Here is a 72,089-nt window from a genome sequence, read left to right on the forward strand (position 1 = left end):
CTTTCAATCTCTAATATTTAACACTGCCTAATAAGATGCATTTTTACCTGCATTAAGAAGAAGCACGAATGGTAACAGTCAAATCAACCCCCTCCTTCTAGCTCTACAATCCATGCATATTCTTGCATCCTCAGTCTACTTCTCAGGAGCTTTTCAACCTCTTTCTACCTCCCCTGAAGTTTTCAATTTGAATAGTGTATCTTAGGCAACCAGAAGCATATAATATTAAATTAGACACTACATCGAATATATACACACATATATATTAACATTTTATAATCTCAAGAAAGCAAAGAAACTAGCATTGACAGTATACCAGCTACTATCCAATGTGTCTTATCTGCATTATCTCTTGTGATTCCCAATGAATGCTAATTTCTAGTCTTAATTTCATTATTTAAGAATGGGAAAAATGAGACTCAAAGAAGATGTGTGGTTAGTAAACAGAAGAGCTAGAATTCAAACTTAGAACTGTTTCTTAGAAAAGCCAATTTATTTTCTATTACACTACACTGACTCACAAGAACTTAAACTTGCATACGACCATACATATATATACATAAATATGCATATGTACATGTATGTATATATTTAAATGAATATTATGGAACACTGTATTCAACAAATTTCCTTCCTTGTCTCTTGGCATTTTGCTTAGTTTGAGGTTTACATGAGATAATGCATGAAAAGCATCTACAAAGCACATGGCAGTTAGCAAGAATTTATTACATGTAATTACCCATTACTGTTTTATATTCATTAATATGCCAGATACTAGGAATTTCAATAATGTTATGGAAGATGCTACTATAGAACGAAAGTGTAAAAGAAAGTCATAGTGTGATGAGTGAGCTAATGTTTAAAGATGGCATGAGACAACCAGTAAAAGATCAGCTTCTTTTTCAGCTGTTTGTACTTGAATGTATAAGGATGGAGATGGAGTGACTGAATATGTAACCAGACTTCCACCATGACACATCACATCCTCCTGGGATTCTCACAATCAAGTGTATTAAATTTCTTGTATTGAATATTAATATGTTTTATTTTCTATTTCAGTATCCATCGTTTTGCTGCCAAGCAAATGCCTTCACTTGCACTTGCCTTCTGACTGCTCCAGGTACTCACTATCTAGAACATCAGACCAACCAAAGTATTGACTCAGCTTTTCAAAGATGTTATCCACAAAAACACATGGGAGCATTACAAGAGATACAGAAGTTTCTGGGAAATTTTTTTGAGTTTTTAAAATGTAATCTCCATAGCATGCTTTCAGGTTTACAGAAAAATTGTACAGAAAGTACTTTTCATATATTTACTCTTCCCCACACATATAGGGCAATTGCTCCTAGTTAGTATTAGCATCTTACATTAGTTAGTATTACCATCTTACACATTTGTAAAAATGCATGACAGAAATATTGATACATTAATATTATTGTTATTATTATCATCACTACTGTTAACAAAGTTCATGGATTACTTTAGCTTCACTCTCTGTGTTACACAGTTCTATGGGTTTTTGTGATGCATAATTTCAGGTATCCACCATTACAGTATCATACAGAATGGTTTTACTACTAAAAATGCCCTGTGCTCCATGAAATATCTTCACAAGCAAATGTCTGTGTTCTGACAGACTGGTAAAGACCTCCCTCCATACGCCATGAAGGGGAGACATAGGTGTCTTCTTCACCCAAACTTGACTCTCTGTTCTCATTAGTGTTTTAGGGGAAGGAGGCTGGTTAAAGTGAAAGTCAAAGGGGAACCCGAGTGGCTCATATCCAGATGGGTCTGTAACGGGATACACAGCAAGGGTGTCCTAGTGACTCCTAGACATTTCATTTCTACTTTAGAATGTTATTTATTTCTGGAATCAAGAACTTTAATAATGATTGGTCCACCCTAAAATATGTAACTCCATGAATGTACATACACTTGCACTCTTAGCCACCATTGTAACACTCAGCCAGAAGGGGGAAATTTTTCAAAGTTTGAAGATGAAGAATTTCATGTTGATAGTTTAACTAACAGCTCTGACATATTAACTAAATCCCTTGAGCAATTGTACAAAAACAAATAACGAAAGGGGAACTCTGGACTACCCTTTACTACCTTACAAATTACATAAACTGATCCAGGATAAGAAAGGAATTCAATTTGAGAGAATGTACTCAGTAATCAAAGTAGAGTGAGGGCAAAACTGACATTTAGTTTATTAAAATATTGTTATTGCACTAACCTTCTTCATTCTGTGCCCTCTGAAAATTTAAAAGTAACAATTGTATTCAAGTGGGTTAAATTCTATTTATTTATTAAATATTTCACAAAATTTAGGAAGAGAAATGAAAATTAGTGGGACAAAAATAAGATAGAAATCTAATGAGGACTCTATAGGTGGGGCCAAATAGTCCCTTGATGAGATTAATGATTTGATATATATATATACATATCGGCTTTTTATGTTCACTTTATTCCGTTGGGAATCAGGGTGCAGAGAAACATCTGCTCAGCACCATGACAAATAAGAAGAACACCCAGAAGTTTCTTGATACTTCTTACATTTAGAAAACAGAAGAAAGAAAAATATCGAATGCCTTCCTTAGACTTTCCTTTTGAAGTATATACCAGTCCCAAAATAATGCAGTAGAATTTTGATGAATGAAAGCAGGTCAGAAAATCACCATATAATTCTGATCTAATTATGAGGTTTAGAGACTAACACTCACTGAGAAAACAGTAATTTTCAGTGTTTTGGGAAGGACCCAATTGTCTTAAAGTATATGATTACAATTTCATGTCAAAAATTTGTCACTTATTCTAAATTAAAAAAATAGATGTGCCCTAGGTGATACCATATTTTAGAGCGCTCTAGCTTGCTAGTTGCCAGAATGTGATATACTGGAAACAGAACAACTTTTAAAGGAGGAATTTAATAAGTTGCAATTTACAGTTCTAAGGCTGCAAAAATGTCACAATTAAAGCAAGTCCATAAAAATGTCCAAATTAAAGCACCCACAAGAGGTTACCGTCACTCAAGAAAGGCCAGTGAAATTCAGGGTTTCTCTTCAACTGGAAAGGCACATGGTGAGTATGGCAATGTCTTCTAGCTTTCTCTCCAGGGTTTTTGTTTCATGAAGCTACCCCCAGGGATGTTTTCCTTCTTCATCTCCAAAGCTCTCTGGGCTTCTTGGGACTCTCTCACAGCTATCATCATTCGGTCACCATTCTCTGCTCTCTCAGAATCTCAAGGTTTTTCCAAAATACTTCCTCTTTTAAAGGATTCCAGTAAAATAATCAACACCTACCTGGAATGCCTGGAGTCACATCTCCCTCGAATGAAAGGATAATACCCACAAATAGGTGAGTCACATCTTTGTGGAAATAACTTAATCAAGTTTCCAGCCTATGTTATTGAATAGAGAGTATACAAAATGGTTTCTCCCACAAGATTGATTAGGATTAAAACATGGCTTTTCTAGGGTACATAAATTCTTACAAACCAGTACATACAGTGAGTGGAAGAGAGGGTTGGGGAAGCACATTCAGGACTAAATATTTATGAACTCAAGTTTTAGGGAAATGGATACTAAGGGAAAGTTGGAGTAAAGGAAATAAGAAGACATTTGTTTTTATCTTTCCAAAATCTACAGCTGTAATGAGTAGCAGAAAGGGTTTAGAGTAGCCATGGACCATTTACTTTGAATTCACATCCATTTTTTTCCCTTGGGAACATTCCAAGACATGGGACATTCAAATGGGGATTTATTGGGTGTTATATATCTCTAGGCTGCACATAGTAAATACTATGAAATGGGTCAGTTAAACAATAGGAATATATTCACTCATGGTTTTGTGGCCAGGAAAATGTTCAAATCAAGGCATCATCAAGGAATTGCCTTCTCTCCAAAGACCAGCTATAGATAGTCCTTGGCTCCTCTGTCACATGGCAAGGGGCATGGCATCTCTGAGACTCTTCCTTCCCTTCTGTGTTTTCTGGATTTCAACTTTTTGCTACTATGATTTCTTTCTTGCTTTGTCTGAATTTTATTCTCTTATACATATAGCAAATTGAAACAAATTTTGATGCCAGAGAAGTGGGGTGCTGTGATTTGCAAATACCAAAATTGCTGGAATGTTTTTACAAATGGATAAGGGGTGGGTGGGCTACAGTTGCTCAGTGGCAGAATTCCCACCTACCATGCTTGTGGAAAGGATGAGTTTGCCCTGGAGTTTACAGAATGTGCTCTACACCCCAATGTTCAGGAAGAGTTTTACTGCTCCAGGACGAGCACATTTCCTGGGGATTGGGAGAGCCTGGCCACCACCCAATTCTTCTGAAGAGGTTGAGCATGTGTTCTGGAGATGGCAGAGAATCCAGAAGCTGCCCAGTGCTTGGAAAGGGTGGAGCTGAGAACAAGGTGTTGTCCCTAATTCTTAGAAATATTAAAACCCTCACCCCAGTGATGGAATGAATGTATTTAGTATAAGGAAAGAATATGTCATTTTGTGGTCCAGAGATGGAATGTGTTGGTTTGAAAGAGTTAGGTACCCCAGAAAACCCATATTCTTCTAATGCATTCTTGTGATGCAGACCATGGTTGGGAGGTACATTTTGATTAATTTGTTTCTGTAACATGTGGCCCATCCAATTCAAGGTGGGTCTTAATCCTTTCCTGGAGTCCTTTATGACACAAGGAGCATTTAGCTCAGAAACACTTGGAGACAGAGAAAGAAAATATCCCTGGAGATACTAAGAGGGAAAAAATTACCCAGAAACATTTTGGAGACCAGAAACCCAAAGCAGGATTTCCCGTTGAAACCAGAAGCTGGTAGAAAAGGACAAGTAGGTGTGGGCATGTACCATCCCATGTGACAGAGGAACCTTGGATGCCCAGCCCTTCTTCAGTGAAGATATCCTCTTGTGGATACCTTTTTATAGCCTTTGAAATTTAAAGCTGTAACCTAATAGATCCCCACTGAGAAGCCAACCCATTTCTGGTGTATTGCATTCTGGCAGCATTAGTAAACTGAAACATGCTTTAACGGAATTAACCTCATCAAAAGATCCCATGCAATTCTGAAAGCCTGCAGAGCATACTCCATTTTATTTCAAGGTCTGAGAGTCATCTATGGAATGATTTTTTTTGTCTTCCAGGACTGACAAAGCGGCAACTTCATCTCTTCCAACTACTTTCCCAGTAGCCATGATCCTCCCAAACACTCAGTGAAGCCTCTACCCTCTCAAAGGTTGGATGGTAGCCAGGCTCTCAGTAATCCTAATAGCATACACTCTACCGTCTCAAAATACTGAGGTGGCAGCACTCTTCCTGAACAACAGAGTGGAAAGACTGCCCTCTCCAAGTGCCATGGCAGACTCACTCTTTCCACATACATAAGTGGGTCCAATCTTGTGGCTGAAAAATAACTTTGGTTTAGACCACAGTATTCATGGTTCTGCCTTTGAAGTGATCTTTCTTTCTATCTGTCTCTTTTCTGTCTCTTTTAATACAGACTGGTAATGGTTGCATTCATACAGATCTCAGAAAAAAGTTGTTACATTTGCCTGTAGTACACAGAAGAAAAATCCACCAGACAGTAGGATTTTCCACACATCCATACTGGATAACTGCACCTCCAATCTTCACTTGCACTGAAATGGATGATTGTATTTATGTTCAGGTAAACCTTCACATGGTGCACCATTCTAAGGGGGCTCACTCTCAGTAAGCTCAGAATTTTCCAAAAACCATTCATTTCTGGTTTCTTATGCCAGGAGGTCAATTCTCAGCTTATCACTTATCCTCTCATTTCACTATAAGCTAAAAGGAGAAACCAAGCTTCAGTTTCCACAATTAGCTTAGAAATCTCCTCAGCTTATTGTAGATGAAATAATCCATAGATGCAATAAACTAACTGATTATTTAAGTCCACAAAATATTCTCATGGTAACAATCAGACCAGTACTTCCTCGGCCAAATAGTGGGCAACATAATTGGCAAAGAAAATACATCAATCTAACCATAACACTAGGATGTGGAAAAATTGTGGAATCAGTCCCTCCATGAAAACAACTATAGAACTAACAAGAACTATCTGAATCAACCACCTTAAAACTTCAGAGACCATGGAGAACATATCCAAAGAGAGAGAAGAAGGAATAAGCTGATAAATTTCAATAAAGACCTGTGATTTTTACTCTCATTGCAGCGGTTACCATCCCTCATTGCCCCAGCTTAGTGGCAAGAAGCAGTGGGAACTGGAGCTCCAGCTACTGGATCAGGTTTCTGGCACAACATTGGGACATAAAAACTAATCTTTGAAGCACTGGGAATGGTTGGCCTGATTGTGTATCTCTGCTGCTGACTAGCTACTTCAGATTGCTGAGTACTGGCTCTAAGAGCAACCATCATTTCAAACCTCCTGTGGTAAAGGCTGCAGTGTAACATTAATGTCATTAACCTTTCTCAAAACTATGGAAGATGAATAATGGGTTACATTAATTGGGCAAGTGCTTAATTAATAAAATGCATTTCAAAAGTCATAGATGAAGCTCCTGCTGTGCTTACTGGTGCCCCCACAACCCCTCCACAACACAAAATAGAGCAGCTTATGGTTTCTTTTTGAGTCCTTGGTCCTGTTTCAGAAGGAGGAGAATATCCCCTGTGTGCACATTGGAGTGCATGTATGTCAGCATTAATCTATCAAAGGAATGTCTGAGAGAGTGAGTTGAGGAATGTATCTTGGACCAACTCTTCCATAGTTTCTCCTCAGGGCAGAGAAACTTTCTGCAGACAGGTGGGAAAGTGTGAGAAACAACATTCTGGGGAAAAGCCCCACCTGCCTTAAGTCCCTTAAAAGAACACCCAAGATGGGAAGGAGATCTATTTCAAAGGGAATAAAGGGAGCCCTCACTCAAACTCTTATGGACTATAAACAGGGATATCCTGGAGCTTGTAATAAGCACCAACTTAAGAGAAAAGGCAGACTTCCTAGCTGAGTCTCAATGCAGTTCAGATAAGACAAAGAGAACCCTGCTCTTCCCATTTTCCTCAAGCTGATATTTTTTACTGGAAGGCTAAGCTTGGGAGATCACCAGTAAAAACAGAGCTAATTTTCAAAGAGAGTGAAAAGGGCCTTTTGCCTTCATTTGTTTTGATTAGCTCCTGGAATTCAAGAAAATCTCTATTATACCTCTAGCTGAATGCAAACTTAAGGGACAGCCCATGGAATAAACCCAAATTAGCATTTTAAAATGTTAAAATATACAGTGTATAACAAAAGATTTCAAAGCAAACAAAAGAACAGGAAATAATGGCTCATTCAAAGGAATAAAATAAAGACCAAGAATACATCAATGAAGAGGGCTAGGTTTTGGCCTTAACAGACAGAGATGTTGAAATAATTATCCTCTCTATATATCTTCACGAAGAGAAAAAGTGAACACATACGGAGAACTTTAGAACACATGGAGAATAGTGAATGAACAACATAGCAGTCTCTCCAGAGAAATACTGGAGTTGAAGAACACAAAAACCAAAATAAGGGGGTGCAAGGGTGGTTCAGTGGTAGAATTTTCGCCTGCCATGTGGGAGACCTGGGTTTGATTCCTGGTCCATGCACTTCCCAAACAAACAAGCAAGCAAACATACAAACAAAAATTCAACAAATGGCACTGCAATAAGGGGATTCTCACGTTCAAAAAGAATGAAATATGACCCCACCATACAGCATACAAAAAAAAGAAAAAAAAATTCCCTAGATAGCATCAATAGATTTGGAGGTGGCTGAAGAAAGAATCAGTGAACTTGAAGAGAAGAAAGCTAAAATGATTCAGGTTGAGGAGCATAGATTTAAAAAAACAAAATGAACACAGGTGACACCATCAACATGGTGATGTAAGACATTCCCTGGAAAATTTTACCCTCAGAATCAATTAATAAATGGATAAATCCTACTTGCTTGAATCTCTGGAGTTCAATAAAGAATTGAGAAGAACTCCACAAACACTGAATGGAAGAAAAAATAAAAATGAACATAATATCAAATAGGAGATTTCCATCACAAATCTGCCAGTCTGGACACCTCTATTTCAAGCAATCCTGCACCAGTTGGGGGTCACACAGAGGCAATATGGCCTGAATCCTCCTGCCATAATTGCAGACTGAAAAGCCATTCACAGCAGTGAGTTAAAACCCCACACAATTTCTGGATTGACCCTATCAAGCTTCCTCAGTAAGGACACCCTAATGGTAATGAAACTGGAGGCAGAAAAGCCTCACAGAAAACTGAAAGATTGTGTGGTGGGGGGAGGGCTGACTGAACTACTGTAGCGTAGAATGGATTCCATACCTGGAAAATGTAATTAAATGGGGAGAATTAGTGCAGGGTAAAATTTAAACAAGTTACAGGATCTAAGGAGATAATTCTTCCCAAAACAAACATAAAAGATGAAGATTCCCAGAGAAGTAACTGAGGAAGGGATACTTTCTCCTGGAGGTGAAACAATTGCTTTCAAAAACTGATATCTTAACACTTTAATGGCATATCAAGGAAAGAATCACATGAAGAAGAGCTGAGAATATCTAAACAGTTATCAACAGTCTATTGTAAAGGTCAGAATAAGTTGGACCAAGTGTCAAAAAAAGCCTTCAGACAAAGCCAATCAACAATAAAACCCTTGGTAAAAGGGAGAAACTGAACTTGGAGTTAATACATCAAAAAATCACAGGTTCAAACATCAGAAAAATAATTGCAAGGTATACTAAGAAAAAGGCAAATATGGTTCAGTCAAGCAAGCAAATTTAAACTTCAAAGGAGACATAGAACTTGGAACAACCTATCAAAGAAATTTAAACAAATCTCAAACAATTCAAGGATATGAAGGAAATATGGATATTTAGCTAAGGGATATTTAAAAGAAAATATGTGAGCATATCCAGAATAATTTAAAAGTTTAAAAGAACCATAACTGAAAATATGGGGATGAAAGACACAATAATGAAGATTACAAATATATCCAATGCATATAACAGCAGATTGATCAAGCAGAAGAAAGAATCAGTCAACTAGAAGACAAGACAATCAAAATTATATTGGTAATGAGTCAATGCTTATTACACAGAGTTTCTATTTGGGTTAATCATAAATTATGTTAATAGATTGTGTTGATAGCAGTATAACATTGTGAACATAATTAGCAACACTGAATTATTCGTTGAATATGCTTAAAGAAAAAATTTAAGGTTATGTATATGTGTATTACTCAGGTTTCTTTAGAGAAACACAATCCCTAGAACTAAAATAAGAATTAAAAAAAAAAAAGCTAGGGGTAAAAGGGCAGTTCAATGCTAAATTTCTAACCTTTCATGGGGGAGATCCAAGTTCAATTCCTGTTCCATGCACTTCCCCCCCCACAAAATAAAGAATTCAACAAATGGTGCCACAATAATGAGATAGTTATATGGAAAAAAAAATGAAATGTGACCCCACCATGCAGCATACAGAAAAAAAAATCTAGAACTGTAAAACACAGTGAACCCTATTGTAAACAATGGACAACAGTTAATATAATCATAAAAATATTCTTTCATATATAGTAACAAATATACCACACTAATGAAAGTAATTCTATAAAAGTAATATGGGGGAGCCATGAATTTTATGCATGAATTTTCTGTAAATTTACAAATTCTATAATCAAAACCAAAACAAAGCAAAAAGTGGGTGGTCTTATGAGCTTGAGAGTAATTTGAGTCTCCCTAGGCTATCAGAGTCTTCATCTCTCCAGTATTATGAGAAAAAGAAAGGAATGAGGAGTTAAGAGAGGGTTAACTATCACAACCAAGTAACAACTAAAGGAAGAATCAGACATTTTTACCTGGAATTCTGTCATTATAAGATTGTTATCTAGAGACAGAGATTTATGCCTAAATCTCTAGGTTAGTGATGAGTGTAATAAAAAAGAAAATCGCCAGAGGACATCTCAGGCTTCTGGCTCCTCAATAATGGGCAAATTGTGTTTAGAAAGTTGCAAGTATTTAGTATTACTGCCTGTTTTGGTTTCTTAAAGCTACTGAAATGCAATATTCCAAAAATGGATTGCCTTTAAATGGGGATTTATTAACTTCAAATTTACAGTTCTTAGGCTGTGAAAATGTCCAACTCAAGGCATCAACAGATGATACCTGGACTCTGAAGTCAGGCTGCCAGCATCAGAGACACCTCCGTCACATGGACAGGCATATGGCCAGCATCTGCTGGTCCTTCTCTCCCAGGTTTCATTGATATCAGCTTCTGGCTTCAGTGAGTTCTTACTTGTTCTCTTGGCTCCTTAGGGGCTTTTTCTATAAGCTTCTCTTAATTTCATTTCTTAGCTTCTCTATATATTGTGTCTTCTTATAAAGGACTACAGTCAGAGGATTAAGACCCACCTCATTCACATCTCAGTTGAAATAACCAAATCAAAAAGTCCCACCCACAGTATGTCTACATCCACAGGAATGGATTAAAAGAACATGACCTTTTCTGGGCTACATAACAGCTTCAAACTACCACACTGTCCATAAAATTCATGATGGGAAATGTCTGGTCTCAGGTAACAGTGATTCATGAACTCTGTGTACAAGCTTTGGATTTTATCCTTTGAGCAATGGGACCTCTATTAAAAGCTTTTTGAGGGCAGGCCACAGGGGCTCAGCACGCAGAGTTCTAGCCTACCATACTGGAGACCCAGGTTTGATTACTGGTGCCTGCCCATGAAAAAAAAAAATTTTTTTTTCTTTTTCAGCAAATTGGCAATAGGATCAATTTGGCACATGGTAAAGCACATTCTTGCATCACTGAGGATTGTATTCTGGAGGTAAGGAAAAGAACAGAGAGAGTGATGAGGCTTTACCTTAGTAAGGAAGAAGAGAATTCAGTCTGAATTAGAGTAGTGTTGATACGGAAGAAGACAACTAGATCTGTGAGACATTTCTTGGATGTGCACAAAATATGATTTAGCATCAAGATCACATGAATGAGATGTACAAAGTGCAGTTGGGGGAATCAAAGCAGATTAGAATATGTTTGTCCTGAACATTAAGTATGGATAATAAGCCCATTCACCAACTTGAGCTCTAAACACAATCATAAATTTAAGTGATGGATATGGGTATTAAAAATTATTTAGCAGGAATGAAAATCCTATAGAAACTTAAAAACATCAAAAAATTTCTCTCCCAGTGCACCATTTCTCTGGACTCTTCCTGAGAAAGTGGACCCGAATTGATCAATTAATTTAAGAAAAAGAAAGACACAGTATCAGGGAAGATTTTTCTGATCCCAGAGAAAGTGTAGAGATTACCAAAGAAGAGGGTGGGGAAGCTCCCAGGACAGCATATGTGCTCAGGAGCAGAGCACATCCTGGCAATACTGCAGCTAGTCTGAGATTTCAGGAAGATGTTGACTGAGTATAAAATTTCTAATGATCACATCATCTCTTGGCAAAAAACAAATTTTTTTAAGTACCACATTGGAAGGGAATTTGGCATAGTCGGGAAAACTGTATTAGAAGACCTAAAAATTAGCTTTAATGATGATGCAGACATTATTGGTAGACATTCACCTGTAAAAATTGATAATAGCAGTGCTTACCTCATATAGAAAAGTGTAAATGAATTGATAAACGGAAATCATTTAGAACGATACCTTACAATAGTAAGAGTTACAATGATTTAGCTGTGATGATGATAATGCTGATGATTATGATTAGTGACAGGTGTACAGACTCTGGTCTAACTGCCTCTTGGTATTCTGGCCCTTCCATTAGCTATGGTTTCTCTGGGAAATGCAGGGAAACTTTGTAAGTCTCAGTGTTTGCATCTGTAAAATGTGTGTGGTACTGGTTTCTATCTCATAAATTATTCCAAGAAATGAATTAGATGAAACAATGTTGGATGCAATTTCCTTAATTCCTGATAACTTACTGAGAGAGTGTGTGGCATTTTGTTCCAGGAACAATGGAAAAAGAATGAAGCAAACATGGACCTCTAAGACACATCTGCCTTTCTAAACACAGCCTGGAGTGGTTCTCCAATTTTGAGACCATTACAATTAGATTGGGTTCACCTGGATAATGTAGGGTAATGTCCATATTTTAAAGTCCTTAACTTATTCACATCAATGAAGTCCCTTTTGCCTTTTAAATGTGAAAGTTCAGTTTCTAGAGATGAAGACACAGACACATTTGGGGGGCATTATTCTGCCTACACATGGAAATTCCCTGACCACGTTGAATCACTTATATCCTTTCTCCAGAGAGCCTACATTTAGGAGGTAATAGATTCTTGATTTGAAACATTATGTAAAACTGGAACTGGGTTAGAGAAAAAAGAGAGAAGTAGAAGAGAGTGATGCCCTGTGAACCTTGAGAGTTTTACCACATTGCCTTTGGACAATTGAGTTGATGTTCCAGGCCCATCATGATCCTCCTGACACTGGAGATCTGTTACCCTATCCTGTGAACTTTGTATTCTCAAACTGCCTATCTAAGCCTCTGGAAGGGAGGACAAAGGGTGAAAACATAACAATTGCCTGATGAGTGTCAAGGAAGGTAACCGGACACAGGGAGTTTGTCCCAAAGTGTCTGAGAAATGTTGTGAAGTCATGTGTTCCTGGAGTGACAGAAGCTCAGGAATGGTAACAGGATTTCAATTCCATGAGGGCCTTTTAAGTTCCATGGTAATGGGAGAGGAGTAGAAAGGAAAACATGTTAAAGATGGGATTAAGAGAAAATGATTTGCTTAGGATACCTTATTCATGCTGTTGATTCCATCCATACCTCTCATTTCCAGTTCACAATCTGAGGCAACTCTTAGGAAATACCTTACTCTTTCAAGATTTCCAAGACAGTAAGTAGAAACTGCTCCTTCAGTTAGTCAACAAATATCTGAGCACACACTGTGGGCTAGGCATGGAGTCACATACTGGGAAAGCCCAAATGAAAAGATTGGCTGATGTCTTGCTCTTCTGAGCTCCACTTTAGAACTCTCCGCATGTACTGATCATCACATCCTTCACAGGAGAATTCTCTGTTTGAGTGATGTGACATCTGCTTAACAGCTGTTATCAAGAAAGTGCTGGATCCTATTCATTTTGAGATTCTCATGAAGTTCCTGCTCTGAGTTAAATGAGTACAACAATCATTAAACCCCTATTGTACACATGGCATTGTTCTATGCACAATGGAAGCAGAAATTTGAAAGGACACTGACCAAAAACTTTAAGTAGAGTTTGAGAGTTTTGTCTCCACACTAAACACAAGGAGCAACAAAAGTGAATGGAACCCAATGTGAGAGGAAGGATGTCAGAGCTAAAAGGGTACAGGGCGAGAAAGATGACTGTGAGATGGAGCAACCATATGTCCATGAATGAGACCTTGACCTGAGTTTCAGTTTGGGTTGAACTGGATATATCCAACAGGTGAGCTATTCAGAGAAGGAAGATGATAAGCAAGGTCTTGAGTGAGGAATGGGCTTAGATTTGTGGGACAATGGAGACATAACTTTTAAATAACATGGATACTAGGGAAAAGCAAGGTGGATGAGAAGTTTAAAGTTTAGAGTAAGGTGGGAAGGGAATTGAATTCCAGAGACAAGATTTGGAACTTGCAACTTTTCTCAAATCTTTCCTGACTAAAAGCACCCTGAAATCATAGGACCCTCCTTACTTCTTTCTGGGGTAAGGATTACCAATTTGGTGTGACTCACAACAATTATACCATAAAACAGTACTCACATTGTTGTTAAATAGCCATGAAATTGTTCTCACAGTAATTCTAGAGAGAAATGTCCTTTATGTTATAATATCCTTGTGACCCATTATATCTGATCAAAGAACTAATGTATTAAGGATTACAGGACTTCCAAGAATGGATAAAAGAAAAATCAAACTCCTATTCTATGGATACATTGCAATGAATCAAACACAAAACAAATCCCAATGAGTATTTTTCTCTATTTTTCAAAGGTAATTCAAAGTCTAGATCAAATGCCTGAACCTCAAAAACCTCTTTTTTAGAGTCAGAGTGTTTTATTCTGGACACAATGCCCCCTCCCCTATCTCATTCCCAAAGCAATATCTTAAACATAGTATATATAATACTTCCCAAATAGTCTGACATGAAAAAGGCTTAGTTGCCTATGTGACCCCTTTGCCCATAGTTTATGATTCCCTCTCAGGAATAATAATTGTAGCCTATATTTCTCAAGGGTTTTCCTATCTTCTGGGCTCAATGAAAGGTGCTTTATTGATTTTTTTTCCACATAACAACCCTGTGAGGTAAGTACTATTACTCACACTTGTCTTACAGATAAGGAAGCTAAGACAAAGGAAATTTCAATAATATGTTCACTTTCACAAAGCTAGTAAGAGAGAGGGTCTGCCTAGGCCATAGCATGACTCATCTCTTATTCATCTTTGTCACCCCCGCTGTGTCAAGGTTAGCAGCTGGCACACAGTGGTATTCTGTCATCACCGACTGGTATTGAACAGAGGAGAAATGTCAAGGACAGTGAGCACGTCGCTGTGACCTTCTGGTAACAGACTTTGCCCTCAATTGAGCACCTTCCTCTGGCTCATGGCTCTCTGTCTTGCCTCTTCTGTACTGCTTCTCTACCATTCCCACCAACTCTAACAAATAAATGGGCTGTCAAAAGTTAGTGCAGGCAAAGAGAAAACAGAACTCTTTTCTACTTTTGTGGGGTTGGGGAACAGATAAATACAAAATAGTAAAATGCAAAGTGATTAAATTTTATAGGTAAGGAAATATGTTACCTAAGGAAAACGAGACATCTGAATTTGGCATACTGCAAAATTGAGTTGTGAATATCAGTTCAGTGTCCTTTCCTAACTGATTCTATTTGGGCTGAGAATAAACTAGTGGGTGTGGCTTAAAGATCCCTGATCACATATGTAGAATTGGGCATTACACAAGCAAACAAAATACCTGACAGCATCTGCTTTGTGTCCCTGATCAAGGAGGAAGTCCACAAGAATTCACCAGTCCCCTGTCTGCAGAGAAGACAGAAACATCATGAGCACAGCAGGAAAAGTAAGCAAATAAACTTTATTGTTAAGTATTTTGTCTGTTATATAATAAATACAAATTTATTGTACTTATTGCATAGTAAAAGCATTGAATTTGAAACAAATAATTTAACCTTCATATATACAAAAATATATAGTAAAATAAAATATACAATTTTTCTAAAAATTTTATTTTTATACCTATGTATATTTGCCATAATATATATCATGTGTATTTACTGTTCTCTCCTTTTGTTAAATAAAATATGGCTCAGTAGTTAAGATATAGTTTAAACATATCAATGGCTAACTTAGAAACCTAAATCAGAAATGTTTTTGTTTTTGTTTTTTAATACATGGGCAGGCACTGGGAATCGAACCCGGGTCCTCTGGCATTCCAGGCAAGCGTTCTTGCTGGCTGCGCCACCGTGGCCCACCCCAGAAATGTTTTAATCAAGCAATTATGGGATATTAAAAAAAAAGAATTTAAATGTGTTATACGGTAATGAAAACATAACAATGGATGCATCTTTTTTCTTTAGACAGCCAGATTTAAGACTTTGGGAAAACTACTCAATCAAGTTTAGCCTCAATATTTCCATTTGTAGAATCAGGCCAGGATTCGAGAGTTGCCCCCAGTAGCATCCCAGTAAAGTTTAAAAATCTAGCATGGAAAGCCCCAGGAACAGGACACAGTGTGCCTATCAATCATATACAACAACATTCAGGACCCATTACCATCAATGTACATTTTCCAAGAACTCTCATATTTATTGTGTCATTGGAAGGATTTAAAAAATAAATAATGGAAATGAATTTCAATATAATTTATTTTATCATAATTATACGTATGTTGTTTTACTATTGAAAAGGCACTAAATATATACAAATTTGCCACCTTGAAAGCAGGTTTTAAAGGCTTTCTCAAACCTTGAAAATATATTTTATCTCTTAATTTGAAGAACATCTGTGGTTAAGCTATTTGCAATAGCAAATCAAAAAAACAAGCACAGATTTCCTAATTTTAAATTATATGTGTATTCATGTGGGAATGTTTGTTTTTGCATTTACCAGTCTCCAGTTTAACTTGTCAATTTTGGTCCAAATGTATTCTGAAAGAAGTGGTTACTCATAAATCACACAAGAAAACAGTTTTGGAAAGACTATGCTCCAAATGAGTAACACAAACAGAAACATACAGAAGTGGTGGGGAAGGAAAATAAATCAAAGATAGAAGCAGGCAGGGAAACAGTGAGACAAAGAAAATATTCCCAAACAGAAGACAAATTGTACTTGTTATCATAAATTCAGATGCTTTTGGCTTAAACAAACAAACAAAAAAAGCAACAAGAGTGCAACAGGTTTTACATGAATAATAGAAAATCTTTCTGTGAATTACAGTGACACAGATCTTCATGTATAAGCCAACAGTTGTGGGTCAACAAACCATTAGAGGCTAGCATTAGAATATATCAAGAATAAATATCCATGGAAAAAAGACGATATGTAAAAATGACCTAGAAAAAGTATGCGCAAATGTATCTTAATGTCTCATTATGACTAATTCTCCTATTATTTCCCTATGTTATGCTTTACATGCTTAAAAATTATTTTTATTATTTTCCTACCCAGAACTTGCCCGTTTCAATACAGCAATTGTTTGCACTATACAGGCAGCTAACTGTTGCAAAGCAAAGACAGAAAGACAAAATCCCTGACTTCAAGATGGGGAGAAAACAAGCATTATATTCTGTTTGATATTCCAGGTAATAAAATGCAAAGCAGCTGTGCTTTGGGAGATAAAGAAACCCTTTTCCATTGAGGAGGTGGAGGTCGCACCCCCAAAGGCCTATGAAGCTCACATCAAGGTAAAACCATTTCCTACATTTATTTAATTTAGGTTTATTAAAACCAAAGAATATGAAAAAGTGGAAATACATTAAATCCATTAAAAGGAAGTTTTTTGTGAATTATAGTAATCAGTGCAATGGAATTACATTGGTTGTCAAGAAAAGATATAAATGGCATATTTCATTAAATATTTTAAAGCAATCAAAGTAACCCTAGAAAAAAATAAGGACCAAACCTAAGAAATATAAAAAAGAATGTATGTGTTTATAGAGGAATACAGTACAAAAGGATATATATCAAGATTTCAAAGTCAATCAGCAGCTGATTGAATATAAAGGTCTATTTTCTTGATATCAGTTTAAATTTCTACTGCATTATTGTATATTGTAGAAGTCATACAGATTACAGAAATGTTTATCTTGTAGATTACTCCAGATTGTCTAATGCAGGAAAGGAAAGTATAAGATGATCTTAGACTGAAAATCTGAATTTTTAATTTGTTAAAAGTATGAGTGGGCTAAATTCTTTAAAACTGTTTAGAAGCCCCCTTTAGGGAATGGGAAACTTTAAGACTATCCTGGGGACATAAATTTTTCTGAATGTAATTATTTTCCCTTTCCCTCACAGATGGTGGCCACAGGAATCTGTCGCTCAGATGACCATGTGGTTAATGGGAATCTTTCTACACCACTTCCTGGGGTCTTAGGCCATGAGGGAGCCGGCATCGTGGAGAGCATTGGCGAGGGGGGTGACTGCAGTCAAACCAGGTACAGGATTCACTCAGGGATGTGTCTGCATTCAGTCCTCCCAAGGTCAAGCAGCCTGGAGGAGGAAACTGAGGCAGTGAGACATGAAAGACCTGCACAGGTCCCAGCAGCAACCAATGGTGGAACTGGAACTAGACAGGGGTGTCCTTGTTTCCTCTCTCCCTGCCTGACTTCCTTCACGTGTCCAGACAGGTCCCCAGGACAGACCTCATGATTCTCCCCTTCAGCAGTGACTCCTGGAGCCCCTCCTGGATGTCAAGCACCAGGTTAGATCCTGGGACACTGGAAGACCAAGGAGACAGAGCGACTGCCATCCTGGGGGGGTTCATATTCTAATGCTATTTTAGAGCTCCGGAGCACCATCTTCCTTCAGGTCCCAAAACAGAACCAGAAATGGGGCAACAGAAAAGCTGTAGGAGTTGAGGAACAATGATATGTCTATGTCCCAAGACACTGGACTAGTATATGGAAATTGTGATTCACTGAGTTCAGAGGGTGGCACTGTGCAGCTATGGCTGAATCTACATGAAAACTTTTATGTCCTGTAGTGGAACCTGTTCACATTTTCCTCTTCCTATGTAGCCTCTCTTCTTGAACATGGAGCAAATGAAACAGACCAGATGGAGGAGATCTAACAGAAAGCATCCTGCCCGAAGAGTGTCTATTTCATTACCTTTAATCATTGATTAAAATGTCTGCTTATGAGCTATTGACTAAATATTTCATTTTTGGTATTTAATTTACCATAATTATATTGTATTATCTATCCTAATTTTATTAATATAGATCAATAGTTTAGAGGTGAAGGGTAAATGCAACAGAAAATGTCCATGCTATCATTTCTGGCTAAATGTTATCTATTAGACATAATTGTCAAATCATTTTTTGATCATAAGGAATAGGCAGTTTGGTGGATTAAAAATAAAAATGATGTTTAATTCTAAAAAATTCTTTTTAGGCAGTGGATACACTCTCTCCTTCTGAAATATGTATCAAAATGACCTGTGAAGACAAAAAAATAAGTTGTTTGGAATGAGATTGAACTTTTAGCATTTCCATTTTACAAAAATCTAAATAACAAAATGACAGCCTCGCTTTATACCTCAACTCCCTCCACCACCACCCAGGGTACAAATAGATCATTCCAAACTTCAAAACCTCCTAAATCCAGTTCGCTGATACGTCTATTCTACAAGGTAGTGCCTGACTTGGGAAGGATTGCAGTATTCATAGAGTTTCTTGAATTCCAATTGTTTGAAAAATTCTTGTTAGCTTTCCAAGAAAAGAACTAAATTAAAAATAAATATTTACTTCAAAAAAAGAAAAGGAAGGATTTTGGATATCATATTTATGAAAACACTCAATGTTATTGCAATCAAACTCTTACAAAATATCCCCATAATGTCAGTCTACTTACATCTAAAATTTATGCTAAAGCTTACATTGAGAATAATTAAGATTTAATTAACTAAGATTAAATGAGAGTAAGTATATAAAGCCCTAGTAGAAATCTGGACATAGTAAATGATACTTATCCATAAGTAGAAATAATACAAATTCATGTTGTTTGCCACATTTGCATTTCTTCTTTGGGAATCCTCAAGCCAAAATAAAACCAAACTGATAAACATTGCTGACAGTGACACGGTGGTGTTTGTACTCTATGTCTTGGGAGATTTTTACAAAACTTTTGACTCTGATATATATATATACCAAAGCTTGTTCTTGTTCTAATAATTCTTGGATAGAAATTTAAAAAGCATTTGTTTTATCCTCTTCCAGGCAATAAAGTCATTCCATTGTTTAAACCCCAGTGTGGAAAATGTGCTGTTTGTAAACACCCGGAAGCCAACAACTGTGTGTAATTGGGGTAGGTTTCTGATACATTGCAGATGGAGCCAAAGTGTTTGTACAACAGGTGAGCTCCTGCCTCATGCCCTTCTGTTTCTCTCTGCTACACTGACCAGTCTGACCAACCCTCCGGGGACCATGCAGGATGGCACCACCAGGTTCTCCTTCAAAGGGAAGCCCATCCACCACTTCGCCCACACCAGCACCTTCTCTGAGTACACAGTGGTAGATGAGATCTCAGTGGTCAAGATCGATGCAGCAGCACCGTTGGAGAAAGTCTGCCTCATTGGCTGTGGATTTCCTACTGGCTATGGGTCTGCAGTTAAAGTTGCCAAAGTAAGAATGACCACATGTGATAACTCCACATCTACTCCAACTGTCAGAAACACTTTTTTCACAGGAAATCTTGGATCATTCCTCTAAATTGTGACAGCTTTCCCCCTGCTACTGTTATAGTATCCATATATCCTTTAGAAGTTGGCATGTGATTTTAGGAAGAATATGGTCCCAGAAGGAATTGAAAGCATATCCTAAAAAAAAAGTCACCTGCCTGTCAAAGAACAAGCTGTTGATATTTAGGAGAGTTGGGCATAAGAGTACAAGTAATTCTGATAGCATTCAATAGCAGCACCTTACCCAGTTTAGACGTTTCCTAACAGCATTTCTTATTTCATTTTTGTCCTCTCTAAAAATTCAGGTCACCCCAGGTTCCACCTGTGCTGTGTTTGGCCTTGGAGGAGTCGGGTTGTCTGTCGTCATTGGCTGTAAGGCAGCTGGAGCAGCCAGGATCATTGCGGTGGATATCAACAAGGACAAATTTGCAAAGGCCAAAGAGGTGGGGGCCACTGAGTGCATCAACCCTCAGGACTTCCAGAAACGCATCCATGAGGTGCTGAAGGAAATGACTGGAGGTGGTGTGGACTTTTCATTTGAAGTCATTGGTCGGATCGACACCGTGGTATGTACCACGACATGCTCTGATTCATGATTTTTTAATTAAGGGAATGGTTTAAACAGCAGAATATTAATATTTTGTATTAGTTCTATTTTGAATTATTAATTGCAATATTCTATCACTTGTTTTTTACTGATGATTATTTTATCCATTATTATTGATAATAGTCTTTCATTCTATCAGCTAAGGAAAAATGTCTCAAACCAAAGTTGCCCATTGGAGGTTGTTTTATATTAAACCATTATAAATGTATTTTATTAACTTCAGTAAAAAAAACTCAAAATGAAGGAAATAGAAACAATAAACATTCTTTTCTCCAAGAAAATTGCATTTTCCCCATATTCTTGAAAATGTGTTAATAATTTGAATATGTCTGTGAATTAAGATTTCTCTTCACATGTCCTATTTGATGAAAAGTAATAATGATCACTTTTAGACCAAAAAAATCATTAGCCAAACATGCCCTAAATAATGTCACACTTTTAATGGCTGCTGGGTAGCCACATAACATGCAGCACTTGGTACTTAATAGTCACCGAACCTCTATATGTAGTGTTGAAACTATAAAAGATTGACAGATTTTCCTGCCAAACAAATTTAAGGCATACATGTTTCACAGCTTTATATGCATAAAATAGCATTACATACAATTACATTCATGAAAATTCTTAGCATACTGCCACCTGGCTAGTAGTAAAGCACTCAATAAATGTTAGCTGGTCTTATTATTTTAAGATACGGTATCCAATCTTGAAGTGTTTTCAACATCTTTAGAATGTCCATGATATTATTTCCATAAAATAGTATATGAAATTATATATAAATATCATGAATTGTGGTGGATAACATATCTCTAGCTCCATTCCACCTGACCAGAATTCTCTAGAACCTAATGAAAAAGTTCCCAGATCAATCAATTCTCATTGTTTACATTACCCAATAAATTCAAGCAGCATTAGTCCTATGGAGCAACACCCTGAGAGTAATGATCTTTACAGTCTTGATCTAGGAAACTATGCTTAGACAACTGAAGTTCCAAGGGAATCCAACATTTTGCAAGATGGCAGTTTTACCTCATAGGTTCATATTATATTTCTCCCATGTACTCACATGGACTGGATTGCTATTTTATTTGATGATATCAAATATCTGATAACTACTTGTTCTATGAATAGCTGGCCTTTCAAATGATATGCCAAAATAGAGGATTAATAAGTGTATATTCCTGGGGAATCCTAACCAATTTTCTTAGTGGAGAATTTGTTCAAATACCTTAACCGAGGGCAAGTCTTGTGGACTATCTTTTAATTTTCAAAATAACAGGTGAAGTTTAAAGTAAAACCAACGTACATTTTGGGAGATATACAACATTTATAACATGCCCAATTTAGAGATGATTAATAAAATAGGAATCCATTAAAAAATGTGCATGCAGTGGACTAGAGACTAACTTTATTGATGTAACTAACACTAAATCTTTTTCACCATCTCAATACTTGATCTAAGTATAAGGTTAAAAGTGACTCTAAATATATAAATGAAAAATGATAAACCACCTCATAGATGGCCTAAGGTTCATTTGATAGTGAAACATTACCCACTTGCGGGGAGCCTCATAGATGGCCTAAGGTTCATTTGATAGTGAAACATTACCCACTTGCGGGGAGCCAACTTTATCTATAATGTTGTAATAATGACTGCCTCTTTAATACTTTACAAGACAAGTTATGCATACACAAACACATCCTTTAATTCTCTCATCTAAAAATATTTTCTGCCCATTCCCTAATGCCACAGCACTTACAGAGACACAAAGAAGCAAACCACAAAATTTATACCCTTCACTACACATAACCTAGGCTGATATTATGTGAATTCTTAGAGTGTATTATGAGTGGGAACTATCAGAGGCCCTATTTTACAATGCTGAATATTAATATCATTCCAGATGGAGGCCCTGTCATGCTGTCACGAGTCATACGGCACAAGTGTCATTGTAGGGGTGCCTCCAGATTCCCAAAACCTCACTGTGAGCCCTATGCAGCTGTTGACTGGACGCACCTGGAAAGGGGCAATTTTGGGGGGTATGTTGTTAGATTTAAGGGGGTGAATTCTTATTGACCACAGGATTTGTTCCATTTTACAAATAACAAGGCCAGGTTTTGGATAGCAATGTGGTCAATAGTCCTCATGTATCTTTAGGCTACAAATCCACTAGTGATAGAGTGAATGCAGCCTGAAGCTCCCAAGGCACACGTTCTAATCACGAATAAACTAATAGGACATATACCAAAACCTCGTTGGAAAATGGTGAGCAGATAAAGGCACCGAAGTACTCAGCAGGACCCAGGAAATCCATAGCTCAAAGGTTCCTGTCTTCACTCTTTGCCCAAATTTAGATAACTCTTAAATTGATCACCTGAATTTGGGCATAATCATCTTAGTACAATCTCTGCATAAAACAGTTGATAGTGAAGAGCAATAGTTTATTAGAGGGTAAACAACACACAAATAATTCAATTTTCTGCAGAAAGGTATTGAAGTACTTTATCTCCTACTAACCCCAGTAAAAGCAGTCTGTGGAATGCAGCTCACTCTATACTATTTGATTTTAATTATCTTTAAAACATTCCTTCTCCAATTCTCCTGCTTATTGCTGCCTGAATCTACCAATGATTTCTTCTTCTTTCTAGGCTTTAAGAGTAAAGATTCTGTCCCCAGACTTGTGGCTGATTTTATGGCCAACAAATTTCCACTGAATCCATTAATAACCCAAGTTTTACCTTTCGAAAAAATCAATGAAGGATTTGATCTGCTTCGCTCTGGAAAGAAGTAGATTATTTTTCCCTCTCTCTTTATGGGGTGGGTTAGGCTTGCAGATAAAATTTTATTTTCTCAGAGATTTGACATATCTATGGGATGATAGAAGGATAAGAAAAACAGTGAAACAGAGTGCTTGGTTTTTTCTTAAGTTCATCTGCATGTAGAACATTTTACATCTTATTATGAAAAGCCAAGAATAGGTACTTTCATTTCAGTTCTACCAAAGCCAAATTTTGTGGTTTGTCACAAATATAAAAGATCAGAGCAGTTCAGCCTCTTGACAGTAGAACACTTACCCTTGAAAGGAAAGAGGGTCAAAGCCACACAGTCGTCATCAGACCATGGAGCCCGTGCAGCCTCTGCCTGGCCCCTAATACAGGCTGAGCACTGATGGTTGGGAATTTATATTATAATCAGGATGTCCCAAATGTTTCACTATAGGTGTAAGTGAAGCAGCACTGGGAATGTTTCCTATACGTATCATCATAGTTCTTCCTAAAAGACACTATTACTGCTAATTTCATTTTTCACTATTCAAAGTATGTTCACAAATCAAGTTATTAGAGTTAGGGTTCAAAATACTACTTAAAAAATGTTTAGGAATATAAGCCAATACTGTTTTCAACCTCCAACATGTAACTCTTACCGTCACTCAAAAAGATGAATTTTGTCACCTGCATTGATATGAGGCACAACCAGTAATAGGTCATTTTATTTAAACCCAACCCTCTAGCTCAACAGTCCATGCTTTTTCTGCAACCTCACTCCTCCTATGAGGGTTTCAATTTAAATAGCATATCTTAGGTAGCCACATGCATATAATGTTATGTTAGATATTGCATCTGACAAAAAAATAGGACTATGTACAAATATATTCTTGAAAAAGCTAAAAAGCTAACATCCACATATCACTAGTTACTGTACAAAGGATCTTATCTGCATTACCTCTTGTGTTTTTTAAGGAATGCTGATATCTGTTCTCAATTTCACTATTTAAGAAAGGAGAAAATGAGAATCAAACAGGACTAACAATTAAGGGGGGGCAAGAATTCAGAGTTAGAACTGTTTCATTGCAAAGCCAATTTATTTTCTATTATACTGCACTGACTCACAAGACCTCATATATGCATACATACATATGCATATATTGACATACAGATGTATGTATGTGAGGGGATATATATATGGGTGTACATATGACACAATAGTTAGCAAATCTTAGTCATTGCTCCATGGTGGGCATATTTGTTAGTTTAAGGTTTAAATGCATGAAAAGTATCCACAAGGTTCATGGCAGAAAGCAAGAATTAATTATAACTTATTACCCATTGTTGGTTTCAGGCACTCAGAAATTAAAAAGATGACTTTTTAAGATGCTAATATAGAATGAAGTTTAGAGGAATGCACATTATGAGATGATGTGTGAGCTTAAATTTGAAGAAAACAGGAGAGAACAATTAAAAGATGAACTTCCTTTTTACTTGTTTGAGCTAAATGCGTTAGGATGGGAGCAGAGTGGCTAGAAACACAGTCAGGCTTCCACTGAGACATAAAATCCTCCTTGGACTCTCAAATGGAAGCCACCAAGTGCTGATGTTAAAATAATTAACATATTTTCTTTTTATTTCAGTATCCGGACTGTCCTGACATTCTGAGGCCTTCACTTGCACCTACCTTCTGGCTGCCCCAGGCTCTCCTCATCTTGAACACCAGACCAATACCATTAGTGACCCTGCCCATCATAGATGTCATCAATAAATGCATTCCAAAAGAAAACAGAAATTGTTGTGAAAATATGATTTTCTGGAGTTTTAAATATAAATATTTTCTTAGAGAACCTTCAGGTTTACACAAAAACTTGCACAGGAAATACTTTCCATGTACTCATTCTCCTCCACCCATGTGGGCAATTTCTCATATTATTGGCATTTTACATTAGAGTGATAGATTTGTAAAAATACATTACCCGATATTGATTATTATTATTATCATTATTGACATAAGTCCATGGGTTACTTTAGTTTCTCTCTTTGTGTTTCACAGTTCTGTGGGTTTTTATAAATGCACAGTTTCATGTTCCACCATTATAGTAGCATGCAGAATAGTTTCACTGCCCTAAAAATGCCCTGTGCTCTGTGAAATCACTTCTGTAGCATGTCTGAAAGGCATGTGAGTCAGATGAAATGGCAAACATTACCTGTGTAATTGAGATCAGTAAACCCTTCTTCTTGATCATTTTATATGGGTTGTCTTTACCATTGAGCAAAAATTTTTCTTGTGACTTTATACCCTTTTTTGTATTTCTTGCTTCCCTTAATAATTGAAGCCCACTGGAGGGAACTCTCATTATCTCTGCCCTCTACACACCCATGACAAGCTATTGTGCATGAAGCCATAGACTTCTTCTCTATTCCCACTACCTGTTTATTTCCATCCTGTCGTGGTCTGCTTCCTGTGTCAACTTGGCCAAGTGGTGGTACCTGTTTTTCTCCTTGGGCAAGTGCTGGCCTGTCTGTAGCAATGAGGACATTTCATAGAATTAGATCTCACAATCACTTCAGCTGCATCCTCAGCTGATTCCATTTGTAATCAGCCAAGGGGAGTGTCTTCTACAATGAATGATGCTCACTCTAATCACTGGAAGCCTTTTAAGGAGGATTCATAGGAGACAGACTCTCTCTTTCTGCTTCGGCTGGCAAGACTCTCCTGTGGAGTTCATCCAGACCCTCCATTGGAATCGTTGGCTTCACAGCCTGCCCTGCAGATTTTGGCTCTGTGTTCCTGCAGTCACGTGAGACACTTTTATAAATTTCATATTTGCAAGTGTTCCCTGTTGATTCTGTTTCTCTAGAGAACAATAACTAATACATTGAATATTATAAAATATTCAAGTCTAGGGTAAAAACTACAAGAGACCGTACAGATTCAGATGTATATAGAGAGAGGTTCTAGACATTCTAAATTCAGTAAAATTCTTAGTAATTCAAGGGAAACACCAATCATTTTCATAAAATAAAGGAAATTAGTTTTTATTGTTTCTATTGTTATCTTACAGAGAATATAGAATTTCCTTTGAAATAAAAACAGGTTTCTTGCTACATATGATATAGTGAGGTTCAGATATTAAAGAGAAAACTGAACTATTCCTAGAGCCATATTGAAACATTGGCAGTTTTTACTCATTGACATGCTTTACTGGTTAAATAGTCTTCTTGATTAGAATTGACGTAGAATTGAGGTATAAGGTAATTTAAAATGTAACAAGGTTGTTTGAAGTACAGAGATAGTAATGAAGCCAATGGGAACTCAGGATGTAAACTGGGATATTAAGAAATGGCACAATCATCCAAAACATAGATGTACATTTTTACAATATTATTTTCAATCTATTGGCTTCTATGTCTTAAATCATTTTCTACCCTGGAATTAGTTGAATAATATGAATATAGAAAAACTATGCTACCAGTTTGACATTGTTTTCCAGTTGCAGCTGAACATTTGTATTTTGAGCTTTATTTTTCAGGTGTTTTGAAAAGTAAAGTCATATATTTATTTCCAAATGCGTTATTTGTTAGCAAATCCACTAACTACTTGATATTATAGAGAAGATGCCATTATTACAGAAAATTATATTCTGTTTGCTGTATTACCTTCAGTGAGTCACTCACACATTCTGAGCCTGTTTTGTCTTTTATTTATAAAAATTACTCCACCAACCTTTTAAATATTTAGGAAGATTACAGAGATGATGCTCATGGAAGTGTTGTGTAAATGCAAGGTGCCATGTGAATTTGGAAATAGTTTGATTATGATGTCAAAGACAATAATGGAAATATTGAGGGTCAAGAGAGTCTTAAGAATATCCCAGAAATAAGACATGGGACATTGCCTGCTGCTGGTTCTCTTAGATTTTTATATTGGTGGTGATATTGTGGGATAGAGCAAAAAGAGAGGGTGTTCAAAATGCATGTGACAGGACAGTGGGCATAAAATCCCTCTGGTTGCACAAAGGCTAGCCCTCTAACCCCCCTCCTTCCTAGATGAAGGGGAGTAGAGAAGTCGTGGGGAATAGGAGTGCAGCGTCAATGTTGACTTCATTCCCTCAAAATACCTGCACAGAATCTGCACAGTGATATCACAAACATCAAGAACATCCAGATGTTGCTCACTAACTCACCTACAAAGATAACCACAAGAGAAAACTATCTAGTGTCCTTTTCCAAGCTCGTTCTTTGAGGTATGTAGCCTGTCAACAAATAACTCAGTAGTGTTATGATGACTGAAAGATCAGAATATCACCAGATAATACTTACCGAATTAGGATGTTTTGGAACACCCACTAACCAAGCAAGCAGTAATTTGCAGTGTTTTTGGAAGCATCCAATTGTCTTGAGGGATATAGCTACAATTTCAAAGCAAAAAATTCAGTTTATTCTAAATTAAAATAATAAATACTTCCTAGGTGACATCATCTTACAAAGTGGGTGGGAGGGAGATGTTGAGAAGACCCTTCAGAACTAAGTATTTCTGAAGTCAAGTTATTGAGAACTAGATATCAAGGAAAAGCTAGAATGAAAGAAATTCCTCTATCAGTGGAAGGAAATATGATGGCATTTGGTTTCATCTCTCCAAAATCTTCAAACAATAATGAGTAGCAGATTTTTATTGTAGTAGCATATTAGATGTAAGGAGAGTTGACATGTTTTGGAAAACTGTACTTGGAAAGTCAAGGAGTGGCTTCAGTGACAAGGACACTAATGAAGCTTGTTTGCAGCTGTTATCACCCCAGAAAAGGCCATGTTCTTTTAATCTATTCCCTTGGGTGCAGACCTATTGTGGGTCAGACCTTTTGGTTAGGTTATTTCAACTGAGATGTGCCCAAGGTAGGTGTTAACCATTTTACTAGAGTCCTTTATGAGGATAAAATAAAAACTCAGAGAGAAACACCTAGAGAATTTTGGATAGAACTTAGAGAGAAAAGCACCAGAGATGCTAAGAGAGGACAGAAGCTCAGCGAGAAGGCCCCTGGAATAAGAGGCTGAAAACAACAGCAAGACCTGGGAATAAAACACCAGCAGACGCTGGTCATGTGCCTTGTTACCTAACAGAGGAAAGACAGATGTCAGCAGCCTGTCTTCAGTGAAGTCATCCTGTTGATGCCTTAATTTGGACATTTTCATGGCCTTAGAACTGTAAATTTGTAAGCTATTAAATCTCCATTATAAAAACCAACCCATTTCTGGTATATTGCACTCCTGCAGCTTGAGCACCAAAACAGACACTATTGATAAACATTCATCTTTTAAAAGTGATAATAGGGGCACTTATCTCATATAGGTATAAATGAGTTGTTAAATGTAAAGCAATTGCAAAGGTACGGAACAATAGTAAAAGTGATAATGATGATGATAAGGAAGATGATGATTAGTGGAAGGTGATAGACTCTGGAGTTAGGCCTCTGGAAATTCTGGCTCCTCCTTTAGCTATGCTATGTTACTTTGAGAAATTTAGGGAAACTCACTAAGCCTCAGTGTTTTCATTTATAAAATGTGCATGGTGATAATATCTATCTCATCAATTAATTCTATGAATTCAAGTAAATGATACAATGTTGGATACCATTTCTTGTCTTCCTGCTAAATGCTGAGAAAACGTGTACTAATTTGTCCCATGAACTAGAAAATGAATGAAACAAACATGGCCCTGTAAGACACTTCAGCCTCTCTAAACAGCCTGGAATGATTCTCCAATTTTGAGATCATTATGATTAGATAGGGATCCCTTGGTAAATGCAGTATAAATGCAACATTATAAAGTCCTTACCTTAATCATATCTACAAAATCCCTTTTATTCTGTTAGGTGGTAAATTCAGTTTCCATGGGATCGGATGCAGACACTTCTGGAGATGATGAAGGGCCTTGAAGTACAGACCAAAGACTTGGAATTTTCTACATTCCTCAAATGTTTTCTAACTAGTAGTGCCCTGAAATCCTAGGACCTCTCTTGCAGCTCTGCTGGGGAAGGGCTTGCCAGCCCTGGCATGACTCTCAAGAACTGCATCATAAAACCTTGCTCACAGAGCTGTGAACTAATCATAAAATTTTCCCTGGCAATTCTAGAGAAATATGTCCTTTATGTTATAGTTTTGTTGAAATAGATACATCTAAATGAATAGAAATATGTCCTATAGGTTACAGGACTTCCAGTGCAGATTAAAGAAAAATCAAAGTCATATTCCCTGGAAACTCTACGACATTGTAGTTACAATAAATCAAAGGAAACGGAAATGCCATAGTAAGGATTTTCCCCTAATTTCCAAGATAAGTTAAATCTAGTTCAAATTCTTGCTCCTCTACAAAAACTCTTTTTCAGACTCAGATTCTTTTATTCTGGGCACAACACCACATGGACCCTTCTTGCTCCCAAAGCACAGTCTTATACCTCACATGCAGTAATTCCTACACAGGCTGACATAGAAAAAGGCTTGGTTGCTCACCTGTCTCATTTGCCCATAGATTGTGTCCTTTCATGAATAATAATTGTAGCCTACATTTATGGACAGTTTTCCATTCTGTTGGGATCCATGAAAAGTGCTTTATATCGATTTTCTCATTTATTCACCAAACAGTCCTGTGAGGTAGGTACTATTATTCATCCTCATTTTAGAGAAAAGGAAACTAAGACAAAGAACATTTAAATACTGTGTCCACATTTATACAGCTAGGAAGTGATTGGGTAGCCTGGACCCAAAAGCCATGAACTTAGCCCCTTCCCAATATTGACTCTTTATTTGGGTAGACAGAGAGTCTCTTACTCACCTTTGCCATGCCCATACTACCTAGATTACTGCCAGGCATAGGGAGGTTCCCAGTCACGGTTGACTGGTATTGAGTGAAGCAGAAATGCCAGGCACAGTGAGCAACTTGCTGCAACCTTTTGGATGCCCGGACTCTCTGCTCTGCAGAGGAAGGTTCTGAATCAAACACCTTTTTCAAGTTGGTAGCTCTCTCAGCCCTGCCTTATCTGCCCTGCTTCTTCACTCCCAGTATCTTGCTGCAACAAATAGATTATAAGTTGGAGTTTAGTGCAGATAAAGGGAAAAGAGAACTAGTTTTTTGAGAAAGAGGAAGGAAAAACAGGAAAATGAGAGTGATTAAACTTTATGTGCAGGGGGTGCATGAGTAATTCAGTAATTAAAATGCTTGCCTTTCATGCAGGAGATTGGGTTCAATTCCGGGACTATGCACCGCCCCCCCCCCCCCCGCAAAAAAAAAAAAAATAGTAGTGCAAGGAAATGTTTAACCTAACATAAAGATGTTATCTGAATTTGACATTCACAAAGTCCGGTTTTGAATACTGGCTCAGCATCCTTCCCTAACTAATTCAACATGGACTGAGAAGAAACTGGAGCTGTGCCTTAAAGACTGGAGATCACATGGGTTGAAGTGACTTACTAAAGCAACAAAATATCTGGCAATATATCTGCTTAGTCCATAAGAATTCACCAAGCCTGAAGAGAAGACAGAAAGAACATGAGCACAGCAGGAAAAGTAAGCAAATAGCAACAACAAAACTTATTTTGGAGTTAATTTCTCTTATATATAATAATTAAATATAAAATATTATATTTATTGTATAAGAAGTAAAAGTGTACAGTCTTTAAGGAATGATTTAAATTTTCTATTTAAACTAAAAGGAACATATTATAAAACATAAAACTATGCTACCATATACAATGCTTTTAAACTACTTGGAAATAGGCTACTTTCAAATAACTTTATTAGATATATTGCATCTGTTTGTCTTCTTTCCTACCATTAAATTAGCACATACTAGTTACTGTGATAGTTTACCCAAGCAAATCATGAGTAAGTTATAAATTGAAATCTAAAAGTGTTTTAATTAGTAAATTATCTTTGTATTATAAAAACGTAATTTAAATGTACTAATCTGTGTAATCATATTCTCTTTATAAGCACAGGAATGTTCAGTCTGTCTGACAAAAGATTTATAAGAGTAATTTGATTCCCAGGAGTCTAAAAATATCCTCTGAAATTTAATACAAAGCCTCTTACAAAATGCACTTTGATTTCAAAGTATGAAAATCATCAAGGTTAAGCAGTCAACAGCTACACAAATTCTGATTATTAATGTTTCATTATTGCACATTTTTAAAAATCTTGTAGAACAATATCTTGTCAATACAAAGTTTCAGAAAATTAATGCTGATATAGTTCAAACTACTCATTAGAACTGGAAACAGAGATATTTGGTTCTGAGGCTCCTCGTTGTTCATTGTGTTGGCAAGTTAGAGAAATGCATGTGCTCATTCAATATAATCAATTAGTTTTTTAATTGCAAAAAGCCTGTGCAAGTCTTTCTGTTACATTTTATGTTAGGAGTGAATCACATTGTATAATATCCTGCTATAATAACCCAATTTAAAGTTTCTGAGGCTTCTACATGGATACTTTGTGACATGAGGAAAGCCTATTTCCATAAAATGGATAGACAATCCCATGAGTGGCCAATTGTCAATTTTCTTACTCCAATACAATGGAGTAAGAGAGTACCAATACAATTCCAGATGAATTGATACAATGGTACATTTCAAAATGAAAGATAGCAAGGAAAAGGAAAGATTAAATACAACAAATAGCAGCTTAAAAAGAAATAATAGGAAAGAGTTCCTAGAGCAAAAGAGTAAACTGATTGCTAATGAAAATGATAAATAAATATGTGATCAATCCTTCTGCCTATAATGCAACATCAATTACTTTTAGCTTTGTGATAAAACTTCATATGTTTACACTTCTGCATTTTTTACCTCAAATATTAAATAGGAATAATAATAATACCTACATCATAAAGTGATTGTGAAAGTTTAATGAATTAATATTCTAGAGCACATAGATTAATACCTGCTACATAGAAAGATCTCGATAAATATTAGCCAATACTGTTACTGGTGTTAATGATGTTATTTAATGTTCTGTGAAAGTACTTGGACACCATCAGCTGGGAAAAAGATAATGATGGATTTATCTTAATTCTCTGAACAGCGGTTTATGGTGTTTGGAAAAATTACTCAGTCAATTCAAGCCTCAATAGTTGCATCTTGAAAATAATACTAATAGTCCAATATAGGGATCTGGCAGCATCCTCGTCAGGGTTAAACATCAAGCATGAAAAGCCCCAGAACAGGTCACAATGTGCCGGTCTGTCATAGACACCAACAGTCAGGAACTACCACCATAAGTGTACATTTCCTAAGAATTTGCATACTAACTGCTGCATTGGCCATAAGAAAAAGCTTGAAAATTGGAAGTATTTGAAAAATAATCATGTTAATGAGTTTCAAAAGAATACATTTCAATCAAATTGTTTTTCTCCTATCTGCAGTTATCCCAATTTGCTATTTAAAAGCACTCTTAATTGTACACGCCACACTTTAGAGCAATGGAAAGATCTTAAATATATTCTCAAAGACTGCAACATTTGAACTCAAACACTGTTCAACTTTTATTTTGAAACACATCTCTGGTTTAGCTCTTGTAGCTAGAAATTCAAACACAAACACAGTTCTCTTATTTAAAAATGTATAGGTATACGTATGGAAGTGCATGGTTGTAATTTGGTGCAAATGTAATCTGGAAGGAATGCCTGACACACACATCTAAAAATTAAACAAGGCTGCAAAGCTAAGTGCCAAAAGAATGATGCAAACAAGAATGCACAGCAGTGGGTGTCAGTTTTTAGATGGTAGCTGACTGAGAAATCAGAGAACCTGAGTCCGAGTTTGAAATTTTATTGTCCTGGGGCGAGGTTCCCGGTCTGGGTGCTCAGGGTGCAGGCCCTGGAAGTTGTGACCCCCTAGGAGCGGCAGGGTTAGATATAGGCTAGCTAGTGGGGGGGTGCTGACGATGCCTACAGGGCCTCTTGTGGTAGGTGAGGTGTTTCGCACACTTTAGGGCCAGGGGCAGAACTAAGGGCCGTGTGCCGTGGGGGTCCTTTGTTTGTCAGGGCAGGTCCTGATTGACTGAGTTTGAACAGCTGTATGCCTGGATGTTCATGGGTTCTAGTTTGGGTGGGGGCCTTTCAGCCAGAGGCTACCGGGCCAGGCCTGACAGTTGTGACCCAGGACTCCATACACAAGCCAACAGTTGTGGATAAACCACAAATTTCAGGACAGAATTAGAAAGAAAGAATAAACTTATAGCATTATCTAGAATAATAGTCAACTTTATCTCAATGTCTTCTTATAGCTACGTCTGTTTCTTCTTTCTTTATTCTTTATAAGTTTATCTGTTTGTTTAATATTTTTATTCTTTTGCCAAAGAGAGATTCCTCTTTTCTGTACAGCAGCTTTTGTATAGACTTGAAACTACATGTTGGAATAAAAAGATGAAAAGACAAAATCCCTGGTTTGAAGGGGGAGGCAGGGATTAGAATCATCTTTTTGTTTGATTTTCCAGGTAATAAAATGCAAAGCTGCTGTGCTTTGGGAGCTAAAGAAATCCTTCTCCATTGAGGAAGTGGAGGTTGCACCCCCCAAAACTTATGAAGTTCGCATTAAGGTGAAACACTTTTTTCTGCTTCTATTTAATTGAGGTTTTATATAATTTTTAAAAATCAAAGAATATAAACATATGGAAACAACCAAAATCCATTAAGAGAAGCTCCATATATAAATCATGGTAATCCAGACAATGGGATTATATTGGTTGTTAAGTAAAGGTATCAGCAAAGTTCTTTGAAGTGGTTAAAGAGCAGGGAATGTATTTATTCCCCCAGCAAAATAAAGAGTTTGCCTTTCTTCAGAAAAAAAAACTGCAAAGTAAAATATATTAAGATAAAAATTAATTAGGATTTGATTATATAATATAAATGGTCATTTTCTAGGTGCTAATCTTAAATTTTTACTTCTGTAAAACGCATGCATTCCTGTACACTATAAATAAGATTTACATATTAAAGAGAAAATTTTTTCACACATTATTCTATATTTTTAAAGCAGGAAAGGGAATCAGTTGAGGGTCTATATTGAACAATATAAAGGACAAAAAATGTTTTATTTGGTCAGAGTGAGGAATCAGCAAAATCCTTGAAAATTCTTTAGAAACCCAAATTCAGAGAAGTAGTGGGTAATACATTTTTCTGAATGTAAATATTTTCCCTTTCCATCACAGATGGTGGCCACAGGAATCTGTCGTTCAGATGACCATGGGGTCACTGGGTCTCTTGTCACACCACTTCCTGTGATCTTAGGCCACGAGGGAGCCGGCATCGTGGAGAGCGTTGGTGAGGGGGTGACTGCATTCAAACCAGGTACAGGTTCACTCAGGGGATGTGTCTGCATTCAGCCTTCCAAAGGTCAAGTGGCCTGGAGGAGGAAACTAAGACCTTGAGACGTGTAAGACCTGCGCAGGTTCCAGCAGCAGCCAATGGTGGAGCTAGAACTAGACAGGGATGTCCTTGTTTCTCTCTCCCTGCCTGACTTCCTTCATGTGTCCAGGCAGGTCCCCAGGACAGACCTCATGATTCTCCCCTTCAGCAGTGACTCATGGAGCCCCTCCTGGATGTCAGGCCCCAGGTTAGATCCTGGGACACTGGAAGACCAAGGAGTCAGAGTGACTGCAGTCCTGGGGTTCACACTCTAATTAAAATTACTTTAGTATTCTTAAGCATTGTCTTCCTTCAGGTCCCAAAACAAAACAATAAATGGGACAAGGGAAAAACTATAGAAGTCAAGGAATAACAAAATGTCTACATCCCAAGACTCTGGGTTAATATATGGGAATCATGATTCACTGAGTTCACAGGATAGGCTGTGAAGCTAAGACTGCATCAACGTGATACCATTTATGTCCAGCAGTGGAACCTGGTCACTGATTCTTCCTCTTATGTGGCCTCCCTTCTTGAATGTAGAACAAATGAAACAGACCAGATAGAGGAGTTTTGGCAGAAAGAATGCTGCCCAAAGAGTGTCTATTTTATTACCTTTAACCATTGATAAAAATGCCTGATTATGAACTATTGACTAAATATTTCATTTTTAGTATTTAATATCTTAATTGTATTGTGTATTAATATTCACAAATATTTAGGTAAGGGGTGAATATGATGGAAAATATCCACACTATCCTTTCCACCTAAATGTTATCTAATAGATATAATGGTCCAATCATTATTTTGATCATAGGGAATAGGTAGCTTGATTGATTAAAAATAAAAATGGTGTTTTATTCTAAACACCAGTAGACATAATCTCTCCCTTTGAAATACATGTTAAAATGACCCGTGAAGAGAAGAAAATAAGTTATTTGTTTGAGGTTGAACTTTTATTTCCTTTTTACAAAAATAAAGTGATGCCTTTACTATATACCCCTGCTCCCTCCAACATAGGAGAAAACATAGATAATTCAAAAATTAAGTAACTGTATAATCCATTTCGGCCATATTTCTTATTCTACAAGAAAGTGCCTGACTTGGAAATGAATAGGATATTCAGAGAAATATCTTGAATTCCTCTTGTTTGACACATTCTTGTTAGTTTTCCAGGAAAAGAACCAAATTAAATGACCTTCAAAATAAAGATAAGGAAGAGATTTTGTAATCATATTTATGAAAACACTCAATATTATTGCACTTCAAGGATTACAAAATATCACATCTCCATTTTAATGGTTAGCTTGCAACTAAAATTTATATTAATGCTTACAGTGAGAATACTGAAGGTTTAATTAACTAAGATTATATGAAAAAAATGTGTAGAGACCCAGCAGAAATCTAGACATGATAAAAGATGATTATTCATAAAGTATAAACAATACAAATTCAGATTGTTTGCCACATTTGCATTTTTTCTTTGGGAATCCTCAGGCCAATATAAAACCAAACTGATAAGCTTTGTTGACAGTCAAGGATACAGTGGTGATTGCACACTATTTATTGGGAGATGCTTCCAAAACAAATAAGTTTAATATATACATCAAAACTGTAGGTTCTGGTTGCAACAATTAGGTAGAAATTTTTAAAGGATTTGTTTTATCCTTTTCCAGGTGATAAAGTCATCCCATTGTTTACACCCCAGTGTGGAAAATGTGCTGTTTGTAAACACCCAGAAGCCAATTTCTGCATGAAAAACGAGTAGGTTTCTGATAGTTTGCACATAGGGCCAATGCATTTGCACATCAGGTGAGCTCCTGCCTCATGCCCTTCTGTTTCTGTCTCTGTTTCACTGGCCAGTCTGACCAACCCTCGGGGGACCATGCAGGATGGTACCACCAGGTTCACCTGCAAAGGGAAGCCCATTTACCACTTCGTGCACACCAGCACCTTCTCTGAGTACACAGTGGTGGATGAGATCTCAGTGGTCAAGATCGATGCAGCAGCACCACTGGAGAAAGTCTGCCTCATTGGCTGTGGATTTCCTACTGGTTATGGGTCTGCAGTCAAAGTTGCCAAAGTAGGAATAACCAGATGCATTAACCCCACATATACTCAAGCTCTCAGAAACATTTTTCTCACAGGAATCTTAGATCATTCCTCTAAACTGTGCCAGCTTTCCCCGTTACCATATAGAATTTATATATACCTTAGAATTTGGGGTGTGATTAAAGATAGAATATGGCCCCAGAAGGAATTGCAAGCCTATCCTAAAAAACCAGTCACCTGCCTGTCAAAGAACAAGCTGTTGATATTTAGGAGAGTTGGGCATAAGAGTATAAGTAATTCTGATAGCATTCAATAGTGGCGTCTTATCCAGCTTAGATGTTTCCTAACAACACTTCTTATTCCATTTTTGTCCTCTCCAAAAACGCAGGTCACCCCAGGTTCCACCTGTGCTGTGTTTGGCCTTGGTGGAGTTGGATTGTCTGCCGTCATTGGCTGTAAGGCAGCTGGAGCAGCCAGGATCATTGGGGTGGATATCAACAAGGACAAATTTGCAAAGGCCAAAGAGCTGGGGGCCACTGAGTGCATCAACCCTCAGGACTTCCAGAAACCCATCCATGAGGTGCTGAAGGAAATGACTGGAGGTGGTGTGGACTTTTCGTTTGAAGTCATTGGACGGTTTGACACCATGGTATGTACCATGACATGCCCAGATTCATGCTTCTTTAATCAAGGGGATATTTTTAAATAGCAGAATATTAATATTTTTATAAGTACTATTTTTAAATAATGAATTGCAATTTTCTATCACTTGTTTCTTACTGATGATTATTTTATCCATTGTTATAAGGAATCCTTCATTCTATCAGCTAAGGAAAAATGTCTCAAGTCAAAGTTCCCGTTACAGGTTGTTTAATAATAAGGCATTATAAAGTTATTCTATTAACTTTGGTAAAAAATCTCAAAATGAAGGAAATATAAATAATAAATATTCTGCCCTCAAATTCAGAAAATTGGATTTTCCCCATATTCTTAAAAAAAATGTGTTAATTTTTAATATGTCTGTGAATTAAGATTTCTCTTTACATGTCATACTCTGACTAAAAATAATAATGATCACTTTTAGACCAAAAAATCATTCTATTAACCTAAATATGCCCTAAAGAAAGTTACACTTTTAATGTCTCACTAGATATCCCCATAACAGACAGCATGGTGCTTGGTGCTTAATAGTCAGCCAATTCTATGTCTGATATAAAAAACTATGACAGATTTTACTACCAAACAAATTTAAGTCAAACATATCTCAAAACATTTGTTCTGGTTTGCTAGTTGCTGGAATGCAATATACCAAAAACAGAATGGCTTTTATAAAGGGGAATTTAATAAGTTGCTAGTTTACAGTTCTAAGGCCAAGAAAATGTCCCAATTAAAACAAATCTATAGCAATGTCCAATCTAAAGCATCCAGGGAAAGATTCCTTGGTTCAAGAAGGCTGATGAAGTTCAGGGTTTCTCTCTCAAGTGGAAGGGCACATGGTAAACACAGTCAGTGTTTCTCTCATCTGGAAAGGCATCTGGTGAACACAGTCATGGTTTCTCTCTTGGCTGGAAGGGCACATGGCAAGCAAGGCATCATCTACTAATTTCTCTCCTGGCTTCTTGCTTCATGAAGCTCCCCGAGAGGCATTTTCCTACTTCATCTCCAAAGGTCACTGGTTTGTGGACCCTCTGCCTCATGGTGCTGCACCATTCTCCTCTCTCTCCGATTCTCCCATTCTCCAAAATGTTTCCTCTTTTTTAGGACTCCAATAAGCCAATCAAGACCCACCCAAATGGGTGGAGACATGTCGTTACCTAATCCAGCTTAACAACCACTCTTGACTAAATCACATCATCAAGGGAGATGATCTGATTACAGTTTCAAACATACAGTATTAAATAAAAATTATTCTACCTTTATGAAATGGGATTTTGATTAAAACATGACTTTTCTAGGGGGCATACATCCTTTTCAACCAGCACAGGATTACATGCAAAAAATAGCATTACTACAATTACATTCAAGAAAATTAGGTTACTGCCCACTGGCTAATAGTAAAGCACTCAATAAATGTTAGCTGGTTTTATTTTTTTCAGATACTATTACCAACCTTGAAGTGCTTTCAACATCTTTGGAGTTTCCATGATATCATTTTCATATAAATATAAATATCATGAATTGTGATGGATAACATCTCTAGCTCTATTGCACCTAACTAGAATTCTCTAAAACCTAAAGAAAGAGTCCTTGCATCAATCAATCCCCATTGTTTACATTACCCCATATATTCAAGCAATGTTATACATATAGAGTAGCATTCTGAGAGTAATGATTTTGCAGAACTAATCTAGTAAAATATGCCATAGACAACTGAAGTTCCAAGAGAATCCAACTTTTTGCAAGATGGCAGTTTTTCTCCTTAAATTCTTATTGTATTTCTTCCATATTCTCACATGGAAGAGATTGTCACTTTATTTAATGATGTCAAATGTACAAATTTTATGGATATTTGATCTTCCAACCCATACTCCAAACCCAAAAGATTAATAAGTATACATTACTGGGAAATCCTAAACAATTTTCTTACTAGAGAATGTATTCAGAACCTCAATGGAAGATAAGGCCATTACATTTCAAAATAATGGGTGAAATTTAAAGTAAAACCAACATACATTTTGAGAGATAAATGTAACATAATATGTCCAATTTAGAGATAGATACTAAAGTAAGAATCCATTAAAAGGAAGTAAATAAAGTAGACCAGAGACAAATTTTATTAACGTAATCAACATTACATTTTGTTCACTATCAAAATATTTGTTCTAAGTATGAAGCTAAAAGTAACTGCTAAATAAATAAATGAGAAATTATTAACTACCTCATAGATGGACTTAAGATTCACATGATGATAAAGTATTACCATTTGGGGGGGACCAACTTTATCTATGTCTATAATAATGTTTTCCTCTTTAATACTTTATAATAAAAATCTATGTACAAACAATACATCCTTTAATTCTCTCATCCAAAAATATTTTCTGCCCATTCCCTAATGCCACAGCAATTACAGACACACAAAGGAGAATAAAGAAGGAAAACACAAAATTTCTACTCACAATCTAAGTTGATTTTACATGAATTCTTAAGTGTATCATGAGTGGGAACTATCAAAGGACTTATTTTACAATGCTGAATATTAATTTCATTCCAGGTGGAAGCCCTGTCATGTTGTCACGAGTCATACGGCACAAGCGTCGTTGTAGGGGTGCCTCCAGGTTCCCAAAACCTCTCCATGAACCCTATGTTGCTGTTGACTGGACGCACCTGGAAAGGAGCAATTTTTGGGGGTATATAATTTGTTTTAAGGGGGTGGATTCTTATTGAGCAGGATTTGTTCCATTTTACAAATAATAAGGCCAGGGTTTGAAAAGCAATGTTGTAAAAGATCAGTTAAAAGTCCTAATACATCTGTAGGCTAAATATCTACTAGATTGAAAATGAATGCATACTGATGTTCCCAAGATTCACCATCTGATGTCCCAAACTAGCTGAGACGTATAGCAATACCTGTTCTGATACTGGTGACCCAATAAGGCACTGAAATACTCAGTAGTACCCAGGAAATCCATAGCAATAGTTTGTGATCACATTATTAACCCAAATTAGATAACCCTAAATTGACTCACTGAATTTGGGCATAATCATCTGAACTATAATTACTCTATAAGAGTGTTGGTAATGAAGGGTCCTAGTATACCAGGGGTAAACAAAAAAAAAATGCAATTTACTACACAAGGATATTTAGCACATTATCGCTTACCAACCCCAGTTATAGCAGTCTGTCCAATGCAGCTCATTTTATACATTTTGATTTTAATTATCATTGAAAGCTCTCTTCTCCAATTCTACTGATTGCTGCCTGAATCTACAAATGATGTCTTCTTCTTTCTAGGCTTTAAGAGTAAGGATTCTGTCCCCAAACTTGTGACTGAGGTCATGGCCAACAAGTTTCCCCTGGATTCATTAATAACCCATGTTTTACCTTTTGAAAAAATCAATGAAGGATTTGACCTACTTCGCTCTGGAAAGAGGTAGATTATTGTTTCCTTCTCTCTTTATGGGGTGGACTAGGTTTACAGAGAAAATTGTATTTGCTCAAAAATTTGACATATCTATAAGAAGTAGAAGGATGAGAATAAAAGTGGAGTGCTTGATTTTCCCTACCAGTTCATTTGCATGTAGAATATTTTACATCTAATTGTGAGGAACCAAGAAATGGTACTTCTCATTTCAATTCTGCTAAAGCCAATTTTTGTGGCTTCCACAAATATGTAAGATCAGAACAATTCAACCTTTTGACAGTAGGACACTCAGCCTTGAAAGAAAAAAGGATCAGAGTCACACAGTCATCATCAGACCATGGAGCCCTTGCAGCCTCTGCCTGGCCCCCAATACAGGCTGAGCATTAATGGATGGATATTTAGATTATAATCAGGACATCCCAAAATTTCTTTCTAGAAGTAAGCAGAGCTACATTGGGATTGTTTCCCATACAAATATTAGTAGTTCTTCCTAAAAGACACTGACTGTTACTGTTATTTCATTTTGTAGTATTCAAAGATATGTTCACAAATAAAAATTATTGGAAAGGGTTAGGATTCAAAATGCTATTTTTAAAAAATTGCTTAGAATATAAGAAACCATTTTCACCCTCTAACATGTGACTCTTGCTATCACCCAATAAGATGAATTTTGTCATCTGCCTTGATATGAGGCACAACTAGTAATAGGCAATTGTATTCAAACCCAACCTTCTAATTCAACAGTCCTTGCTTTTACTTTACCCTCACTCTTCCCATGAGGTTTTCAATTTAAATAATATATCTTAGGCAACATGGATGTAATATTATACTAGATACTATATCTGACAAAAATATGCAAGTATATTTTTGAGAAAGCTAAGAAGCTAATATCCACATATCCTTGGCTACTCTACAAAGGATCTTATCTGTATCACCTCATGTGCTTCCCAAGGAATACTGCTATTTTGTCTTAATTTCACTGTTTAAGAATGGAGATGAAACTCAGTCAGGGCATGCACTTAATAAGCACAGGAGCCAGAATTCAAAGGTAGATCTGTTTCTTAACAAAGCTGATTAATTTTCTATTACAGTACACTGACTCACAAGAGCTCATATATATGTACACACACTCATATACATATATATACACATATTTAAGTATCCAGTTGATCACAGTAGTCAACAAATTTCAGTCATTGTCCCATGGTGGGCATTTTTTGTTAGGTTGAGGTTTAAATGAGTTAATGCATGAAAAGTACCTACAAAGTTCATGGGAGTTAGCAAGAATTTACCCATAGTCATTATTCACTGTTGGTTTATATTCGTTAATTTGCAGGCACTCAGAATTTCAAAAGTTATTTTTTGAGATACTAATATAGAAAGAAGTTTATAGGGATGTATATCACAAGGTGATGTGTGAGCTTTAATTTGAAGAAAACATGAGAGAGAACAAGTAAAAGATGAGTTTCCCTTTTATTTGTTTGCACTAGAAAGTATAGGGATGGGAATGGAGTGGCTAGAAAAACAGCCAGGCTTCCACTGAGACAAAGAAATCCTCCGTAGACTCTCAAGAGGAAGAGATCAAATATCTGATGTTAAAATAATTAATGTATTTCCTTTTCTATTTCAGTATCCGTACCATACTGACATTTTGAGGCCATCACTTGCATCTATCTTCTGACTGCACCATGTCGTCATCAGCTGGAACACCTGACTAACACCAGTATTGACCCTACCCTTCAGAGAGCTTATCAATAAATAAACATGTGAGCGTTCCAAAAGAAACAGAAATTCTGTGAAACCTTTTTTTGTTTGTTTTTTACCACTAAAAACAATTTGTTGGCATGAAATACTATAATTATAGATGTGTGAAAATTTTAAATCTTAAAGTCTCTTAACATAATCATGTATATTTATGTATAAAACATACATAAAGTTTACTTTATTTAAAATATATAAAAGAAGTCATTTTAAATTACACTAGACATAATAAATATGGAACTTGCTTTGTTAGAAATCTACAGTATTCATCCAAGCAAAGGCTAAACTTCCAATGCCAACTAGACAAAAATTAAAGATTTACAAAAACCAGTTTCCTAAAAGTACTATTTTTAATACCTATAAGAGGTATACTTAATACCTATAAGATGAAACTCATTTTGGTGCTTTTGTTTCCATTCAAACATTTATACATTCATTTTTTTCATAGAACCAGATGTTTCTGTTACTAGAAACATGTATCCAAAGTCTTTTTTTTATGTCATGGGTAGACACCAGGAATTGAACCTGGGCCTCTGGCATGGCAGGCGAGAACTCTGCCACTGAGCCACTGTTGCCCACCCCCAAGTCTTTTATATCTTTTTAAATCAATTTAACATTCTAGCTCTTCAAAACAAGGACAGAGAAATCCAAAGAAATAACTCAGACCATCTGTGTTAAATTATGAAGAGATGATTGACTTCATGACAAACCTTGTTTCAACTTATACGTGAAATATTATGGACAGATTATTGAAAAAAATTCAGGTCCACATATCTAAGGTAAGTTCTCTTTACCTTAGAACTCTACAAATTCTCATGTGGAGCATCTGCTTTAGCAACCTTCCCATGATATGGGTCTGGATGCCACATTCAATGTCTGGCTTATACATTCTCTTTCAACTTGATTTGGTTTAATTTCTTCAGGAGTTAGTTATATCCAGCACGTTGCTTGAACTATGTTCAAAAACACAGGAATGTGCCTGGCAAAAGTCTGAAGTACACAATTTATTTCTTAGAGCACTTTCAAGATTACATGAAGTTTGCACAGATGGTATTTTCCATATACTCACTCTCTCCCACACCAATGGGCAATTTCTCCTATTAATGTCATCTTGCATTAGTTTGATACATTTGAGAAATTCATTACCAATATTGATACATTATCATTATTAACTAAAGTCTATGGAATATTTTGTGTTTCTTTTTTTGCTTTTTGCTTTTTGCTTTGCACAGTTCTATGGGTTTTTTACAACTGCAATATTTCAGATGTTTTACCATCATGATATTGTACACAATAGTGTTACTGTCCTAAAAATGCACTGTGCAAATGAGAGGCATATGAAATGGTGAATATCAGCTGGATTTTTGAGTCTAGGAAACTTTCCTCCTCCTTACAATTGAATAATATTCCCTTGTCTATATATACCACTTTTTTATACTGGTGCAATGATGATGAATTCTTTTTATCTTTTATTTTTATTTTTTTATTGAGAAATCTTCACACACATACATTCTATATACATATCATGTACATATTTATTGTATGATACAATATCATCACATAGTTGTGCATTCATCGCCATGATCATTTTTAGAACATTTGCATCACTCCACAAAAAGAAATAAAAAGAGAAAAGAAAAATATCATACATTTCATACACCTCAACCCTCCCTCACATTGACCAATAGTGTTTCCATCTACCCAATTTATTTTACCCTTTCCCCCTTATTACTTATCTTCTTATCCATACTTTTTACTCATCTGTCCATACCCTGGATATAAAGAGCATCAGACACAAGATTTTCATAATCACACAGTCACATTGTAGATGTTATATCTTTATACAATAGTTTTCAAGAATCAAGATTATTGGAATACAGCTCTACAGTTTCAGGTACTTCCCTCTAGTCACCCCAATACACCATAAAGTAAAAATAGATATCTATATAATGTGTGAGAATAATCTTCAGGATAACCTCTTGACTCTGAAATCTCTCAGCCACTGAAATGCTATTTTGTCTCATTTCCCTCTTTCCCCTTTTGGTTAAGAAGCCTTTCTCAGTCTCTTGATGTCAGGCCCCAGCTTATCCTGGGTTTTCTGCCCCATGTTGCCAGGGAGATTTACATCCCAGGAGTCAAGTCCCACATGGGGGGAGGGCAGTGAGTTCACCTGCTGAGTTGGCTTAGAGAAAGAGGCCATCTCTGAGCAACAAAAGAGGTTCTCTCAGGGTATCTTTTAGGCCTAATTTTTTTTTTTAAGGGGAACCAGCCACCCACACAGAACGGCGCCTGTGCACGAGCATGGAAGGCCCGCCCCCTAGGCCTAATTTTAAGTAGGCTTAGCTTATCCTTTGTAGAAATAAGTTTCATAGGGTGAACCCCAAGGTCAACGGCTTAGCTTATTGAATTAGTTTCCCCACTGTTTGCGAGAATATCAGAAATTCTCCAAATGGGGAAGTTGGATATTTCCTCCTATCTCCTTAGCTCCCCAAGGGCACTTTGCAAATACTTCTTTATTCACTGTCCAAATTACTCTTGGATTTATCAGGGCATCACAGTAACCTGGACAAATCAACAAAATCTCTTGCCCTATTCAAGACTCCATGTACTTATGGTGTTAAACTAAACTGATCATACAAGGTAAGTTAGGAAATGCACTATCCAAAATATAAGTTTTGCACCAAATAAACATCTCTCCCTTTGGTCTTACAGAGAAGTTTAAGCTTTAAAATGTATATAGCACATTTTGATAATCTATTCATCAGTCGATGGACACTTGGGTTGCTTTCATCTTTTAGCAACTGTGAATAATGTCACCATGAACATTAGTGTGCAAATATCAGCTTGTAATCCTGCTTTCAGTTTCTCTAAGTATATACCTAGTAGTGGAATTGCCAGATAATATGGCAATTCTATACTTAACTTCCTAAAGAAATTCCAAACTTCCACAGTTACTGCACCATTTTATATTCCCAACAGCAGTAAATGAGAGTTCCTATTTGTCTACATCCTTTACAACACATGTAATTTTCTGTTGCTTTAATAATGGCCATTCTAGTAGGTGTGAAATAATATATCATTTTAGTTTTGATTTGCATTTCCTTAATAGCTAGAGATGTTGACCAACTTTTCATATGCTTTTAGTCATTTGATTTCCTCTTTGGAAAAATGTACAGTCAAATTTTTCGACCATTTTTAATTGCATTGTTTGTCCAATTAAACAAATTGGATTTGTTTACTGTTGAGTTGTATAAATTCTTTTATATTCTGGATATTAAACCCTTATTGGATATGTGGTTTCCAAATATCTCCTGCTATTGATTAAGCTGCCTGTTCAGTTTCTTGACAAAATCCTTTAAAACACAAAAATTCTTTAATTTTGAGGAGGTCCTATTTATCTTTTTTTTTTCTTTCATTGCTTCTGTTTTGCATGTAAAGTCTATGAAACCACTGGGTACCACAAGATCTTCAGCATATTTCCCTATATTTTCTTCTAGGATTTTATGATCCTGCTCTTATTTTTAGGCTTTGTTCGATTTTGAGTTGATTTTTGTATAATGTGTGAGAAAAGGGTCCTCTTTCATTCTTTTGGATATGGATATCCATTCTCCAACCACCATTTGTTGAAGAGAATCTTCTGTCCCAGTTGAGTGGACTTGGCAGCCTTGTCAAAAATCAGTTGACCACATATGTGAAGTTGCATTTTGAACTCTAAGTTCAATTCCGATTATTAAAATGCATATCTGTATGCCAGTACCATGCTATTTGACTACTAGTAGCTTTGTAATATGCTTTAAAGAAAGGACCCATGACTCCTCTAACTCTGTTCTTCTTTTTCAAGATATTTCTGGCTATTTGGGGCCCCTTAAATTTCCAATCCTTTGATAATTGGATTTTCATTTCTGTAAAGCAGGCCACTGGAATTTTGATTGGGATGCCATTGAATCAGCAAATTAATTTCAGTAGAATTGATACCTTAATGTTATCTCATATACCAATCCATGAACCCAGAAAGTTCTTCCATTTATTTAGGTCCTCTTTGGTTTCTTTTAGCAGTGTTTTATAATTTTCTGTGTACAGGTCCTTTACAGCCTTAGTTAAATTTATTCCTAAATATTTTATTCTTTTAGTTGCTATTATAGATGAAATCTTTACTTCATTTCCTTCTCAGCTTGCCCCTACCTGTGTATAGAAACACTGATTTTTGATTGTTGATCTTGTACTCTGCCAGTTTTCTGATCTTATACTAGTTTAGTAGCGTTCAGGACTTTCTACATATAAGATCATCTCATCTGAAAATAGTGAAAGTTTTACTTTTTTCTTTTTTAATTTGAATTCCTTTTATTTCTTTTTCTTGGCTAACTATTCTAGCTAGAACTTCTAGCATAATGTTGAATAGCAGTGGTGACAGTGGGTATCCTTGTCTTGTTCCAGATCTTAAAGAGAAAGCTTTCAGCCTTTCACCACTGAGTATAATGTTAGCAGTGGGTTTTTCATGTTTTCTCCTTATCATGCTGAGGAAGTTTCATTCTCTCCCTCTCTTCAAATTATTTTCTTCAAAAAAGGATATTGTCGAATGCCTTTTCTGCATCAATCAATATGATCATGTAGTTTTCCCCCTTTGATTTGTATTGAGGTATATTACATTAATTGAATTCCTTGTGTTGTTGAACACACCCTTGAACACCTGGGATAAAACATACTTGATCATGGTGTATAATTGTTTTAATGCCCTGTTGGATTCTATTTGCAAGTATTTTCTTGAGGAATTTTTGCACCTATATTTATTAAGGAAATTGGTCTGCAATTTTCTTTTCTTCTAGGATCCTTACCTGGCTTTAGTATTGGGGAATTTTGGCTTCATAGAATGAGTTAGATAGTGTTACCTTTTCTTCATTTTTTTTTAACGTTTGAGCAAGATTGGTGTTAATTCTTCTTGGAATTATTGGTAGAATTCACCTATGAAGCCACCTTATCCTGGTCTAGAACACTAAAACATCATCCATTAATGACCTTCAAGATAGAACCATCATCACCAGGGGCAAATGTTGCGAGGAGGACAAGGGAGAAAAAGGAATTTACTGAGTTTGGCTACAAGTTGTTATTACTGGAGATCTTTGCAAGAACAATATTCATGGAGTTTTCAGGTTGCTTTCTAGATGGGAGCACTTGAAAGTAATGTTTTCCTCCTGCTGAATTGTACTTTCCCATTAAATAGTCTGAAATGATGCTGAGATGGCCACAACAGCCTAGAAAATGTATTCAACCCATATGTATTAGTTTGTTAAAGCTGTTGGAATGCAATATACCAGAAATAGAATGGCTATTATAAAAGGAATTCATTACAAGTTTATAGCTCTAAGGCCATGAAAATGTCCAAATTAAGGCACCAACAAGAGGTTACCTTCTTTCAAGAAAGGCTGATGCTGTCCAGAACACCTCTATCAGCGAGAAGGCACGTGGCTGAAATCCGCTGGTCCTTTGTCCCCAGTTCCGTTGCTTCCAGCTTCTGATGTCAGTGGTTTCCTCTCTAAGCCTCTGTGCGCCTTCACTTTGTTTCTCCAGGACACAACTGTGGGTTCTGGCTTGCGTAGTATCTCATGGGAAGGCACATAGTGACATCTGCTGGGTTCTGCCAGTGTCGGCACTCCAAGCATCACCAAATGTTTCTGTAGGCTCTGAAGCAACTGTCCTCTAAGTGTATGCATCTGAGCCTTTTACAAAATGTTCTTCCATTTAAAGGACCCCAGGAAACTATTCAAGACCCACGCTGAATGGGTGGAGTCACATCTCCACCTAATCAAAAGGTCACACCCAAAATTGGGCACATCCCATTTCTGCGGAGATGATCAATCAAAAATATCTGCCCTACAATATTGAATTAAGAATAAAAGAAATGACTCCCCTACAAAATTGGATCAGATTAGAACATGAATTTTCTGGGGTACATAATAGTTTCAAACCAGCACACCATACCATGTTATACACAAAGTAATTTGAAATAACATAATTGTCTACAATTTTTCCTCACAGCCTTATAACTTATTGGCCATTGACAAGTATTTATTGAGGGTCCACATATGCAAAGCATTGCTTCTCTGAGGAATATACAGATTTATGACAAGTCTCCTGCTTTTGAGAAGTTTAAAATCTATTGAGAAAACAACCAGTGAGTGGTAAGAATAGAAGAGTGTGAGGTGTGTTGGGAGGGAGAAATAAAAATGTGGTCTGAGGTGACTATATGGAGAAAAAAACATGTGATTGGGCCTTGAAGAAAGGTTAGACTATATATGAAGGAGGATCAGAAAGGGCATCATGTCAGGGAGACAGAAATACCTAAAGGTCAAAGAGACAAGTATTCACACTGTCATCTGTGGTACTATGAGTGAGTTGCTTGACTGAGAAATAGGAGGTATGTTTGAACAGAGACAGTCATCAGGGATGAGAGACCCTCAGCTCAGGATTTGTTCGTTCTGCATATAAGAGACAGGGAAAGTGGAGCATATGTGCCAATCCAGAAAATTAATATACCAGTAGTGGTAGATAGATTGAGGTTGTAAAAGGAGATCAACTATGAGAAATTATCATGAGACATCAGTTGGAGAAATGATAGAGATCAGACCACAGAGATGAATGCAAAAAAAAAAAAATCAGGTAAAAATCATGAGAATTGGTGTCTGTCAAGTGAGAAGACCCAAAGATGACCATAACCCTGTGGTTCAAGGGAGAGGTGAAATTGATGAGTGGGGAACATCAAAAGAAAATGGCTTTAGAAAAGGAAGGAAGTGGGCTCTGTCCCAGAAATATGGATATTTGATGTAACAGGGACATTGAACAGATGTCCAACAAGCAGCCATAGGACTTCAGGTCCAAGATGTCAGAGGAGATGTGGAGGACATTCCAGGCAAAGGCAACAATAAGAAGTATGAAAATGAAAAGCATATCTCAAGATAAAGAACCAGAATATGTCCACATATCTGGAGTGAAAGAAGGAAAGATTTCTTTCAATAATGCCCTTCAATGCTTTTTAATTTAAATTGCTGCTAAAATTTAGTTTTCCTAATGCCCTTGACCAATTTGAACTTGAGCACCATTAGCTAGCCTAGTCCTCCCTGATATGAGGTATCCAAACATAAAGTGCCATTGAATTCCCACACTAAGTTAACGAGAAAGGTTACTATTATTAATACAGTCCATATCCTTTCATATACAAAGAAAGCAAATTAAAAACCAAAATATTTTTGTAAGAGAAACCAAAGCTGCTTTACTGTGAAAACAAATTCCCCCAAATGAGAATATGGCACCACAAGACACAGGAATGGTAAGATACCTCCTTTCTGAGCTCCTAAACGGAGTTAACAGTTTATAGGTCAGGTGTTCATGTGTCACCTTACACATAGCCTCTAATATTGTCCTGAACTGTTACTCCTAGATAACATTTCAAGGGCTTGTGTTTTACTATTGCAAAAACAAAGTTATTGCCTATACCTAATTCCCCCAGTATCTAACATAATACAATGCATACCAGTAGGGAATAAAAAATAAAGCTATGTTACTAAATCTTTTGCCAGTTTGACATTACAATTGGCAATAATTCACATATTACTGTAAAGTCAAATTTCACTAGGTCTACCACGCCTAGGCTACAACTTTAGGATGAAAACTGGGATAACAGAAGCAGAAAGTATACTTAGCAATCAGGCTGAGAGTGATGAAGGAAAGCCCAGTTCGAATAGGTAACAGACATTAATGTAAAAAACTAGAGCTGAAATGGAAACAGCCTAGCAAAACTGAAATCTCCAAAAAGACTGTAGAATCAATTTCCTCAATACTTATTAAAGAGATGAAAGTTAAAATAAAACAAGTCTCCATTTTGTGTATTACTGCCACATAATTTAAAAATATAAACATGTACTTTTCCAAAGTGGTCAAATTATAGTAAAATTGTCGCACATGCCCCAGACCCTTGGCATTAGCATATTCAGTATCTTAAGTTTTGATTATCAAAGAAAGGTGTGCTGGTCCACAGCATGTAGTGTTTTCAATGTAGCTATGGCATAAATGTGAATTATGAGCCATGAGAGCCAAACTGCAGGGACAATTAAGGCTGTGAGTAAGCCTTATTGCCTGCCCAGGATCCTTATTTCTATTCTGTTTCTGTCTATACATCATTAAAGATACTATCATCCCTGTGAAATAGCCATAAAATGTTATTCCCTATAAAACACTTTGCATGGTGTTTGGTTTAGCAAGTGTTGAGAAAACAGAAAATTTTAACTAATTCACTGACTAATAAAAATTCATTTTATATAAAGAAAGAATAATAATGGAAGTGATCTTATTGGCTGGTATGATGGTTAGGTGCTGTGTCAACTTGGCCAATTGATGATGACCAGCTGTCTGGTCAGGCAAGCACTGGCCTGACTGTTGCTGCAAGGATGTTTCATAGCTGGTTGATAAACCAGAAGGCTGGGGTATTAAATCATCAGTCAGTTGATTGCATCTGTGGCTGATAACATCTGTGATCAACCAAGGTGTGCCTCCCACCCATGAATTAATTCAATCAGTTGAAGGGTTTAAAGGAGGAAGAGAGACTTTTTATGTTTATCTGGTGTCATGTATAAGGAAATATAATCATGAAAGTGACCCTCACATCACCACTTATTCACCAGATAATAGAATCTATCATGGGCATGGATATCCCGTCATATTCACAGGGTCCATCCGCACTTAACTGTAAGACCTACCAGGCATGCACACCAGGGTATGGAAGCTTGGGAATCCTCTTAGATTTCTGCCCAACACAGCATGACAGTAGAATTCATACCTAGTTATCCACGATGCCAAGTGCCTATAATCTATTAAAGCATGAGATTGACAGCAATTCAGTTAACATGTTTCACTTCAAGACTTTCAAGAATATCTGGTCAATCGTTAGTTTTATGAATCAGTGTGGTTAGGCTGTAGTACCCAATTATACAATTAAACATGATTCTAAGTATTGCTGTGAAGGTATTTTGTAGATGTAGTTAACATCTGCAGCCAGTTGACTTTAAGGAAAAGGAGATGACTTCTTTTGTAGGTTCAATAGATTTTAGGTTTAATAAGGTGGCTAGCTCTCATTCAATCAGTGGAAAGACCTTACCGGCAAAACCGAGGTTTCCCTGATGAAGAAGAAATTCTGCCTCAATACTACAGCACAGGCTCCTGTTCAAGAGTTTCCAGCCTGCTGACCTATGCTACGCATTTTAAACTTGCTTTATAAGCCACCATAATTGCATAGGCTAACTCCTTGAAATAGGTCTGTTACCTTACCCAAAGACTGGTATATTTGGCAAAGTAATTTTTACTATGGGGCAAATTGTTTAAATATTTAAGTATATACATGTACATATGAAGCTATCCCAGCACTGAAATTAGTCATTAAGTTTGTAATCATATATTCACATGGAAAAAGGGCAGAGGTGGGGAGATTATGTAAGTGTGGAAAATAGGATTTGGGAGCAAAAGAGAAAAGGTGAACAGACTGGAGAAAAGATGCAGGCTGTGTGAAAATATATTGCTGTGATTCCTTTACTTCTCATGAGACTTTATTAATTCAAATAGAGAGGGAGATTGACCGTAATAATTTCATGAAGTTTTTTTTAATTGACAACCAATATTATTGACAAAGAATTTTTATCTTCATAAGAAAACAACAAACAACTCAAGAACAAAATGGCCAATAATAGGAAATTCATAGCAGAAGAAATAAAAATAGCTAATAAGCATTTGAGAAGGTGCTGAGCCTCTTTGGTAGTAAGCATTGGAACAGAAAATAAAAGTAAATTAAAAAAAAAAAGTAAATGAGATATCATTACCCACCTGCTAGTTTATACTCCTGGTGGAAATTTAAATTCATCATATTAAAAATCACTATAGCAGGAACGAATATACTGTAAATTTAAAAACCATTTAAAAAGCACTCATCTATACAAACATTGCTGCCTTGAAAACAGATTTTAAAGATCTTCTCAAACATTGAAAATATGTGTCTAACTTATTTTGAAGAACGTCTCTGGTCAAGCTTTCTGAGCTAGAAATTCAAATACAAGCAAAGTTCTCCTGATTTTAAATTATATATACATTCATAAAGGAGTATGTATATTTTTCACTCTCTGTTTTAACCTGTGTATTTTCCATTCAAATGTATTTTGGAAGGAGTTCCTACACATAAGTAAGGTAGCAAAACAAATACACATGGGCAAAGTTCCAAATAAGTAATGAAAAATGAAGCACACAGAAGTGTTGGGAAGGGAAAAATCCAAGAAAGAGGCACGGAAGGAAACTGAGACAGAGAAAAAGTTTCCTAACAAGGAAGCAAATAGCACAGTATCTGCTTCATAAATTAACAGTTTCTGCTTAAGCAATAAATTGAGCAAGAGGGCAGTAGGTTATAGATGAATAGACAGTTAATCTTCCTGTGAAAGGCAATGAAGTAACAGTAACACAGGTACAGGCCACAGAGTCAACAAAACTTTGTAGAACAGCATGAGAATATATCAAGAATAAATGTCCTTGAAATTAAAAAAATGTTTTTTGCATGAGAAAGAACAAAGGAATGTCAGTATTGTAGGGTGTTCAAAATAGATGGTTATCCATATTTTAAAATTTCAACTTCTGTGTGAGACTAAAATTTATAGTTTGACTAGTGCATTTTCTAACTTAACTTGTATGGCCAGTTTAATTGAACAACATAAGTACATGGAACCTTGAATAGGGCATGAGATTTTGCTTGTTTGTCCAAGTTTCTGTGGTGCCCCAATAAATCCCAGAGTGATTTGAATAGTGAATAAAGAAGTATTTGCAAAGTCCCTTTGGAGGAATGGGGAGAGAGGGGGAAAAATTCAATTTTCCCATTTGGAGAATTCCTGATATTCTTGCAAGCAGTGGAGACAATCAAATCAATTGGCTGAGGCCTCGATCTTGGGTCTTTTGCCCCTATCAAATTTATTCTCTAAAGGATAGGCTAAGCCTACTTAAAATTCAGCCTAACAGTTACTCCCAGAGAACCTCTTTTGTTGCTCAGATATGGCCTCTCTCTAAGCCAACACAGCAAGTGAACTCACTGCCCTACCCCCTCTACATGGGACATGACTCCCTGGAGTATAAATTTCCCTGGTAACATGGGACGGAAATCCTGGGATGAACTGGGACTCAGCACCAAGGGATTGAGTAAACCTTCTTGACCAAAAGGTGGAAGAGAGAAATGAGACAAAATAAAGTGTCAGTGGCTGAGAGATTTCAAACAGTCAAAAGGTTATCCTGGAGGTTATTCCTATACATTTTATAGATATCCCCTTTATAGTTTATGGTATATTAGAATGGCTAGAGGGAAGTACCTGAAATGTAGAGCTGTGTTCCAATAGCCATGTTTCTGGAAGATGATTGTATAATGATATAGCTTTTACAATGTGACTGAGTGATTTTGAAAACCTTGTGTCTGATGTGCCTTTTTTCTGGGGTACGGATAGATGAGTAAAAAATATGGATAAAAAATAAACAAATAATAGGGGGAACAAAGGTTAATATAAATTGAGTAGCTTGAAATACTAATGGTCAATGAGAGGGAAAGGTAAGGGATATGTTATATATGAGTTTTTTCTTTTTTCTTTTTTATTTCTTTTGCTAGAGAGATGCGAATGTCCAAAAAATAATCATGGTGATGAATATAAAACTATGTGATGATATTATGAGCCATTGATTGTACACCATGTATAGAATATTTGTATGTCAAGAGAGTTTGTATGTTTGTTAAGTTTACAATAAAAATTAAAAAAAAAGAATAAATTTCCTTGGAGAAAAGAAGGCATGTAAAAATGGTCTTCTTCTGGCTAACTCTGCTCCTATTTCCTTATGTTATTACTTTACAGTTTAAAGTGTATATATATATATACATATATATATATGTACATATATATATATGTATATATATATATATATATATTCTTTTGCCAAGCAAGTGTTGTTCATATCGATATGGCTGTTATTCATACCGGACATGGGGTTAAATATTGAACATGCAAAGATAAAAAGACAAAATCACTGACTTCAAGACTGAGCGAGAACAAGTATTATCTTGTGTTTGATTTCTGTGCTTTGGGAGCTAAAGAAACTCTTTTCCACTGAGGAGGTGGAGGTTGCACCTGTGAGACCTATGGAGTTCACATTAAAGTGAAACATTTTCTGTCTCTATTAAATTAAGGTTTATGAAAATCAGAGAATATTACAAAGTGGGGATAAATGAAAAATCTTTCAAGAGGTGCTTTTTATATAATTTATGATAATCAGGAAAATGGAATTACATAGGTTGTAAAGGAAAGATAAATAGCATATATTGTTGATTTTTTGAAATAGTCAAAGTAATACCAGTAAAATATAAAAAGTATTAAGTGCTTTACAGAATTATGGTAATATCAGGATTTCAAAATCAATTAATAGTTGATGGTAGGCTATAAATGGCTATTTTCTCAGTTCTATTATTAAATTTCTACTTCTATAGAAAGCATGCATTATTATACATTATAAAAGATGCACATATTACAGAACAATTATTTTGTAGAGCATTCCAGATCATCTAAAGAAGGAAAGGAAAGTACCGGATGATCTTGGACTGAATAATCTCAGGAGTAAACTTAATTTTTTTATTTAACAGTAGTAGGTATTAGGCAAATCCTTGAAAACCTTTTAGGAGCCTGACTTCAGAAAACTGGAAATCTGCCTAAGGAGTAGGTGTGTCTGCCATAATTGGCTGTAAGGCAGCTGGAGCAGCCAGCATCATTGGGGTGGATATCAACAAGGACAAATTTGCAAAGGCCAAAGAGCTGGGGGCCACTGAGTGCATCGGCCCTCAGGACATCCAGAAATCTGTCCATGAGGAGCTGAAGGAAATGAGTGGGGGTGGAGTCATTGGTCAGCTGGACACCATGGTTTGTATGACCAGATTCATGCTTCTTTCAGAGAGAGGATTTGAAACAGCAGAATGTAAATATTAGGAATAAGTACTAGTTTTTTAAATTATGAATTGCAATATTCTATCATCTGTTACTTCACTTATAATTACTATATTATTATATATGGAATCTTTCATTTCATTAGCTAAGAAAAAATGCCTCAAATCAAAGTTCCCCATTAGATGTTATTTTATATCAATATTGCTTTTAAATTTTATCTAAGGGAATATTAATATTTTTGTATTATTTATATTTAATAAATTTAAATAATTAAATTTATTTTAGTAACTTGTAAAAAATATTTCAAACTGAAGGAAACGTAAATTATAAAATTCTCTTTTCAGCCTTAGAAAGTTTGATTTTTTTCCTATATACTCATTTAAAAAATCAATAATTTTTATGTTTAATGAGTTCAGATATGTTTTCTCATATCAAACTTTGACCAAAAGAAATAATGTGCAATGTTAGGCAAAAAAAAAAAAAATTATTTTATTAACTTAACATGCACTAGAGAATGTTATTGCCTTAATGTATCCCTAGATATCCCCACAGCAGGCAGAATAGTGTCTAGCTTTTAATAGACATCCAGTCTCTATGTGTTGGGCCGAAACTTATAATGCATGATGAATTTCACTACCAAATAATTTAGGACATACATACTGTGTAGCTTATAGCATTATGTGCATGTAAAATAGTATTAAAAGTGCATACATATCTCATAGCATTGCAAGCATAAAATAGCATTACATACCATTACATGTGTGTAAAACACTGAGCATAGGGCCACCTGGCTAATGGTAAGTACTCAACAAATGTGAGCTGTATTATGTCATTATAGTGAAATATTTTACTCTATTCTATTCTATTTATTCTATTATATTATATCATTATATCAAATACTACTCCCAATATTTAAGTGCTTACAACATCTTTGGAATATTCATGAAAATCCTTTCAAATAAATATAAATATCATCAACTGCAATCAGTAACATCACCAGCTACATTATTCCCACCCAGAATTCTATCAAACCCAGCTGAGAAAGTCCCCAGAGATTAATCAATCACCGTGGTTGAGATTCCCAGCAGGTTCAAGCAGCGTTAGTCCTATGGAGCAGCACACTGAGGGTAATGACCTTTGTGCTTTGATCTGGGACAATATGCCACACATAACTGAAGCTCCTAGAAAATCCAACTTTTTGCCATATGGCAGTTTTTCTCCTTAGGTTCTTTTATAATGTTTTGCTCCCATTTTCTCCATGGACAACACTGTTACTCCACTTCATAATATGAAATATCTGATAGCTACATATTCTGTGGATATCTGGTCTTCCAAACTTCATACTTCAAACTGAAAGGATTAATTACTATATATTTATAGTAATTCATATATATATATATATATATATATATATATATATATATATATATATATATATATATATATATATATATACATACATACACCTGGGGAATCCTAAACTATTTTCTTACTACAGTATGTTTTCAAAAACCAGAGGGGAAGGAAGAAGGCTCTCTGAAATGGCTTTTGAGATTCAAGAATAATAGCTATAGTTTAAGGTAGAGACAATAAACATTTTTTGGAGATAAATGTAGCATTTACACCATATTCATTTTAGAGATGGACAATAAAATAGGGATCTGTTAAAAATGGAGAGCATCACGGGAACACAAGACAAATTTTTGTGATGTAGTCAATATCACATCTTGTTAACCGTCAAAATACGTACCTTAAGAAAGGTACAAATTGCCCCCTCAATTAAATGAAAAATGATTAGCCAACCCATAGCCTAAGATTCATGTGGCTAAGAAACATAACCATTGCCTCAAGAACCAATTTTATATATTTATGATGTATAAATGTATATTTATAAGCAAATATTATGTAGACAAAAATTCATTCATCCATTCTCTCAGCCAAACATATTTTCTGGACATTACTAAAGTCACAGCACTAACCTACACACAAAGGTGAACAAAGAAGCAAAAGACATTCTTTATACTCCACATAGTCACAATCTAGATAATACATGAACTGTTACTGTGTATTATGAATGGGAACTATCAGAGGACCTATTGTTACAATGCTGAATATTAATTTCATTCCAGATTGAGAATATTCCCAAAAGACATATAGCATAGGCATCATTGTAGGGGTCTCTCCCTGTCTCAAATCCTCTCAGTGGGCCCTATGTTGCTGTTGAGTGGATGAACATGGAAAAGGGCAATGCTTGGTGGTATGTAGTTAGGTTTACAGGCTAAATTCTTAATTACTTCAGGATTTGTTCCATTTTGTAAATGACAGAGAAAGTTTTGCAAGTAATGTGCTCAAAGATGAATTAAAGGTCCTGCGGTATCTTTAGGCTCCATATCAACTAGATTTGGAACTACTGCAGGCTGAAATTCCCAGACACACTATCTGATGTCCCAAAACAAACTAGCTAGGTGCTTGTATACAACTTGGTACTTTGCAGAACATTTGGGTAACTCTGACACTCGGAGTTAGACCTCTGAAGCTGTGAAAGTCAGCAATGCCCCATACAGGAACTATTTAAAAAGTTGAAAAATGGATCAGACTTTGTGCAGACACACGAAGGAAGCTGATCTGGATAGAACTACAGTAGAGCAGAATCCAGGATAAAGGATGCTATTATCCATACTTTAAAACTCCAACTTCCGTATAAGACCAAAAGGAGAGATATTTATGTGGTACAAAATTTATAATTTGAGTAGTGCATTATTTGTATAGTCAGTTTAGTTCAACACTATAAGTACATGGAATCTTGAATAGGGCATGAGATTGTGCTTGTTTGTCCAAGTTAGAGTAATGTCCCCATATATCCCAGAGTAATTTGTGCAGTGAATAAAGAAGAATTTGCAAAATCCCTTTGGGGGAATGGGGAGAAAGGAGGAAATATTCAGCTTCCCCATTTGGAGAATTTCTGATCTTCTCACAAGCAGTGGGGACAACCAATTCAATAGGCCAAGTCCTCAATCTTGGGGTTCACCCCTATGAAACATTCTTGCAAAGGCTAGCCTAAGCTTACTTAAAATTAAGCCTAAGAGTCACCTCCAGAGAACCTCTTTTGTTGCACAGATGTGGCCTTCCTCTCTAAGTCAACTCAGCAGGTGAACTCACTGCCCTTCTTCCTATGTGGAATATGACTCCCTGGGTTGAGCTGGGACCCAGCATCAAGGGATTGAGAAAGCCTTCTTGACCAATAGGGGGATGGGGAAATGGGGCAAAATAATGTTTCAGTGGCAGAGAGATTTCAAACAGAGTTGAGAGGTTATCCTGGAGATTATTCTTATGCATTACATAAATATGTCTTTTTAGTTTATGATGTATCAGAGTGGTTGGAGCAAAGTACCTGAAACTGCTGAGTTGTATTCCAGTAGCCTTGATTCTTTTTGTTGTTGTTGTTGTTGTGGGCTTTTACAGCAGTCATATTTATTCCTGAGCTTTAAGTGCTATTTTTAGATTTTTAAAAAATTTTTTTAATTTATTTATTGTTATTTATGATACATAACCACATACAAACACAAACATTCTTATCATATGATCATTCCATTCTTGTTATATAATCAATAACTCATACTACCATCACAGTTGTATATTCATCTTCATGATCATTTCTTAAACATCTGCATCAATTCAGAAAAAGCAATAAAAAGAAAACAGAAAAAATTCTTACCTACCATACCCTTTGCCCCTCCCCTTCACCAATCACCAGCATTTCAATCTACCAAATTTATTTTAACATTTGTTCCCCTTAATATTTATTTATTTTTAATCCATATGTTTCACTTCTCTGTCGATAAGGTAGACAAAAGGAGCACCAGACACAAGGCTCTCACAACCACACTGTCACCCTGTGACAGATATCATCATACAATTATCTTCAAGAAACATGGCCACCGGAGCACAGCTCCACATTTTCAGGCAGTTCCCTCCAGCCTCTCCATTACACCTTAACTAAACAGGTGTTATCTGTTTAATGCATAAGAATAACCTCCAAGATAACCTCTTGACTCTGTTTGGAATCTCTCAGCCACTGACACTTTAGTTTGTCTCGATTCGCTCTTCCCCCTTTTGGCCGAGAACACTTACTCAATCCCTTGATGCTGAGTTCCAGCTCACTCTAGGATTTCTGTCGCACACTTCCAGGAAGGTCAACACCCCTGGGAGTCATGTCGCACATAGAGAGGGGGAGGGCAGTTAGTTTGCTTGCTGTGTCAGCCAAGAGAGTCCACATCTGAGCAACAAAAGAGGTTCTCTTGGGGGTGACTCATAGGCCTAATTTTAAGTAGGCTTAGCCCATCCTTTGCAGAGTTAAGCTTCATATGAACAAACCCCAAGATTGAAGGCTTGGCTTATTGCTTTGGCTGTCCCCACTGCCTGGGAGAATATCAAGAATTCTCCACTTGGGGAAGTTGAATTTTCCCCCTTTCTCCCCATTCCCCCTAGAGGACTCTGCAAATACTTCCCTATTCACTGTTCAAGTTGCTCTGGGATTTATCTGGGCATCACTCTGGACAAATCTAAAATCTCATCCCTATGCAAGGTTGCAAGTAATATGGTGTTCAATTAAGCTGTCCACATGAGTTACATTAGGAAATGCACTAGTCAAAATGTAAATTTTGTACTAAATAAACATTTTTTGTTTGTCTCACACATACATTATAAAGTTTTTAAGCATTAATTACCATCTATTTTTAATACCCTGCATTATTAACACTCCTTTGTTCTTCTTCCTGCAGAAACATTTTTAAATTTGCACATTTAGTCACTATCGTTATACACTCTAGGCATTCCTAGATTATATGAACTCAGTCTTTATTGTCTATCTTTCCTTTTGATTTCATTTGTGCCCCCAGGCCTCCTCTCTCTATCACTCTCACATTCAGCTTCATTTCAGCGTTCTAACATTACTGCATTACAGTTAGGTAGTATTGTGCTATCCATTTCTGAATTTTTACAATCAGTCCTATTGCACAATCTGTATCCCTTCAGCTTCAATTACCCAATATCTACCCTATTTCTATCTCTTGATGGTCTCTGTTACCAGCTGAAATTCTCCACATTTGTTCCCTAATGTCAGTTCATATCAGTGAGACCATACAGTATTTGTCCTTTTGCTTCCAATCTCACTCAGCATAATGTCATTAAGGTCTGTCCATGTTGTTACATGCTTCATGACATTATTCTGTCTCACAGCTGCATAATATTTCACTGTATGTGTATACCACAACTTGCTTAGCCACTCATCTGTTGATGGATATTTTGGCTGTTTCCATCTCTTGACAATTGTTAATAATGCTGCTATAAACATTGGTGTGCAAATGTCCCTTTGTGTTCTTGCCCTCTTGTACTCTGAGTAGATACCTAGCAATGGTATTGCCAGATCATATAGCAGTTCTATATGTAGCTTCCTGAGGAACTGCCACACTGCCCGTGGTTGTACCATTTGACATTTCCACCAACAGTGGATAAGTGTGCCTCTTTTTCCACATCCTCTCCAGCACTTGTTGTTTTCTGTTTTATTGATAATGACCTTCTAGTGGGTGTGAGATGATATCTCATTGTGGTTTTGATTTGCATTTCCCTCACAGCCAGGGAAGTTGAACATCTTTTCATGTGCATTTTGGCCATTTGTATTTCCTTTTCTGAGAGTTATCTGTTCATGTTTTTTGCACATTTTGTATTTGGGTTGTCTGACTTTTTGTTGTTGAGTTAAACAATCTCTTTATATATTCTGGATGCTAGACCTTTATCTGATATATCGTTTCCAAATATTGTCTCCCATTGTATAGGCTGTCTTTTTACTTTCTTGAAGAAGATCTTTGATGCACAAAAGTGTTTAATTTTGAGGAGTTTCCATTTCTTTCTTTCTTTCTTTGCTCTTGCTTTGGTGTAAGGCCTAGGAAACTGCCTCCTATTGTGAAATTTATAAGATATTTCCCTACATTTTCTTCTAAAAGTTGTGTAGTCTTAGATCTAATGTTTAGGCCTTTGATCGATTTTTAATTAGTTTTTGTATAGGGTGTTAGATATGGATCCTCTTTCATTCTGTTGCATGTGGATATCCAGTTCTCTAGGCACCATTTATTGAAGAGACAGTTCTGTCCCAGGTGAGTTGGCTTGACTGCCTTATCAAAGATCAATTGCCCGTAGATGAGAGAGTCTATATCTGAACACTCTATTCAATTCCATTGGTCGGTATATCTATCTTTATGCTAGTACCATGCTGTTTTGACCACTGTAGCTTCATAATACGCCTTAAAGTCAGGTAGCGTGAGACCTCCAACTTCATTTTTCTTTCTCAGGGCTATTCAGGGCACCCTGCCCCTCCAGATAAATTTGGCTATTGGTTTTTCTGTTTCTGAAAAGTAAGTTTTTGGGATTTGAATTGGTATTGCACTGAATATGTAAATCAATTTAGGTAGATTTGACATCTTAACTCTATTTAGTCTCCAAATCCATGAACACAGTATGCCCTTCCACTTACTTAGGTCTTCTGTGATTTCTTTTGACAATTTCTTGTAGTTTTCTTTGCACAGGTCTTTTGTATCTTTAGTTAAATTTATTCCTAAATATGTTATTCCTTTCATTGCAATTATAAATGAAATTGTTTTCTTGATTTCCACGTCAGATTGTTCATTACTAGTGTATAGAAACACTACAGATTTTTGAGTGTTGATCTTGTAACCTGACACTTTGCTGTACTGATTTATTGGCTCTAGAAAATTTGCTGTGGATTTTTCAGGGTTTGGCATATAGTATCATATCATCTGCAAGCCGTGAGAGTTTTACCTCTTCCTTTCCGATTTTGATGCCTTGTATTTCTTTTTCTTATCTAATTGCTCTGGCTAGAACTTCCAACACAAAATGTTGAATAAAAGTGGTGATAGTGGACATCCTTGTCTTGTTCCTGATCTTAGGGGGGATGTTTTCAGTTTTTTCCTGCTGAGGATGATGTTAGTTGTGGGTTTTTCATAGATTCCCTCTATTATGTTGAGGAAGTTCCCTTCTATTTCTATCCTCTGAAATGTTTTCAACAAGAGAGCATGTTAAATTTTGTCAAATGCCTTTTCTGCATCAGTCAAGATGATCGTATGTTTTTTCTGCTTTGATTTGTTGATATGGTGTATTACATTAATTGATTTTCTTATGTTGAACCATTTTTGCATATCTGGGATGAATCCTACATGGTCATGGTGTATAATTTTTTTTAATGCACTGCTGGATTCGATTTGCAAGAATTTTGTTGAGGATTTTTATATCTATATTCATTAGAGAGATTGGTCTGTAGTTTTCTTTCCTTGTAATATCTTTGTCTGGCTTTGGTATGAGGGTGATGTTGGCTTCATAGAATGAGTTAGGTAGCTTTCCCTCCTCTTCAATTTTTTTTGAAGAGTTTGAGCAGATTGTTACTAATTCTTTCTGGAATGTTTGGTAGAATTCACCTGTGAAGCCATATGGCCTTGGACTTTTCTTTTTGGCGAGCTTCTTAATGACAGATTCAATTTCTTTATTTGTGAGTGGATTGTTGAGGTCGTGTATTTCTTCTTGAGTCAATGTTGGTTGTTCATGCCTTTCTAGGAAGTTGTTCTTTTCATCTACATTGTTGAGTTTATTAGCATAAATTTGTTCAGTGTATCATTTCATTACTTCCTTTATTTCAGTGGAGTCAGTGGTTATGTCTCCTCTTCCATTTCTGATTTTATTTATTTGCATCCTCCCTGTTCTTCTTTATATCAACCTTGCTAAAGGTCCACCAACTTTATTGATTTTCTCATAGAACCAACTTCTGGTTTTGTTGATTTTCTCGATTGCTTTCATGTTCTCAATTTCATTTATTTCTTTTCTAATCTTCATTATTTCCTTCCTTTTGCTTGCTTTGGGAAGCAAATTTGCTGTTCTTTCCATACTTCTTCCAAGTGGACGGTTAATTCCTTGATTTTTGCTCTTACTTCTTTTGTGATATAGGCATTGTTCTAGTTTGTTAGCTGCTGGAATGCAACACACCAGAGCTGGATTGGCTTTTAATAAAAGGGGATTTATTTAAGGCACCTAGTAAACTAGAACAAGCATTTAGGGCAATAAATTTCACTCTTAGCACTGCCATTGCTGCATCCCATAAATTTGTATATATTGTGTTTTCATTTGCCTTGAGATATTTACTGATTTCCCTTGTAATTTCTTCCTTGACCCAATGGTTGTTTAAGAGTGCGTTGTTCAGCCTCCATATATCTGTGAATTTTCAGCCACTCTGCATATTATTGATCTCCAGCTTCATTCCATTATGATCTGAGAAAGGGCTTTGTATGATTTCAACCTCTTTAAATTTCTTGAAATTTACTTTGTGATCCAGCATATGGTCTATCCTTGAGAATGATCCATGAGCACTTGAAAAAAAGGTGTATCCTACTGTTGTGGGGTGTAATGTTCTATATATGTCTGTTAAGTTGTATTAGTTAGCGTTCTCTAGATTAACAGAATCAACAGGGAACACTCGCAAATATAATATTTATAAAAGGGTCTCACATGACCATGGGAATGCAGGGTCCAAAATCAACAGGGCAGGCTGTAAAGCAATTGATTTGGATGGAGGGTCTGGACGAACTCCACAGGAGAGGCTCACCAGCAGAGACAGGAAGAGCTGTCTCTTTTGCATCCTCCTTATAAGGCTTTCGGTGATTAGATTAAGCATCAATCATTGCAGAAGACACTCCTCTTTGGCTGATAACAAATGGAGTCGCTGTGAACACAGCTGACATGATCATGATTTAATTCTATGAAATGTCCTCATTGCCTCAGGCAAGGCAGCACTTGCCCAACCAGACAAACAGGTGCCACCACTTGGCCAAATTTTCACATGAACCTGACCATGACAGTCCATCCCTTGTCAACTTGGCAGCTATACAAACCTCCTTAAATAATACCTAATTTCTAAACAAAAAACAATAAAACACACATTTTTTTCTATCACCTAACAATATGCAACTGTCCTGCATATAATTGGAAACACATTAAATCTCTCCAGAATAGGGGGAAACCCTTGGATAATATTCATTCTTAAACTTGATATCTTACAACTTAAATAGTATAACATGAACAAAACAGCATCACAGTCCTCGTTTCTGAAACTGATCACATGAGCATAGTTCGTACTTAACACTACCTTCTTCCACTACCCATTCCATGTTCCCTTTACCATCAGCAAGCACTTCAGTGGCTCTTTGCCTGGTGGGGTGACCCAAACATTCATTCCTGAAGTTTCAGAGCCACTGGTACTTCTGCCTGGATTGGGTTGTTGCAGTGTTCCATTAACTTTAATCACAGGGCATGGCAGCACAAAAAGATGCCCTAGGGAATCTCCTATATTCCAAGGAAACTCTTCATTACCCCTATTATGTAGGTGCAGTCATACTTCCCCCAATAGTCAGGGTCAATTACCCCAGACAATAATGTAATTCCCTTCTTGACTTGTTGATTGAGTGGTATAAGTAGCCCAAAGTGACCAGGTGGCAGTCTTAACTTCCAGCTCAATGGAATCATTGTTGTTTCTCCTCAACGAAGCACTCCCCCTTTTGGAATTAAAACCTGTACACCAGCAGAGCTCAGTGTCACAGAGACAGGAAGCAAAAAATTTCCAGTGGATCACTAGGGGTATTAGTGAGTGGAACCACTCCCATTTCCACCCTTTGGTTCCTGGACCCATGGATCCTAGCTATGGGAGAAACAACATCATACAGCTGACGCTGATTCAGAGCATATACAGCTTCCTGGAGAACATCAGCCCAGCCTTTCAAGGTATTGCCACCTAGGTGGCACCATAATTGAGTTTTCAAAAGGCCACTCCACTGTTCCATCAATCCAGCTGCTTCTGGATGATGGGGAACATGGTAAGACCAGAGAATTCCATGCGCATGTGCCCATTCCTGCACTTCATTTGCTATGAAGTGTGTTCCTTGATCAGAAGCAATGCTATGTGGAATACCATGACGATGGATAAGGCATGTTGTAAGCCCATGGATGGTAGTTTTGGCGGAAGCATTGTAGTGCAGGGAAAGCAAAGTCATATCCAGCAGCTGTTCACTTTTGGGTGGTACCTGCATATCCCGCTGAACCGTCTGTAAACTGCACCTGAGTTTTCTCTTCCTCAGTCAATTCATTGTAAGGAACTCCCCAAGAGGCCATAGCTCTGGACTGGGAAATAGAAGGTAATGTGGCAGGAGTGAACACCATGAGCATTTGGGCCACTTCTTCATGTAACTTACTTGTGCCTTCTGTACCTGCTCTGGGCCTATCTTGCATATACCATTTCCATTTTACAATAGAGTGCTGCTGCACATGATCAACTTTATGGCTTGGTGGGTCAGACAACACCCATCTCATGATAGGCAACTCAGGTCTCATGGTAACTTGGTGGCCCATGGTTAAGTGTTCAGTCTTGACTAAAATCCAGTAGCAGGCCAAGAGCTGTTTCTCAAAAGGAGAGTAGTTATCTGAAGCATATGGTAACGCTTTGCTCCAAAATCCTAAGGGTCTGCATTGTGATTCTCCTCTAGGGGCCTGCCAAAGGCTCCAGGCAGCATCTCTATTTGCCACTGACACTTCCAGCACCATTGGATCTGCTGGATCATATGGCCCAAGTGACAGAGCAGCTTGGACAGTAGCCTGGACCTGTCACAGAGCCTCCTCTTGTTCAGGTCCCCACTCAAAATTAGCAGCTTTTCTGATCACTCGATAAATGGGCCAGAGTAGCAAACCCAAACGAGGAATATGTTGTTGCCAAAATCCAAAAAGATCAACTAGGTGTTCTGCCTCTTTTTGGTCATAGAAGGAGCCAGATGCAGCAACTTATCCTTCACCTTTGAAGGAATATCTCCACGTACCCCACACCACTGGACACCTAGAAATTTCACTGAAGTGGAAAGCCCCTGTTCTGTTGTTGGATTTATCTCCCATCCTCTGACACACAAATGTCTTACCAGTAATTCCAGAGTAGTTGCTACATCTTGCTCACTAGGTCCAATCAACATGATATCATCAATATAATGGACCAGTGTGATGTCTTGTGGGAGGGAGAAATGACCAAGGTCCCTGTGGACAAGATTATGACATAGGGCTAGAGAGTTGATATACCCCTGAGGTAGGACAGTGAAAGTATATTGCTGACCTTGCCAGCTGAAAGCAAACGCTTTCTGGTGGTCCTTACTAATAACCATTGAGAAAAAAGCATTTGCCAGATCAACAGCTGCATACCAGGTACCAGAGGATTTATTGATCTGCTCAAGCAATGACACCACATCTGGAACAGCAGCTGCAATTGGAGTTACCACCTGGGTGAGCTTATGATAATCCACTGTCATCCTCCATGACCCATCTGTTTTATGCACAGGTAAAATAGGAGAGTTGAATGGGGATGTGGTGGGAATCACCACCCCTGCATCCTTCAAGTCCTTAACAGTGGCAGTAATTTCTGAAATCCCTCAAGCAACTGGTGCTGCTTCTGATTTACTATTTTGCTCAGTAAGGACAATCTAGTGGTTTCTACTTGGTCTTTCACACCATAATAGCCCTCACTGCATGAGTTAGAGAGCCAATGTGAGGATTCTGCCAGTTGCTCAGTATGTCTATACCAATTATACATTCTGGAACTGGGGAAATAACTACAGAATGGGTCCGGGGGCCCACTGGACACGCTGTGAGATGGACCTGAGCTAAAACTCCATAGATCACCTGGACTCCATAAGCCCCTACTCTGACTGGTGACCAGAGTGACATGTTGGGTCCCCTGGATTTAATGTCACTTCTGAACCAGTATCTAATAATCCCTGAAATATCTGATCATTTCCTTTTCCCCAATGCACAATTACCCTAGTAAAAGGCCATCAGTCTCCTTGGGGAAGGCTTGGAGGAAGATTAACAGTATAAATTTGTGGCAGTGTAACAGGGTTCTCCCCCAAAAGGGATTTGGCCTCCCCTTCATTCAAGGGGCTCTGGGTCTGTAAACTGTTTCAAGTCTGGAAATTGATTAAGGGGCCATGACTCTGTGTATTTGTAATTCAGGTTAGACTTCTGTTCACTTGACCTAGAACACTTTTGTTCATACAGCTCAAACAAGAATTCAGTAGACTGCTCTTCTATTGTATTTCTAGGTACATCATGATTTACTAGCCAATGCCACAAATCTCTGTGAGTCATATAATTTTGATGCCTGCTTTGAGTTTGCTGTCTATTATGATAGCCACGTCTACACTGTCTTTGGTGATTAAGTGCTTCCACCTGGCTTCTGCCAACTTGGGATCCCATCATCCCCTTGTGTTTAAGGATTCCAGCTCAGTGACAGCAGTTCCTACAGTAATATCTGACTTACACAGTGGTGCAACCACAGAGCTCTTCAGGAAGGATAGTGCTAGTCTCACAAATTTGTTTCTCACTGTTCTGGTAAAAATGCATTCTCCGGACATTCCTGGGGTGGAAGAGCAGGTTTTGCATGATAAATCTAGTCTAACATTCCAATCTCTCTAAGCCTCTGGATCCCCTCATCTACATTATACCAGGGCAGTTCTGGCATTTCAACCTCACATAATGTCAGCCACGTTTTGATCCATGTTTCAATGAACCATCCAAACAAACTATTAATACATTTTCTAACCATTCAAGCTATAACATTGAATGCAGAATCCCTGCTTAGTGGGCCCATATCAATAAATTCAGCCTGATCCAGCCTTATATTCCTCCCACCATTATACCACACCCTTAAAATCCATTGCCACACATATTCCCCTGATTTCTGTCTGTATACATTGGAAAACTCACACAGTTCTTTTGGAGTATAATGTACCTCCTCATGTGTGATAATTTGTACCTCACCTTTAGGGCCTGTTGGAACTTTAGTCTAGTTATAGGTCTGGAAGAAATGAGGGTGGTGGGGCTGGGTCATGAAAAGAATTAGAAATATCTTCCAAGCCATTTGCTTCAGGGCATTCATTTGAAGTTTCATCTGGTGAAACAGGATTAATCACTCTAGGGCTAATCCCTTCAGAAGGAAGTTGGGTGGCCAACTCCTCAAGGCAGGCTGGAGGTGGGGCAGCTATTCCTCAGGGCAGACTTTTACAGGGTTATCTAGAGATGACTCAGCATGGCCTAGGGTTTCAACCTCACCCCAACATCATTATCAATCCATATGTCACCATCCCGTTTTTCAGGGTCCCACTCCTTTCCAATCAATGCCCTCACTTTAATGGCAGACACCATGCAAGATTGAGATTTCAGTTTATGTTGTAAAGTTGCTACTCTAACAATAAGATTCTGAATCTAATTTTCAGATTCAGAACCTCAAGACTACAGCTACAGGAAATAAGATTTTCCTTCAGGATACTCATAGAAACATCTACATCTGTCAGACGGTGCTTAAGCTTCTCGTTTCAAGCCTTAAACCCATCCCTTTTACTCCTTAATGTAGTTTATCTAACAACAACCAGCCAACATCTCTATATCTCTTGTTTCCACAAAACTCTGTAATGGTGTCAAAAACATTATCCCCAGAGCCTGGCTTCGTACAAGCAAAGCATTAGGAGAATCGAATGATGATATTTTGACTATCTCTTTTGCCAACTCACTCCATGGTTTGGGAGAGTCTTCCTTATTATGGGAATCAGAGTCCTTAGTGCCGTTGAGTCCTGTGAGAGTAGAAAACCATTCACAAAAACCCATTTTTAAGATTCTTTTTCTTAAGAACCACCCCACTCTCAGCACCAGGATGTATTAGTTAGGGTTCTCTAAAGAAACAGAATCAACAGGGAACATTCGCAAATATAATATTTATAAAAGGGTCTCATGTGACCATGGGAATGCAGACTCCAAAATCCACAGGGCAAGCTGTGAAGCTGATGATTCTGATGGACGGTCTGGATGAACTCCACAGGAGAGGCTCACCAGCTGAGACAGGAAGAGCCTGTCTCTTCTGAATCCTCCTTATAAGGCTTTCAATGATTGGATTAAGCATCATTCATTGCAGAACACTCCCCCCTTTGGCTGATTACAAATGGAATCAGATGTGGACACAGCAGACATGATCAGGATTTAATTCTATGAAATGTCCTCATTGCAACAGACAAGGCAACACTTGCCCAACCAGACAAACAGGTACCACCACTTGGCTAAGTTGACACATGAACCCAACCATGACATAAGTGTAGCTCATTCATTGTATTATTCAAATTCTCTGTCTCTTTATTTACCCTCTGTCTATATGTTCTGTCCATTGATGAGAGTAGGGAATTGAAGTCACCAGCTATTATGGTAGATGTGTCTATTTCTCTTTTCAGTGTTTTCAGTGCTTGCCTTATATATTTTGGAGTATTTTGGCTCAGTGCATAAATATTTATGATTGTTATGTCATCTTGTTTAATTATTCCTTTTACTAATATACAGTGTCTTTCTTTGTCTCTTTTAACTGTTTTACAGTTTGCTCTTGTTTGCTAGCTGCTGGAATGCAATATATGGGAAACAGAATGGCTTTTAAAAAGGGGAATTTAATAAGTTGCTCATTTACAGTTCTAAGGCTGAGAAAATGTCCCAATTAAAACAAGTCTGTAGAAATGCCCAATCAAAGGTATCCATCCAGGGGAAGATACCTTGGTTCAAGAAGGCTGATGAAGTTCAGGGTTTCTCTCTTAAGTGAGAAGGCACATGGCAAAAACAGTCAGGGTTTGTTTCTCATCTGGAAGAGCACATTGCAAACACAGTGTCATCTGTTAGCTTTCTCTCCTGGCTTCCAGTTTCATGAAGCTCCCCAGGAGGCATTTTTCTTCTTCATCACCAAAGGTCACTGGTTAGTGGACTCTCTGCTTCATGGTACTGCAGCCTTCTCAGGTTTCTCCAAACCTCCAAACTCCAAAATGTTTCCTCTGTTATAGGACTTCAGAAACTAATCAAGACCCACCCTAATGGGTGGAGACATGTCATCACCTAATCCATTTTAGCAACCACTCTTGATTACATTACATCTCCAGGGAGATAATCTATTTACAGTTTCAAGCATACAATGCTGAATAGAGATTAGAAGAAATGGCTGCCTTTACAAAATGGGATTAGGATTAAAACCTGGTTTTTCTAGTGGACACACATCCTTTCACACCAGCACACATTTGAAGTCTAATTTGTTGGATATTACTATTGCTACTCCTGCTCTTTTCTGATTATTTGCATAAAATATCTTTTCCCAACCTTTCACTTTCAACCTATGTTTATCCTTAGGTCTAAGATGTGTTTCCTGTAGACAGCATATAGATGGGTCCTGTTTTTTAATCCATTCTGCCATTCTATGTCTTTTGATTGGGGAGTTTAATCCATGGACATTTAGTGTTATTACTGTATGGGAAGTACGTTCTTCTACCATTTTTCCTTTTGGATTTTATATCTCATATATAATTTTCCTTTTTTTTTACCTTTACTCATAATCTTCCTTTCTACACTCTTTCTACACTCTCTCCTGTCTTTCCATATCTGTCTCTAGTGCTCCCTTTAGTATTTCTTCCAGAGCCATCCTCTTGATCACTAATTCTTTCAGTGAATTTTTATCTGCAAATGTTTTAATTTCCCCCTCATTTTTTAAGGACAGTTTCGCTGGATATAGAATTCTTGGATGGCAGTTTTTCTCTTTTATTATCTTAAATATATCATCCCACTGTCTTCTCGCCTCTATGGTTTCTGTTGAGAAAACTATGCATAGACTTATTGGGCTTCCCTTGTATGTGATGGATTGCTTTTCTCTTGCTGCTTTCAAGATTCTCTCTTTCTCTTTGACCTCTGACATTCTGATTAGTAAGTGTCTTGGAGTACACATATTTGGATCTATTCTATTTGGGTTATGCAGCACTTCTTGGTTTGTAATTTTCAGTCTTTCATAAGAGTTGGGAAATTTTCAGTGATAATATCCTCTATTAGTTTTTCTCCTCCTTTTCCCTTCTCTTCTCTTTCTGGGACATCCACAACATGTATATTCCTGCACTTCATGTTGTCATTCAATTCCCTGAGTCCCTGTTCATATTTTTCCATTCTTTTCCCTATGTTTTCTTTTGCTTGTCAGATTTCAGATGTCTGATCCTCCAGTTCACTAATCCTATCTTCTGCCTCAGGAAAGTTGACATTGTAGGTTTCCATTGATTTTTTTCATCTCTTCTACTGTGCCTTTCATTCCCACATGTTCTGAAATTTGTTTTTTCAGACTTTTGATTTCTTCTTTTTGTTCATTCCTTGCCTTCTTTATATCCTCCCTCAATTCATTGATTTGATTTTTGATGATGTTTTCCATGTCTGTTTGAAATTCTGAATTACTTGTTTCAGCTCCTGTATCTCATTTGAATTGTTGGTTTGTTCCTTTGACTGGCCCATTTCTTCAATTTTCTTAGTATGATTTGTTATTTTTTTCTGGTGTCTAGGCATTTAATTACCTTAATTAGT

General features: G+C 36.9%; 1 protein-coding gene and 1 pseudogene across 3 annotated transcripts; both read left to right on the forward strand.

Annotated features, from left to right (window-relative positions):
• Positions 1 to 14,959: 14,959 nt before the first annotated feature.
• LOC143668163 (all-trans-retinol dehydrogenase [NAD(+)] ADH1B-like) lies at positions 14,960 to 27,370 on the forward strand (annotated as a pseudogene). The gene is made up of 8 exons (XR_013168351.1): positions 14,960 to 15,094; positions 16,836 to 16,937; positions 17,548 to 17,687; positions 19,470 to 19,557; positions 19,655 to 19,874; positions 20,236 to 20,496; positions 24,947 to 25,103; positions 27,357 to 27,370. The product of XR_013168351.1 is annotated as an all-trans-retinol dehydrogenase [NAD(+)] ADH1B-like (transcript).
• On the forward strand, positions 25,990 to 42,641 carry LOC143668134 (alcohol dehydrogenase E chain-like). Of its 2 annotated transcripts, none has more exons than XM_077142746.1 (9): positions 25,990 to 26,107; positions 33,793 to 33,894; positions 34,507 to 34,645; positions 36,379 to 36,466; positions 36,566 to 36,785; positions 37,143 to 37,403; positions 39,966 to 40,101; positions 40,707 to 40,845; positions 42,467 to 42,641. In XM_077142746.1, the coding sequence occupies exons 3-9, from the start codon at positions 34,507 to 34,509 to the stop codon at positions 42,489 to 42,491; spliced, it is 1,008 nt and encodes a 335-aa protein (XP_076998861.1). In that variant the 5' UTR covers positions 25,990 to 26,107; positions 33,793 to 33,894; the 3' UTR covers positions 42,492 to 42,641. The 2 variants fall into 2 exon arrangements, with proteins under 2 accessions (XP_076998861.1, XP_076998860.1); XM_077142745.1 differs by lacking the exon at positions 25,990 to 26,107 and adding an exon at positions 30,646 to 30,867.
• Positions 42,642 to 72,089: the final 29,448 nt, after the last annotated feature.

This window comes from Tamandua tetradactyla, chromosome 24 (assembly GCF_023851605.1).
Source record: "Tamandua tetradactyla isolate mTamTet1 chromosome 24, mTamTet1.pri, whole genome shotgun sequence".
Classification (NCBI taxonomy): domain Eukaryota; kingdom Metazoa; phylum Chordata; class Mammalia; order Pilosa; family Myrmecophagidae; genus Tamandua; species Tamandua tetradactyla.

Excerpts from the sequence above, each read along its gene's own strand:
- LOC143668134 (XM_077142745.1), top strand. Across the intron at positions 34,646-36,378 it reads GGTGACTGCATTCAAACCAG|GTGATAAAGTCATCCCATTG; the intron begins GTACAGGTTCAC and ends ATCCTTTTCCAG. Across the intron at positions 40,102-40,706 it reads GAAAGGAGCAATTTTTGGGG|GCTTTAAGAGTAAGGATTCT; the intron begins GTATATAATTTG and ends TCTTCTTTCTAG.